Consider the following 72,089-nt stretch of genomic DNA (forward strand, 5'->3'; position numbering starts at 1 on the left):
GAGCTTAACACAGGCGCAGTGCAACGATTGTTTGGAATACGCAATGAATCAATCATCATCGTGTTGTGACAGGAGTGCTGGTGTAATTGTTCTTATGGCACGTTGTAATATTAGGTATGAGATTTATGAATTTACTACCAACCCTGCAAGTCTCCTGTGGCCACCATCACCAGCTCCATCACCGGTTCCTCAGCCGACTCCTAGTGGCGGAAACAGAAAAACTTTTTTTGGGAGTTTTATCGTCGGTTGTTTAATGTTATATATTACATTTTTCCATTTCGAATAAGGTCGGGTCAGGTTGCATGAGAAAATTTACAGGGGTTGGTGTCAAAATTTATAACGGTTGACAGTGGTGCAATCATAAATTTAAGACCCAAGGGTCAAAATAAAATATAGAAAGTTTATGTCGTATATTATCATGTTACAATTACTTTTATTAACCAATTGATGTAGTATATATATTATATATACAAAAATGATCAAAGAACTTTACTTTTTCGAATTAAAACTACTAAATAGATTTTTTTTTAATATATGTTTCTTGAATTATAATCAATTCAGTGGACAAATTAAAGTAAATAAAAACAAAATTTTCACTTTAAAAACCAACCATGAATATTATCGCGTCTCTTTCAAATTTTCTAGTTCATTCGTAAAAGTCAGAAACTTTGTATACTGAAGTGTGCATGTTTTATTACTAACTAATTAACAGAGTGGGTGTATGTTTTATTATTAACTAGATAATTTATAACCCACGGTTTACATCCGGTTTGTGTTAATCAGTTCATGGAATACAAACATGTAAACAATTGAACACAAATGAAAAAAAATTAGGGTCAAAAAGTGTGACTTGCAATATCAAATTATGAAACTCGTTATATATTTTATGGTAAAAATGAATAACTAAAGCGGACGAGGAAACCGGACACAAAACGAGAGTTTCGGGACGCGCGTTTAGCTTCAACGGGATTAGGCTTCTAGAATGTTTGTGTTTGGCTATATATATGACTTTATTTGTCATTTGTACGTGTGTTTTGTAAGATGTAAATCACCACTAAATGGGAGATCACCTTTGGTGGGTCGGTTCTTTGTTTATGTTATCAATCTTTTAACCGACAATGAGATCGTTCCTTATTTTATCTTTATATTACTTATGTTCGGATCGTTTGATTTACCGCACCTGTCTCGACACGTTTATCAAGAGCAAAACCGTTTAGTGGTCGTTTTGGGACCTACAGTATCAAATTTGACCGTAAATTTGACCTTGGACGTTTAGTGGTAATAATTCCCTTTCCTTCCAACAAATTGGTCACAAGTTCAAGTCTTAATAGCCCATTTTTGTGAAGCCCATTTTTGTGTTTTTTTATTTTTAATTCCAAATACTAGGGTTTTAAAGAGAATTTAAAATTTATGATTTAGTTTTGTTAAAACTTGAATTTTAGGGTTAATTATCCAATATTGTATTTTATTATGTTTCTCGTCCGCCATGACCTGAACAACAACTGACCCGAAAGTTAACATTTGGTTATGAAAATCTTGAACACCGAAAAATGGACACATCAATTGTAGAAAAATTTTGGGTCCGTCACTAACCGATGATGTGGTAGGAGACGGTGGCGAAAAATGGTATCAACAAAGAAAGTGGGGAAAAAAAGTGGACGAAAAGGAATAACTCTTATAGCACAAAGTGCTACAAAAGCCCAAAACAAATGAACATTGACAATGCAATCAGAGACCATATTTTACATCCATACCTAAATTTTAAAGGATATCATCAAAAAATTGTATTTTATTTTCTTCATTAGAAACCACATTTTTTTTCTCATCTCCCAAATTACATCAAACCTTCAAATTTTGGTTTTCACTATTCAACGTATATAATTGTTTATTAATTTTTTTTAAATAGTCGTGAGTGGAAGAAAAAAATATATAAAAGTAGAATAAATAAATAATATTTAATTAAAAGCGGATATATATATATATATATATATATATATATATATATATATAGGGAATGAGATGTGAATTTAATTTAAAAAATGTTTATAATTTATTAATAAATGTGTGTTTAATTAAATTATAAATATTATGATAGGAAATTAATGCTACTGTGATGTTATAATATAACGGGTAATTTAAGGGGGTATATTCTTTATTATTAGTATATTATCGTTCGATTGTTACATTGTTGAGTGATAAAAGATTACAGAAATTAAGAAGAAAACCATGAAACCTAATTATAAAGTAGTACAATATTACAAGTACATAATAAGATATAAACATGAAACCTAATTAGGGTTAGGCCCTTGATTAATTTAAGAAATTAAGAAGAAAACCAAACTGAACCCGCTAGAATAACCACCCTATCTTTCGCCTCCACTCTAAACCGGCCAAACCCTAGACCGGGTAAAGCCTACATATCCCAACAATGTTTGCAATCAAAGGTATATGTAAAATTGTATTTGATAAGCCTAAATGAAACAATACGTAGCATGATATATAGGCTATAGAAAACGATATATAGGCTATAGAAAACTAAGAAACTTAATTTAGCAAAATTAATATACCCTCAACTAATATTATCTCTAACATGATATAATAGGAAAACCCTATTTAGCAATTAAATTCACCAAAGATAACCACAGGGCCGGCCCGTATGTATACCCAACTAAAGCTAGGGCTTTAGGCCTACAAATTTTTGAGGCTCCAATTTAAAAAAATATAAAGGTTAAATATAAAGGTTTTAAGTTTATTTATTTTGTATATGAAGCTTCTCCGATGTAGGGGTTAGTTTCCTTACTTTTGTTATGGGTAACCAAGGATCAAATCCCTTCTTTATATTTAAAATTTTCTTAATTTTATCAATTAACTCAACTTTTCATAATTCAAAACTGGGGCAACTTCATAGAATAGTAATCAAGTTTTAAAAGTGTTTCAATTAAATCACTCAACTTTAAAAAATGTTCCAATTAAGTCAATCAATTTTCATATTTTATTAAATTAAATTTTTTAACATGTTTTTGTAGCGTTTTTCTTTTTTGTTTCACATAGGAAATATTTTTATCTTTTTTTATGTTGACGTTGAGTGACGACGTGAATTTTATTTTATAAATTTTAAAATAATTAACTTTTTAAATTTTTTTTAAATATAACTACATATATTACAAATTCCGACCCCCACATCTTATCCTTCATTTCTTTCTTGACGCATAAAAAAATCAGTGAGACTCGATTTGAAGATTCAGTGACCCAATTTGAGAAAAATATGCATGAGTGACCTAATTGGTACACTTTTGAAAGTTGGTTACTATTCTATTTCAAAACTCTTACAATTATTTTTCTAAATAAAAGGGTTTTTTCAATAATATTAACTAATGCTTCAAATACTTTTCATTTTTCTTCAACTAATGTTATTGTCTTATTGAACCCTTTATTTTCAAGTTTAGAAGATTAAAATTCAACATTATATTAGTTATGACGTTCATTCTTTTTCAAAATGACGATGAAATATGAACATTATAATTGTAAATGTTCATGTTGAAAATGTTCAATGCATGTGGTCATGTTTTCCACAAAATTTATTCAATATATTTCAATCAAGTTACTTTAATATTGTGTTTCGACACCTTTATATTTTTTTGTTTTCTTTAAAGAGACAAACCTAAAATTGAGATGCACTAGTCTATGTTATAAAAATAGAGTGCATAAAAATAGAGGGCATAGAAAGAAATGGAACTATTTTGGTTTTATATTGTTCATCTAATGGATATAATACAAAAATGAAACGGACGAACCCACTTTGTGATATTTTAATAAGGTCTCAACTTTTTCTATTCGCTTTAGGCCACCAAAATGATTGGGCCACCGCTGGATAACCATTGATGTAATCTATACTATTTAATAAATAAAGCTTTCTAATGCCACATGTCATCACTATGTTTGATGCTTACAAAATTTTTCCTCCTCTCTTTCATATTAATTACATTTCTCTTTTTAATATTTCTTTTTCATTTTTTAATAATTCCATCCTAATTTAAAAGAATTAATACCATCATAAATATGTTAATTTGTTTAATATAAAATATATTGCATTAGTTATTAATACTAGATTTTTATAAGTAGCTAATACGAAACGGGTGAGTTTCTTTAACCTGTTAAAGTATCAAACATTGTTCATGTTAAAACAATTCAAGATTAAAATGAGTTTTGGTTCACGAGTTGGTTTAAAAAAGTAGTCATTCATAACTAAGTTTTGATATAGAAAATAACAAATAAATAATTTATGATTTATGAATTTACTAACAACTTTTTATTTCCAAATTGCATAATGTGTAATTATTTTATCGTATATCTTTACATATGTGATACATTTCTTTTGTATTTCACATTATGTTATTATTTAGAAAAATTACTTATTCTAACCCGTGCGTTACACGGGTAAGTAACCTAGTTATTATTATACAGTGATGTTGCTTAAAAGTACTTACTAAGAGCGAAAACATTTAAAAAAAATATTGTATTAAGAAAACAATTGGCGGTCCTGGTTCATCATGAAAGTCTCAACTAACTAGAAGAAGCATGCATTTGTAGAAGTGGTTCCACACTTCCACTGACAGGAAGAACCATAATAAAAGTCGTTCCACTAATTTAGCAATTAAATTCAACATAGATGACTATTGTCGCCATCAAGATAGAATTGAAGCATGAATTTAACCAACCATTGAATATCCTTCATCAAAGCCACCACAAGATAAGTTTCCACATTTCACATTCATGCATGACCTTTAATCAAATTGAATTATGGATGGAATTTTCCTCATCCATTAATACTTCCCTATGCATTTCAATCGTTGTTGATTACAAAATAAATGTGACGACTCAATGCTGTCATCAATACGTTGAAAATGGTTACAATATGCACCCTGTGTCCCTGCATACCAGTATTCTTGCTTTCACCTTCTTCTTTATCGAGTTTATGTGATGACTGTGTTTGTCATATCACGTAACGTACGTTTGTTGGAATTAACTGTTTTAGAAGGAAAAAAATGTTATTGAATAATTCATGTGTGTGTGTGTTTGGAGCTCGTTTGTTGGTATTGGTTGTAATGAAACAAAGATCGATTTCCCACACGTGATAGTATAAGATCCTTAATAAGAACTGTTGTTACAAAACCTACGTATTTCGTGCTCATGGGTTGTTACCACTGATAGTATAGCTTTGTTGTTAACATGACTTTACAGGTTAAAGGCATACAACTAATGGGTCAGCTAGTGTGGAAACGGTAGATATATATTTCCTTATTACCTATGGTTAGTAGTTAATGCTAAAGGTTGATTGAATAAATATAAATATATGTACACGTTTCTATAAAATCTGCAAATGTAATGCAGTATAAGTATTTTGTTTCATATGATATGAAAATGTATGGAATATAATAATATTTGAATTTTATTATATCACCTCTAGCAAGGTTACTACCTAAAACAACTCACTAGGATATTAAGGTCCACCATACAGATATTACTAAAAAACTAATTGACTTGTTATTGATGGTATAAGACTCGGATAATAAAGAACAAATGAGGCCAAAAACACTTTTTGTTTTATTGATAGTGGTGAATTGCATACATTAAACAAAGACTCACAACTATCTTAAATAGGAAAAATTACTAACGTAAATAAGCTAACAAATAGGACCTGCCAACTGACATCTAGACTTATTCATCCAAAAGATAAGGACTACTTATTCAAATAATAAATTCAAATACTGGAAACATTCAAACTACTTTATCCAGACTTCACGTGCACTTGACCAACCCAGCATGCTTCTCACGTGACCAACTTAACTTGCATGGGAGAGTTTGGATCACTTTCATCACCTGCCCTTGATTCAAACTCCTGGACCCCTATTAGATGTCTCAAACTCACAAACTTTTCTTTAGGTAAAGCCTTTGTTAAGAGATCAGCCAACTGCTCATGAGTATGATAATACTCAAGGTTCACTTGCTCCTGAACAACCATCTCCCTTATGAAATGATGCTTCAACTCAATATGTTTAGTCCTGCTGTGCATGATAGGGTTTTTTGAAAGATTAATAGCTGACTTACTATCACAGAAGATTGTTGTAGCATGATGTTGTTTCAAGTTCAGATCTTATAAAAGTCTTCTTAACCAAATGGCTTGGCAGGTTGCTCCTGTTGCAAATATGTACTCTGCCTCGGTACTAGACAATGCCACGGTACTTTGTTTTTTAGAACTCCAGGTTATAGCACCATTATCCAGAGTGAACAGGTTTGCAGAAACACTCTTCCGGTCATCTATACCCTGCCCAATCGCTATCCGAGTACCCGACTAGCTTACTTTCAACATCTCTTTTATACCATATACCCAGCTAAGTATCTTGATACTTTTCTTGCTGCACCAAGATGGTTTTTTGATGGAGCCTGCATAAAACGAGATAGGACCCCAACTGAATAGGCCAAATCTGGCCTGGTGTGAGTGAGATAAATCAACCCACCAACAAGACTACGTTAATCAGTTTCATTCACCTTTAGCTCACCATCATCCATTATAAACTTTTCATACGGGCTCATGGGAACAACTTCAGTGTTACACCCTTTCATGCCAAATTTGTTCAGCAAATTGAGGGCATACTTTTCTTGATTAATGAATACACCTTGAGTGGTTTGCTTGATTTGAAGGCCTAAGAAATACTGCAGAAGGCCCAAATCCGTCATCTCAAATACTTCTTTCATCCCATGCTTAAAATCTGTAATCATATGATCACAAGAGCTTACACAGATAATGTCATCTATGTATAAACAAACATAGATTACATTATTAGTGACAGTTTTAACATACAAAGTAGGCTCATTAGGACTTCTTTCAAACCCATATTCTGTAAAATAACCATCAATTTTACCATACCAGGCACGAGGGGCCTGTTTTAGACCATAGAGGGCCTTCTTTAGCTTGTAAACTTTATCTTCTGACCCTTTAATCTCACACCCTTCTGGCTGCTCTACATAGATATCCTCAGTTAAGTCTCCATTTAGGAAGGCAGACTTAACATCAAGTTGGTGTATAGGCCACCCTCTTTGTGTTGCAACTGCAAGAACCGCTCTAATTGTTTCAAACCTGGCCACTGGTGCAAATGTCTCTTCAAAGTCTATCCCCTTTTGCTGAGAATACCCTTTGGCCACTAATCTGGCTTTGTGTTTGAGCACCTTCCCATCTAGACCCAGTTTAGTCTTAAAAAGCCATTTAAGACCAACAACATTTTTACCATGTGGAAGTGTCACCAACTCCCATGTTTTGTTTCTTTCTATAGCTGCTAGTTAACATGCCATAGCCTCTTTCCATTCCCTCTTTTGAGCAGCTTCACCAAAGTGAGTAGGATCTGCAATACTTAAAGCAAAGTGAAGATTATGATAATCATAAGTCCAACTCTTCATTTCTTGAGTATTAGCATACAGATCATTAATACTTCGGTCTTTCAAAGGCATGGAGGAAGAGCTCGAGCTTGATGCTTGATCTGAGACACTTACCGAACCAGATGACATATTAGGAATAGGTGATTTTGGTTCATCATTAAGACTTGGTGATGCATCAAGAATAGGGTAAGAGACATCAGAAGATGATGTTAAGGGTACCTCACTTTGACTAACTGGAAATGGGTCCACATAAAGCCTATCATAGGCTTCTTGATCATTCTTGTAACTTCCATGCCAGTCCCATGTGGCATCTTCAATAATAGTTACATCTCTTCGGGATCTTGTTTCAAACTTTCTTGTATCCGGATTAAACAGCCTATAGTCACTGCCTTGAGCCGAATAGCCATTGAAAACCATCTTTTGGGATCTGTTGTCAAGTTTTCTTCTTCCTTGAGCATATACATGCCTATACCCAATGCAACCAAATACTTTCAAATGAGAGACATCTGGTTTTACACCGGTCCACACATGAATTGGAGTTTTGTCTTCAACTGCAGTTGTAGGGGACCTGTTCAAAATATAGACTGAGGTAGCCACCGCCTCAGCCCATAGGTAGTTTGGCAAATGTTTCTGTTTTAACATACTCCTCGTCATCCCCATAACTGTTCTGTTTTTCCGCTCCACAACACCATTGAGTTGGGGTGTATGAGGAGTGGTCAACTCTCTTCTAATCCCGGATTCTTCACAAAAACTGTTGAATTCGTTTGAACAGAATTCCCCTCCTCTGTCCGTACGGAGGACCTTAATCACATGTTCACTTTGTTTTCCAACTAATGCTTTAAACACTTTAAATCTTGCAAATGCATCAGACTTGTTTGCAAGAAAATATACCCAACACATGCGTGATAGATCATCAATAAAAAGAAGATAGTAAAGGCTGTGACCAAGACTTGGTACCTGCATTGGGCCACAAAGATCTGCATGGACGAGTTCAAGCTTCTTTGTAGCTTTCCATGAATGTGAAGAGAAGGACTGCCTTGTTTGTTTGCCAAGTATGCAGCCTTCACATGTTCCCGAGCCTTTTATTGAGGGTAAGCCCCTCACCATGCGATGCACATAGAGAGATTGAAGACTAGTAACGTTCAGGTGAGCATATCTTAGATGCCACAAGTGTGAGCTTGTAGTGGCGGTAGAGGAGCAAGCCTCTGCCTTTGTAGCATCAAGGAGAAACATGTTATTGGCTGACACTATAATCTTCATGAGATCTACTCCGTTGTTCCTGATGATACATTTTCCATCTTCAAATAGAAGAGAATAACCTTTTTTTCATGAGTTGACCAACACTAAAAAGGTTATACTCCAAAGAAGGAACATAATAAACATCACTGAGCAGCTTATGCGTGCTAGAACCAGTGTTGATTCGAACCGTCCCCATTCCTTCAACATTCAATTTCTTTTTATTTCCCAACTGGACTTCCAACTTGAACTTTTCATTGAGGCCAGTAAAACTTTCTTTAGAACCGGTCATGTGATTGGAACATCCCGAATCTATAAACCATAAATTGTTTGTTTTACTTCATGTGTGAATGCCATAAACAAGTGTTGCTCTCCACTTCCTCCTTCTTTATCTGCCACTTTTATAGCTACATTTACATGCACATCTTCATTGTACCAGCATTCTTTTGCTACATGCCAATACTTCTTGCAGACATAACATTGAGGAACCTTACTTCTGTCAAGTCCTCGTCCACAACCACGGCCCCTATACATGCCACGTCCTCTTCCTCTTGGACTACTTGAAAATGTTGGCCGATTGCTTTCTTGAATCACCTGTAGAGCGTGTTCTTCATTCTTTTCCACCTTTTCATTGAGTCTACTGTTTAGTCTTTCTTCTTGGGATTGAAGGGAGCCCATTAGCTTTACTGGTGAGAGACAAGACAGATCAAAAGAGACTTCAATAGATGGAACAATGAAGTCAAATCTGGGTGTCAAACTTTGAAGGATCTTTTCAAAAATTACTTGATCTGCCACTTCTTCACCATAAGATCTCTTTTGTCTCACAATAGCCATCACACGAGAAAAGTAATCACCTACCAGTTCACCTTCTCGCATGGTTAAGTTTTCAAACTCACGTCTCAACCCCTGCAACTTGACAGCCTTCACTTGGTTATCACCTTGGAATTCCATTTTTAGAATTTCCCAACTCTCCTTTGCTGAATTCGCTGATGCAATCCTTGAAAATAGTTGATCATGTACAGCCTGTTGAATCAAGGCCATATCATGAGCATCTTTTTTCTTGAGATTTCTTAGCTTTCCTGCATCTTTCTCACTTTCATCGACTCCATTCTCCACAAACTCCCACAAGTCTCTAGACCTTAATATAGTTTTCAAACGAATACTCCAGTGGTCATAGCCTCCCCCCTTGAACACCGGGATCGGAGTAGGGGCAGTGGGCAAATTACTGGTTTGATCGGCCATTAGAAAGGACAAGGAAATAAGAGTTATAAAATAGAGAGTGATTGAGCACAAGGCTCTGATACCACTTATGGTATAAGACTTGGATAATAAAGAACAGATGAGGCCAAGAACACCTTTTGTTTTATTGATAGTGGTGAATTGCATACATTAAACAAAGACTCACAACCACCTTAAATAGGGAAAAGTACTAACGTAAACAAGCTAACAAATAGGACCTACCAACTGACATCTAGACTTATTCATCCAAAAGATAAGGACTACTTATTCAAATAATAAATTCAAATACTGGAAACATTTAAACTACTTTATCCAGACTTCACGCGCACTTGACCAACCCAGCATGCTTCTCACGTGACCAACTTAACTTGCATGGGAGAGTTTGGATCATTTTCATCAGTTATGACATAGTTAATTAATGTGATTATAGTCTAAAATAAATCATTAGTACATGAAAAGGCCATTTAAGGTCAATTACTAGAATATTCGCTAATATTATCATCATACAAAAATCATTAACTTTTTTTTTTTTCATAAGTAGACTGCCAACATCTTAAGTCTTTGTTTTCTTCTCTTCCCCAGTAAAGATCTTTTCCCACACAAGATATAGTCATATAGATATATATAGTTAGAACAACATGGGAATTAATACTAGCTCGTAGGAAAAATGCTTCTATTATTTTTCCTTATTTGCATATCCCTCAATAATTTCCTTATCAAAGCCCAACCAGCATACCCTTTTCATTTATGTCAAAACGGTAGTACTTATACACCCCATAGCAACTACAGTATAAATCTTGATGCGGCTTTGTCTTCACTCCCAGACACCAACTCAGGCTCCGGTTATTTTAACTCGTCCGTGGGTCAAGGCCCTGAAACAGCCAACGCGATCTGCCTTTGCCGTGGCGACGTGGAGGATAACATGTGTCTTAGTTGTTTAAGAGACTCTATTTATCGGTTAAGACAGACTTGTCCTAACCAAACAGAAGCTGTAATATATTACGAATTTTGTTTATTGAAATACTCTAATGCTACTATACTAGGAAACACCGATATGAAAAGAGATCTTCACGTATTGATGAACGATAATATCTTCGATGATACAAAGCAGTTTAACGGCTTTCTCCAACCGTTTATGAACAAGTTGAGAGGCGAAGCGGCTGCTGGGAGTTAATTTCTGAAGTTTGCTATGGAAAACGCAAGTGGGCCTGATCCTTATACACTTTACGGGCTTATGCAGGGTATTCCGATCTTAACAGAGGCGCAGTGCAACGATTTTTTGGAATACGCAATGAATCAATTATCATCGTGTTGTGACGGTAGAGCTGGTGCAATAATTCTTATGGCACGTTGTAATATTAGGTATGAGATTTATGAATATTACATAAATCCAGCAACTCTCCAATCGCCACCATCTCCACCATCATCTTCACCAGCAGGTACGTATGTTTCAGCCTGCACGTTTCTTTAAATCAAACTCATTTATTTGATTGTTTATTTTCCTTATAATTAGGGTTATTTGAATCAACCAAAATTAGAATTAAGTTTCAAAATTTATGATCAGATGGACTAACCCGAAAACATACTCGACAAGCATCCCTCCTTTTGAGCATTCCATAATGGTATTCAATTCTATATTACGTATATTGAGAATACAATATGCTTAAATACAAAGAGATATCTCCAATAATTAAGGAGATATAATCTATTCTAGATATACAATGCAAACATATATTTACAAGTTTATCTATTACCCCCTTTCAAAGGAATGGGTGGCGGTACAACGCGAAGTAACGTGCAGAAGCGCTCAATAACACTCTTGCTGAATATGTTAGCCAGTTGGAGCTTGGTTGGAACAAATTGGGTGGCGTAGACGACCACAAGATACCAACTCATGAACAAAATGATAACCGAAGTCAATATGCTACGTCCATTTATGTGCAATAGGATTCATGCTAAGAATTAAGACGTTTCAATTATCACAAAGTAACGTAGGTTAGTCTAGAGGGAGTACATGTAATTCACGGAAAAGATGTGTTAGCCAAATGATCTCAACAATGGTGTTGGCCATAGCCCAATATTCAGATTCACAACTTGGCGTGAGATAGTTGGTTACTTTTTCGCACTCCACGAGACTATATTTCCTCCCAATAAATAGAGTAGCCATAGGTGGAACGTCTCATCTCAATGCATCTAGCCCAATTTGCATCTGAATATCCCACTGATCTAGATTTCAAAGGTTTGTTAATTTTAAGACCATAAAATGGTACCTTTGACATAACAAAGGATTTGTTTGAAAAATAGAAAGAAAGTAGTCGGAGGAGCCTGAAGAAACTGGATAGCTTTGTTGATAGCATATGAGATGTCCGGTCGAGTGATTGTAAGATGCTAAGTTCACATACCAACGAACTATATAAAGTAGGATCAGGAAAAGTACGTAGTACCTTGTGAGATGAAACCCTCATTAGTAACGAGAGGTGTGGCAACGATTTTGCATCAAAAGGATCGGCATAGCCAAAAGATCACGAAAGAGACCAATATAAGTTAGACGTACCAATTCTTTAATAGAAAATTCCTTTTGTAGATGAGACATAAAGTGTTGAAGCGAAGACTCGTTACCGCTGAGAACCACATTATCTACATGCATGAAGGTCCAGATTGGGGTGTCGGCCCGGCTACATTGAAAACCAAGGTGAGTAAGGGAGTTACTTAGACCTTGAAACCAAGCTCCAAGGGCTTGTTTACGGCCATATAACGCCTTTTTAAGTCGACTGTTTGATTACAAAATAAATGTGATTCGCGGGCATTCGTGTCAACTGTCAACGAAACCCAATGGTTGTTTCATGTAAATTTCAATCGTGAATTGTTACAAGAGCAAGAAAAACTCCAATTGTTGAAGCTATATATATATATATATATATATAACAACCTAACTAAATGAAAAATAGTCCAACTGGAGAATATGAGTGAAGTCGTGTGCTACGAATGAGCTTTGTAGTGATCAGTGGTACCATCCGAGTGGTGTTTGGTGCGGCAACCCACTTAAAGCCAACAACGTTTGAGTGGTTTGGACTAGGAACAATATCCTAAATATGATTTTATTTTATTTTTCTCACATGTAATCTTATTTGAGTTCCTTAGTCTTTTAGTTCATTTTGTTTTTCCAAACAAAATTCTTTATGTACTTTCATTGCTATTTTCACAGGCAAAAAAAATAGCTCAAGTCGGATCGTAATCTATGTCATTATCCCAATTGTTAGTGCCATAGTCATTTTTTCCATCTGCATTTTCTTGGTACTCAGGAGGAGGAAAAAACTTGCCAAAAAAGGTGAGACTATGTTTTTATCGAATTATCGAGTACATTAATAAGTTTTGTTTTGTGTGTGAGTTTTTTTTCCTCGTATTTTCTTCTGTAACAAAATAGCAAGTTGGTTAAAATCAAGCCTACCTACTCTAGATGTTGATCAAAGCCTCTTCAAATTTTGTATTTTTCAATCAATGCATCTTATATTGCAAAGGAATATTTCCATGTTTTGCATATATCCACCTTCTAATGTTCATTTATTTCTTTCAGATGACAATTCTATGGGCATAAACACCATTGAATCATTGCAATACGACTTTGAATTCGTAAAAGCAGCTACTGATGACTTTTCGGAGAGCAATAAGCTTGGAGAAGGTGGATTTGGGCCGGTGTACAAGGTAGTAAAGAAAATAAATTTGTGTTTTTAGACCAATTTTACATGCGCATTAAAGACCTTAAATATACTTGAAACTTGGAACACTAGGGTAATCTTCAAAATGGACAACAAGTAGCAGTGAAGAGGCTTTCAAAGGATTCTGGACAAGGTGAAATCGAATTCAAAAATGAGGTCATGCTTGTAGCAAAGCTACAACATCGTAATTTGGTTAGGTTCCTTGGTTTTAGCCTAGAAGGAATTGAAAGACTTCTCATATACGAGTTCATGCCGAATGCAAGCCTTGATCATTTTGTATTTGGTAAAGTCTTTTCATAAAATCCATATGTAACACTGTCACACATGTTTACTATCACTTTGTATTTACTACTTATAGAAAAAAAGGGATTATAAACATTTTGTCATGTTTATCGTAGACTCGACTAAGGGTGAATCGCTCAGTTGGGATAGACGTAGCAATATTATAAGAGGGATTGCTCGTGGCCTTTTATACCTTCATGAAGACTCACGTTTGAGGATAATCCACCGTGATTTGAAAGCTAGTAATGTTTTACTAGATGAAGAAATGAACCCAAAAATTGCAGATTTTGGAATGGCAAGGTTATTCAACCTCCAAGAAACTCATGGTTGCACAAACCGGATTGTTGGAACTTAGTAAGTTCATTGCCTTTGTGTAATACGCTTTGTATCTTGAACAAAGCTTTTCAAACCTTCTTTATTTTCTAACTCTTTCTTAATACCACTCTATAGTGGTTATATGCCTCCAGAATATATTATGCATGGCAAATTTTCAGTAAAATCTGATGGTTTTAGCTTCAGAGTATTAGTACTAGAAATCATAACAGGTTAAAGGAACCAATACTTTAAGATCGAGGAGAGAACCGAATTCCTTCTTAGCTACGTAAGCACTTAGTGAATAACAATATACATGAAAGTTTCATCCTAATGCTAATTATATGAAAACTCGATATTCTATAGGCATGGAAAAGTTGGAGACATGAAAATTTGTCAGACATGATAGATACGACTTTAATGGTGGAATCTAGTTCATTACAAGAAATCATGAGAACCATCCACATTGGTTTACTTTGTGTTCAAAATGATGCGGCTGAGAGGCCAACCATGGCTTCCGTTGTTCTTATGCTTAATAGTGCATCTCTTACACTCCAATTACCATCAGAGCCAGCCTTTTTCATGCACAGTTCTTCTGCAACAACAAGTGGCTCAGAAAGCCATAATCAAAGATCTTATCACTCTTCAGGAAAAGATGCTTCAATATCTGATATTGTTGCACGATAGTCTGATCCATGTATTCAATATTTTCACGGTGAACGGTATCAAGTGTTATTCAGCATGTTGAGTTAGAATCTTAAATATGTAGTACACATACATATTCTTAGTAATACACATTATAAGTTAGTGTAAAGTAACAAGTATTAGAACGTTATATAACTGTCATAGTTTTAACTCTATCGCCAATTAGTAAATGTATAACATCAAGATTACATGTAAGTTCACATTAGTGTTCCGGATTGAAGGCAATAATGCAGTTTCAATATGACTACAATCAATAGCCCAATGAAAAGGGGCATATAAGTTATAAGCAAGCATTACTCCCTATGTTAATAACTTCACCCATTTTAAAGTTTTTGTTAGATGTAATTTCGGACTCCAAGTCACAAGTCGGTGAACTTGAGGGATCAATAATGACAAATCGGTCATAGTATGTTATATTTCTTAATTACAATATGTTTTCTAATTGTATTGTAATTATAATTATAATTGGTAATATCTTGGCTAGCAAGTTAGGTTAGTCTATATAAACCAAGTTATGGTTAGAAATTATAGGATATATGAGATGCAACCGAGTTAGGATTCATCTAGATACACGTGTGAGATGCAACCGAGTTAGAGTTCGTCTAGAGACACACATGAGTCTAACCGAGTTATGATTCATCTAGATGCAACAAAGTTATGATTCATCAAAAGTCAAACCAAGTTAGGGTTTGAGAGATTGTAATCAGTTTTTTGAGTTATATATAATGATTAATATAAACGAGAGATAGTCGTTTAGTTCATGTTTTATTATCAATAGGGACTTGAGTTTTAATGTAGCTTGGTTGAAACTACATCTCGAAAACTTGGTTGAAACATTATCTGCATCTTTTGGACGAGGCCAATAATCTACATCTCGAAAACTTGGTTGAACATTTCATCGAGAATTTGGTGTGCATATCCAATCGAAACCAAATCAGTGAATAATCACTTTGATTTAATTCTAATTTATGTACAATAACATCTGCAACTTCAGGATCAGGACCTCAAGTGAAGCATTCAACTGCTTCGGCCACTGCAATTTTAAAATCATCCACCGTTAAAAGCCAACTCACACACAAAATCAAAGAACGAGCACTAAAATAAACTGAATGATGAAATTAAACTCATAATGACGCTAGATAAAGACAAGTTCGTCGGTTTCAATTCGCGTCGGTTTCAATTCATGAAAAAAATTAGGTTAGATTGTTAATTATAATCAACATGGAAAAATATAGATAAACCATTGCTAAAATCAGTTAGGTCAAAAAGATAAACTGAGGCAATAATATCCTCTTCCATATGCTTTAATTAACTGAGGCACACATTAACTTTAACTTAACTGAGGCACAAATTGATGAACTAACAGATTCAATCGACTTTAAGCTCTAACCTCAATGAACTAACGATGCAATTAGCTTCTCATACGTATATATAAACCTAAATCGTACACAAACTAAAAAGATGAACTAACATAAAGCACAAATTTGTGGAACGAATAGACAAACCTTTCAGTTGGTGGAGAGAAATTGGAGCTGCGGAATGAAATTCATGCGAATCGGAGCTGTTGGGTAGTCTTATAGCACACGCGGAGAACTTGGATCGGAGTGAACCCTAGTGATAGTCTAATCAGAAAACGGAGAGATATGTGGAGCGAACCCTAATCTAATCGGGAATCGGAGCGATGTGTGGAGCAAACCGTCACGTAATGACTTAAGTCTAATCACTTAAGCTTCTTCTGGCCCACTATTTTTAGCAGTTTAGAGACACTATTTTGCCACTGCTAGAATGGTTTCAACTCAAACTTCTTATTGCTACTGTTAAGATGGTCACAAATAATTTTTTTATAACAAAAGAATAAAACTCTGACCGCCTAGCCATTAGTTGCAAAAACTCCGACCGCTTAGCCACCGGTTGCAAAAAACTCCGATCGCTTAGCCACCAGTTGCAAAAACTTCGACCGCTTAGCCACCATTTCAAGCAATTGGCATTTTCGGTAGCAAATTTGCTAAATCGGTTGATAAATTTGCTACCAATTTTTTTCGGTAGCAAATTTTGGTAGCAATTGCTCAATTTTCTAGTAGTGTTAGGTTTAAATATGAAAATGGTTGTATTTGAAGACAAAAGCGGATCATTGTTCTAGCATTAAAATCGGGTCATGAGTTATAACATAGCTAAACGGGTTCATGCTTTTTAAATAGTTTAAAAGAGAAAGATGATTATACAAAAAAACTATCCACATGTTATTTAGGTGACATGTGAAAGTAGTAGAATGATTTCATATAGAAAATTATGAGTAATTTAATGTAGTAACATTAAAAGATATATGCACAAGGACTCCATAAATTTGTGGTCTCTAAAATTCTATCTTCCCTTGTTAGGATATCTTTCTCCCCCACAAGAGCGTGAGAAGAAGATGAGAATGCTCACCAGAAAATCACTTCTATTATCATGTCTTATTTTCATCTACCTTATTACTTTTCTCATCAAAGCCGAACCTGATTACCCTTTACATGTTTGTCACAACGATAGCATTTACGATAGCAAGTACGATACAAATCTTGATGTCGCTTTGTCTTCTCTCTTGGTCTCCGATTCAGGCTATGGTTATTTCAACTCTTCTGCGGGTCAAGGTGCTGATAGAGCCAATGTGATCTGCCTTTGTCGTGGCGACGTGGAGAATAACATGTGTCAAAGTTGTTTTAAGGATGCTGTTTATCGGTTAAGAAGTGCTTGTCTTAACCAAACAGGAGGTGTTTTATATTATGAATTTTGTTTATTGAAGTACTCTAATGCCGAAATACTGGGAACTAATGACATGAAAAGAGATTTTTTCACTTCAGTTGACGAAAATACCTTCCCTGATAAAAAGCAATTCAATGAGATTCTCTATCCGTTTATGAACAAGTTGAGAGACAAAGCATCTGCTGGGAGTTCACTTCTGAAGTTTGCTATGGATAACACAGCTGGACTTGGTTCTGACACACTTTACGGCCTTCCGCAGTGTATTCCAACTTTAACGGAGGCGCAATGCAATGATTGTTTGGAATATGCAATTAATCAGATGTCATCGTGTTGTGACGGGAGAGTTGGTGTAGTGATTCTTATGGCACGTTGTAATATCAGGTATGAGCTTTATGAATTTTCCATCAACTCAGCAATTCTGCCGCCACCATCATCAGTTCGATCATCACCTGGTAAGTTTGCTGTGCAAGTGTATTTCCTTATGAACTGGCGTGATAACCATCATATATGTGATAAGAAGACTGACTTTTATTTAATATAAAATTGTTAATTCTAATTATTTTTAGTTTTATACAAAGAAATTAAAATTACTTTTAATCGTTTAAAACATTTCCCATTTGTAAGTTTTCAGTCAAAACAATAATTTGCTAACTTTTAGTATAATTATTTGTCGCAACAGTTAATTATAAGGATTTTGTTTGGATTTACTATTAATTATTTTTACTCTAATACGATAATAACAATTTTATGAGTCAAATAAAACTTCATTTGATTTATGGCATGTTAATGTCATTTTAAATAAATCCCTAATGATTAATAAGAAATTATCTAAGAGTAACAAACTAAACATCTATGTAATTTATATATGCTTTTATGAATTGAAAGATCCTGTTTGAATTATGACAAAAATAATTTGTTACCATTTGTCCAAAAGATGCAACGAAATTCCTACGCGAGTCACCCAATTTTAGTAATATTGATTTCGACCATTCAACTTTGAGCATCAATGAAGAAGCGTGTATCGACTTACTTGTATACGATCAACGTTCCTCGGGTACGAGTGTGCTATATCACCGATGGTTTTCCGAGATACGAGTTCTTCCACTTACAAAACGAACAGTACCGTGAGCTTACCCCTCAGAAAGGGACAGAGGGGTCCTCTTTGGGGTAAACCTCCGGTGTGAGAATCAGATATTGTAGGAGAGGATAATCAGGATGTGAAAATGAGTAAAGGACTTAGAATATATTTTCTTGCCTGCCCTCAACTGTGGAGGCGGCCTAGTATTTATAGTGCTAGGGTTTCCAATGATTTGGCTCAGACCCAATTAGGGCCTTTTTAGCCTCCCCCTATTGCTTCGCGCCACGTGTATTTAGGACATCTGGTGCTCTTTCATTGATTATTCTCTGACCAAGGTATTTCACCTGACCCATGTGCCATCACGTGGTAGCACATGGGCTTTGCTGAGTTGTCCACCTTTCATTGGCAGCTGTCAACCTCAGCACATTCTTTATTCCTTAAAAGATACCTTCTGGAAGGTTGTCTGATGAGCACAATCACGGTTGTCCTTATCCTGATTTGGATTAGATTATTGTCTCATTTATGCGCCTATCCTGGGGATGCGCGGGGTCTTCTCTTATTCTCACACTGAGTGTGCGCGCTGTGTGCATATGCGATATGCGCCACGCACAGGTGTTTCGTGCGCTTGCGCATAGGTTTCGGCTTTGTGTCTTCGTGACATCTTGATTTCAAGCTTCTTATCCGTACTTTATGGGTTGACCCGCCCCGCTCGATGTTGGGGCGGGTGCATACCCCTTCAAGCCCCCCAGTCTAATGTGTGTATTGTCTCGCGCGAGCGAGGTAAGGGAGATATTAAACTCAATGGTTCGCTTTCTTAATAGGGTTTGTCTTTTCTTTTTCATTTCTCATATGTGCGTTGCGCGAAATTCCATCCCTTTGGTTAAAACGAATCGTCAATGCACGTGGTTGGTTGGTGTTAACATGCATCAGAGATGGAGGCGTTATGTGTCAGACCTTTCGTGTGCTCGAGGTGCTACAGTGGCCTTTCACGTCTCCTCATACAGTGTCAGGAACACGTGTCGCGCTTATGTTGGCCTACGCCTGCGAGTGGGGGCGCGTGAGCGTATATCTGATTATTACTTGTTTCTCTTTCTCTCCCCTGGGCCTATAAAACCAAACCTTTTTGAACGGTTTTTTCTTCATCTCCATTGTCACTTTAGAGCTTTACTTGTCTTCTAACCCTTCGATTCAGAGCCTTTATCTTTGCTTCCGGATTCTGTGTTTAAACAATCGGATTGCTCTTATTCTGCAATCGCATGTCTCTTAACCCAGATACTACCGAGTCCCCCAGTAAAGGCCGTGTGAAGTCGATGGTTATCTCTAACTTGAAGAAGACCGGCAAGGGTATTCGGGTTGCCGAGGCTTCGTCGGAGGAGGGGGGAAAGAATAAAACGGCGAAAAGATGGGACGAGATCCCCTGCAAGTTGAAACAGCCTGAGCTTGATAGTCTCATTGCTTCTCAGGGTTTTCTCCCTGAGTATGGTTGTCTGCTCCCGGCAGCCGGGTAGACGGCTGTGGATCCTCCTGCCGGCTATATTTCTCTATATTCTCATTTTTTTACTCACTGTAACCCTCGTCTTCCGATGACAAGGTTTATAGGTGCGCTCCTTCAATTTTATGGGATTCACATATCCCAAGTTCACCCTTTTGGGTTGGTGCGCATGACTCATTTTGAGTTTATGTGCAAAGCTCAGCGCGAAGAGCCTACTCCTCGCCGCTTTCAATATTTCAATAAACCAAAGGTTCAAGATTCTTGGTTTTCGTTTACTCAGCGCAGTCAGAAGGTTAAATGCTGTACTGTCACTTTTAAGAGCCTTCATGACTGGACTGAGAAGTTTTTCTACGTCAAGGCTGGTGTGATTCCAATCCGCATGACTATGCACGAGATCACTTCTGCGCCCGCGGATGACAATGTCCTTAAGAACCCAACGGGCACATGGGTTAAGAAGTTATCTGCTGAACCATCCCCCGCCAAGAATATTTGCGAAGAAGCGCTGATGGGGGTTGGTATGAGCAAGAGGTGGACTGACAGCGAGACTGAGTCTGTCATCCGTGTTGATGGCTCAGGTGGGTTGTTTGTTCATTGCATTAATTCTGCGCGAGTATAATTCGTTTTGCTGATATCACTTGTCTTGTTTTATGCAGACAACAAGGAATACATCCACGCCGCCTATGACGAGCATACGGAGGGTGGATCTGCTGCACTGAACCCTGGGGAAACCGCCTTTCCTGATCGTTTTGACGATATGTTTATTCCTGTTGACTTAGAGTTTTGCCTTGACAGCGATGTGCCTGGTAAGCCTTTGTATTTGTGCTTAGGCCCTTAGAATACCAAATTTGGTTTTATCATTTCTGTTGCGCGTATTGTAGATGTGCTCGCTAATTATGAGTTAGAGCCTGTGGAAGAGGAAGGGGAGGAGGCAGAAGCTGAAGCGCAAAAACTCAAGCGCAAGGCTAAAGGCAAAACTGGCGCAGGGGCCAGTAAAAAACAGAAAAAAGATGATGCCTCTGTTGCCCAGAATCTTCCTCCTACTCAAGTGAAGGAACTTGAGAAAACCAAGGGTTTTACTTCCAAGTTTTCCTCGTCTTCTTTGCCTCAGGGTGTGGGCAATCCTCCAGTCCACACGAGGTATGGTGCTGCCACCTCATCTCTGCTGGCGGGGGACAAGGGAAGCGGTGCTGCGCCTGCTGTTTCGTTTTCTCCAACAGGTATACTTTGTTTATATTTTGTGGTTTTATGAGCATGATTCCGATAGAGTTATTAATGAAGCTTTGTTCACTCAAATGTTTGTAGAGCCGGCAACGTTGGTGGCTCAACCTCAGGCGCAGCAAGGTGCCAAGGCTATGCCGAAGGTTGTTTTGAAGTCCTCTGTTTTGCCCTCAAAAAGGGGGAAAATGGACTTCATGACGATGCTTAATTCGCGGACTGCGGTGCGCCAAGGTATTTATTTCGCTTTGATTGTCTGATTTTTTCCTTTAGTTCAAGTCATGAATCATTTATCCTTGTTGGTTTTTTCATAGGAATTATAGCTGGCACACAAGCTGTTGGTGGCACTGCTAGCGCTGGCGCCGTTAGTTCTGCTCCTGCTCCAACAAGTACTGAATCTCCCCTCATTGGGATCACTAAGGAGCAGGAGACTATTTTTCGCGCTGCTCTAACAGTGTCAAGACCTCCCTCACCTCCTCCTGCGCGCAGCCCTCCTCGTGAGACTATTTTTTATTCTTCCAAGTCGCAGGAGAAGAGACCTGTTATAGAGGATGATGAGGAGGTTAATTTTGAAAATTCTGATGGTGGCCGCGTAAGCCCTATAGTGCCACAAGATTTCGTGGCGCTGCCTTTTTCTCATGGGGCAGGCAGGAGCTCATCAGCTGGCGCTAATCTTTCTGCCGGTTCTCCTCAGGTATAAGTTTATTTTGCTCCGTTGTGCAGACTTCCAAATTAGTGTTTAGATAACTAAAACGTTTCTTTGCGTTGATTTGTGTTTGTAGGGAGCCGATCACATATACCGCCTGAGCTGGAGTATCACTGAAGAGAGCTCATTCCAATCATTGGGCGTATGTGAAGACTTTTAGGCTCACTCTGTTCCTCCAGCTGAAAGGAGGTTTCAAGAGGACCGCGCTCGCGTGGATTTGCTTAATGACCACCTTTTTGCTGGGTCTGCGTTTTTTGTTGCCTCCCAAGAGCTTCGCAATGATTATATAAAGGTACGTGATGCCCTTGCGGAGGCCAAGCAAGAGGCTAAGATTTCTGCTTGGAATCTTTCTGATGCCCGAGAGAAAGCTGAGAAACTCCAAGCAGAACTTAGCGAGAACCGGGCAAGTTCCAACGCTGCTTTTGTGAAGCGCGGGCTTGAGCTGCAAGCTGCGCGGGAGAAACTGCAAGTGGCAGAGGCAGATGCGGCCAAGTACGCGCGTCGAGCGCGTGACCTGGAGTTGGCAGTGGAGGCGCGTGACCAAACTATTGCGCAGGTTAATACTGAAAAATCTTTATTGGAGAGTGAGGTTGCGCTTCTGAAGAAAGAGCTCGATGCTGCGCGAGCGGAAAAGAATGAAGCCTTGGCGGCAGCAGCGTCTGACAAAGAAGAGCTAAAACAAGCCAAGGAAACTGTTGAGTTGTTAAACTCTCAAATCCCTGCTCTTGAGACGTCTGTTTCTTCCCTCGCGCAGGACCGTCAATGGCTGATTTCACAGGGTGTGACTCGTTGCGCTTATGCCATGAAATACTCAGACGAGTTTCAGACCCTTGTGATGGACTGTAATGCGGCGTCGCGCTTGGTGGGTCGGGCTGAGGGGTTTAAGGATGGTTATGAATATGGCATGCTAAAGAAGAATCCATCCGACTACCCTTATCAGCTCGACGCTGTCTGCGCTGACATGGCTGAGGTGGGGGAGAAGTACTTGAATACTCTAATTCCCATCCTTGAGCAGGTATTTTAACCTTAATGAGTTTACTTGACTTATTTTCATAATCTTTTGTACTTATACTGTTCCTTGTGACTTGCAGATAGCCGCGCTTGCTGACCAGCCCGATCTTGGCGCTTTAAAGAAATTACTTGATGAATGTGAAGGGACTGGTGGCAATGATGATGGGCGGGCAACGCTACCTCTGCTAGCGGCTCTGGCGTGGCCAAAGGACCTACTCCTGACGCTATCATGACATAAGACGACTATATTCAAGACGAACAGCTTGATTATGGTAAGTTTGGAGATGACGAGGAGCGGGCTGCGCCAGATGCTGAGGGAGGAAATAATGATGAGGAAGATGAAGAGGCTGATATTAACATAGAGACTTGAAAAGCCCTTCTTGTTTTTTTTTTTTTTTTTTTTTTTTTTTTTTTTGTGTTTGTAGTTTTTACCTCATCATTTGTAAATTTGTAAACTTCTATGTTTCGGAATGAAATTTTGTTTTTCCCTTATTCGCATCTTGCGCATTCCCAATTCATCCCTTTATACTGCATGCGTGTGCTTGTTGAATATAAGGTATGCTTACACATTGAAACTTGAACAAGGTTGTAAGGAAATTATTTTTACTTAATCCTTAACAGTTGTCATATTTCAAGTTAATTTGCGATATTCTGAATATGCTGACACGTGCCTTGGCATTTCATTATTCCTCTTTTGCGCGACGTTATCGTGCATTTATTATAGGGAATTATGAATGAGTTTTTTAGCCTTTACGTGTCAGTATGTGTTACTCTGCCTATATCCATTATAATCCCATGCGCGGCCCCGACCTGAGATCTTAACAACTATGCTTTGGCATGTGCTTTGCCTTGGTTGTGCTTAGGTATTTTTATGGTCCAGCTGCGCAATACGTAGGATGGATGCTATGAGTAATCTGAGCTAAGGCTCATATTATTGGGCTAAGGCCCTGACGTTTTAGAGTTAAAACTCGTAAACGCGTCTGAGCTTGAAGCTCGCGCATGTATGTTTTACTTCGTTTTATTTTTAGTTTGATGTCAATACAATGTTGTCATATTGCTCAAAATTAATAAAGGGAAGTGTGAAACATGTATGCAAAAGGTAATAGAACGCATATTAAGAAAGAAAATAGAGCGTATCATTATTCATAATGGCTTAAAAAGCCTTGATTACAAACTTGACAACTTTTACATGAAACATTTTCTAAGTTGTGCTGCGTTCCATGTGCGCGGGATCTTCTTTCCATTTAAATCTTTTAAAGCGTATGCGCCTTTTCCCAATTCTTCCGAGACTTGATAAGGTCCCTCCCAGTTGGGAGACATCTTTCCCGGGGGTATTGCGCGACTAGCTTCATTGTTCCGAAGGACAAAATCATTCTTCTTGAAGTGGCATTCTTTCACGCACTGATTGTAGTATTTTTCTAGCTTTTTCTTGTATTTGGCTTCACTGATGATAGCCGCCTCTCTGCGTCCCTCAAGTAAATTGAGATCCAACCTCCTTTCTTGCTCGTTATCCGTCTTACTCATCATGAGCACTCTATAGGATGGGCATCCAATCTCTGCTGGAATCATAGCCTCCGTTCCATAGGTTAGGCTGAACGGGGACTCGCCATTGCTGGTTTTGCTTAATGTCCTGTGCGCCCACAGGACATTAGGTAACTCCTCGACCCATGCATGGGACTCTCCCTCCAACCTTTTCTTCAGCCCATTCAGCAAGCTTTGGTTCACGCGTTCCACTTGGCCATTCCCTTGAGGGTGGTATACTGAAGTGAAGACCTGATTGATGCGCAATTCCTTGAACCAACTGGATATCTTCCTGTCAGTGAATTGTTTGCCATTGTCGCTCACGATTTCCATGGGCAGGCCAAAACGGCATACGATGTGGCTCCAAATAAATTGCTTCATTGCCTCGGCTATGATTTTTGCCAGTGGCTTGGCTTCAACCCATTTTGTGAAATAGTCTACTGCCACTACCAAAAACTTTACTCGCCCTGACGCTTGTGGTAAGGGACCCACAATATCGATTGCCCACTTGTGGAAAGGCCATGCAGAGGTCACCGGAATCAAGTTGTTCTTTGGCCGCATGGTATTTGGCGCATAGCTCTGACACGCTTTGCATTTTTGGATATCTTTTAACGCGTCCAAGTACATGCCTGGCCAATAGTAACCTGCGTTCATTGCCTTGGCGATCACCATGCGCGGGCCAGCATGTATTCCACAGATTCCTTCGTGTATCTCTCTGATCACATAGCTTGCTTCCTCAGCGTCTAGGCATTTCATGAGTGGTCCAAGATAAGAGCGTCGATATAACGTACCATCGAGCATTTCGTAGTTCTGCGACTTGTGTCTTATCTTCCTCGCCTGTGCGCGATCGTCTGGTACATTTCCCTCCTTCAAGAATTCCATTATTGGAGTTATCCATGATGAAGGTGTTGTATGAATTACAAGAACAGACTTCGCTCCCACCGACGGGTTGCTCATTACTTCCACTCTGACATCTTTGCCAAAATGATCGAAGCTGGTTGATGCCATCTTGCTTAGCGCGTCGGCAGACTTATTTTCACTGCGCGGAATGTGTATGATTATGAAAAAGTCAAATTGTTCGGTGAGTTTCTTCGCCTGCTCTAGATACAGAGGCATGGTGTTCTCCTTGGCATCATAAAGGCCATTGACTTGTGCTGCTACCAGGTATGAATCTACATGAGCCTCTAGCTTTTTAACTCCGAACTTGTGCGCGATGCGCAAACCAGCCAGCAGGGCTTCATACTCAGCTTCATTGTTGGTGCTCTTGAAATCCAACCTGATTGCGTAAGTATACTCATGATTTTCTGGATCCACCAGTTTGAGGCCTGCGCCGGACCCTTCGTTGTTTGAAGCTCCATCAGTGAATAATCTCCAAACGTTTTCTTCATTATTGGCTTGCGGAGGGTCTACTTCGCGCTGAGCCTCTTCGACTTTTCCTTCAGGGATTTCTGCGATGAAATTAGCTAAGACTTGTCCCTTGATTGCTGGACGAGGCTTATAGGTGATCGTGTGCTCCCCTAATTCCAGCGCCCATTTTGTCAGCCTTCCTGAGAGCGCGGGACGTCGCAAAACTTGCTGGATGTTGTAATCAGTCAGGACTTCAATAGGATGGCCATTGAAATATCTGTGAAGCTTGCGCGACGCATGCGTTAGTGATAAAACTAACTTTTCTATGATGGTGTAGCGCGTCTCAGGTTCTGTCAGCACCCGACTTACATAATAAATTAGTGTTTGGATTCCCTTGCGATCCACCAATAATACTGCGCCAATGGCGCGCTCTCCTGCTGACAGGTACAACGTTAAAGTTTCACCAGGTAGTGGAGCTGTGAGCACAGGCAGATTTATCAGACATTCTTTTATCTCACTGAAAGCTTGCTCGGCCTCATGCGTCCACTTGAATTGGCTTTTCTTTAAGCAATTTCTCAATGTGTTAATGAATGGGGTAGATTTGCTTGCATGGTTTGCTAGGAACCTGTTAATTGATACCAATTTACCATTCAACTTTTGAACTTCCTTCATGGTGGATGGTGAGGGCATGCCGAGGATAGCCTCCACCTTCTCTGGGTTCACCTTGAAACCATCCTTGGTGACCATTACGCCGAGAAATTTCCCTTCTTCCACGCCGAATGTGCATTTGCTCGGGTTGAGCTTCATGTTTACTTCCTTTAGGCGCCGAAGGGTTTCTTCGATGTCTTTGAGCATTTGTTTTTCCTCCCTGCTTTTAATCACCAAATCATCCACGTAGACTTCTAAGTTTTTTCCAATCTGCTCGTTGAAAATTGCATCCATGAGTCTTTGGTAAGTGGCTCCTGCATTCTTCAAACCAAAGGACATTTTTGTGTAACAGAAAACACCCTTGTCAGTTCTGAAAGCAGTCTTGTCTTCATCCCGTGGTGCCATTTGAATTTGGTGATAGCCCTTATAGGAAACATTTGAGCTTAAATGGCGCCACAAAGTCCACCTTCATGTCAATGTTTGGGAGGGGGGTAACAATCTTTTGGACACGCCTTGTTGAGGTCCTTGAAATCAATGCACATTCTCCATAACCCATTGCTCTTCTTTACCATCACGGGATTGGCTACCCATGTTTGATATCGTATTGGGCGAATGATATTCGCGCGCAGTAGATCTTCTACTTGCTCATTCATGGCCTCTGTCTTCTCGTCTCCCATGACTCTTTTCTTTTGAGCAATTGGCTCCACGGACTTGAATGTGTTGAGAGAGTGCTGCGCCAGGTCTCGCGGAACCCCAGTCATATCAGAATGTTGCCACGCGAAGACTGACATATACGTTGTGAGCAATATTTTCATTCTCACTCTTGTGTCATCTGATATCGTAGCTCCGATTGTGATTGTTTGTTCTGGGAATTTTGGGTTGAGAATCCATTCCTCTGGCGCGTTGTTTGCCACTGGAAGCTTCATTCTCCCCACTCGAGGTATACTTATTACTGCGCATAAATGATCTCGGTACACAAATGTTACTCCTGTTGGTGTTGGGAACCCCAACGCGCCATGCGCTGGTGACGGTATGGCGTTGAATTGGGCAATCGTTCCTCTACCCAAGATCATACTATGGCATGAAGTGGTGGGCAAGACCAGAAAGTTGACAATTTCAGCTCGCTTGTGCTTCTCATCCCCCATAGTTAGTTCGAATTGTATCTGACATAGGGGGTGAATAATTTCGTTTGAGACACCCGAGATTGATGCATTCACAACTTCGAGCCTTGCTTGGTCTGCTGGATCTAACTTCCTGAAACATTGCTCATACATGATGTCTGACTCACTACCGGTGTCCACCAGGACTCTTGACACCTCATAATGAGCGATGTGTGCAGTGATGACTAGAGGACTGCTGATAAACGTGCCTCCTCTGATTCTTGGAAAGATTACTTGCTGCTCGCGCCAATCCCCTTGGATTTGCGCACTTCTCTTCCTCGATCCTTGCCCTTGCCTTCTTCCTTCAGCTACACAGATTCTTTTGAATTTTTTACTGGCTGCCGTCCGGTTGTTCGTTCTCTGGCCTTGGATTTTTTACCATGTGAGCCAACTTGCCTGATTTCACATCTTTTTCAATCGCATCCTTCAAATGATGGCGTGCATCGGTGTTTGTCACTGTTCGGTGGTCCCTTATGGAGTAATGGCCTAGGGTTTTTAAACTGGACATTCTCTGTGCTTAACACTTGCGAAGGCGTTTTGGTGAGGGGAGTCCATATTCTTGGTAGAGGTCTGTTAGGCTCTCTGCCGCCTTCCTTCTTGTCACATTCTCCGCGATTAAGAATGTCTTTTTGTGGTTGGGGTGAACTCTGTTGCGCTTGCTTTTCTGCGGGAGAATAATTGGTTTGTTGCAACCTGGACCATACGGAGTTTTGTTTGCCCCTCCTTTCATTGTTGCGTGGTGCTTCTGTTTGATGCCCTTTATCTCTTGCTCTGTCTTGGGCAATTTGTTCTTCATTTCGCGCGAAGACTCCCGATGCTTCCATAAGCTTAGCCCAAGTGGTTGGCATGCCTTCTCTGCTCACGAGAGCTCTGCGGAGTTGATCACTGCACGCACCTTGTATAAAGGCCACGCGCAAGAGTTGTTCAGTGATGCCTCCAATTGCAAGAGATTCCTGATTGAAACGAGTTATGTAGTCTTCAATGGTTTCATCATTCCTGCGTACGCAGTGCATGATGTCATCGGGGTCGCGCGTGTGTCTGCGCTGCTGTACAAAGTGAGCCTGGAACTTTTCCAATAGCTATTCGAACCCATAGATTTGTCCTGTCGGCAAGCTTTCGAACCAGACACGGGCTGCACCCGTGAGGCAGCGAGCAAACATGTGACACCATGTTGGCATCGTCCAGCTTTCTAAGTTTCCAGTGTTATAAAAACCTTGTAAGAAATCATCTGGATCTGTTGTACCATCGTACTTGCCTAAACCACTTGGCATCTTGGTTTTGTGTTGAATGGGAGCCTTCGCAATGCGCTCAGCGAATTTTGAATGTTTTACCAAGATGGCTGGCCTATATGGTGTGGTTACGTCCACTTGCCCTTTCGCTTGTGGGTTGTATGGTGTGTATAAATCCATATCAGCTTTGGCTCCAGGTGCTACGTGCATGTGTGCGCGAAGCTGTGAACCTCCTGCATGAGTATCTCGCGTCTTCTTCATGCTGTGCACCTCTTCCTCATCACTAATATCAGCTTGTTCGGTGTGAACAGAATGACCGTCTTCCGGCGCGCGCGTCTTTTTTGTTGTTTCCTGAATGGTTTGTTTATCAAATGCGAGCCTTTGTGTTAAATCGGCTAACTTTTTGTGTTTTACCAACTCATTGTATTTGTCCATTAAACGCCGTTGTTCGTTTATGAGCCATTCTTTAGGGTCATTGGTTTCAACTTCCGGGCCCATTGGTCCGTTTTGTTTTGTACCAGTCAGATTTTGGAACGTGAGATCGTCTTGGGGAGTTTCAGTTTGACTATGAGGTGTTGTGTTGAAGGGATGGTTACTGGTGGTGCGCGCAGTGTCACGCGGCGCCCTCAGAACCTGATGTCCCTCATTAACATCCTCAAGCTCATTATCCTCCAGAACTTGATCGTTGTTTCGAACACCGGAAACCATGGTGAAGATTTTCAGAGAGAAAATTGATGAAATAGTGGTTTTGTTGCCGTTGTAACAGGTGATGGCGCCAATGAAGAAGCGTGTATCGACTTACTTGTATACGATCAACGTTCCTCGGGTACGAGTGTGCTATATCACCGATGGTTTTCCGAGATACGAGTTCTTCCACCTACAAAACGAACAGTACCGTGAGCTTACCCCTCAGAAAGGGACAGAGGGGTCCTCTTTGGGGTAACCCTCCGGTGTGAGAATAAGATATTGTAGGAGAGGATAATCAGGATGTGAAAATGAGTAAAGGACTTAGAATATATTTTCTTGCCTGCCCCCGACTGTGGAGGCGGCCTAGTATTTATAGTGCTAGGGTTTCCAATGATTTGGCTCAGACCCAATTAGGGCCTTTTTAACCTCCCCTATTGCTTCGCGCCATGTGTATTTAGGACACCTGGTGCTCTTTCATTGATTATTCTCTGACCAAGGTATTTCACCTGACCCATGTGCCATCACGAGGTAGCACATGGGCTTTGCTGAGTTGTCCACCTTTCATTGGCAGCTGTCAACCTCAGCACATTCTTTATTCCTTAAAAGATACATTCTGGAAGGTTGTCTGATGAGCACAATCACGGTTGTCCTTATCCTGATTTGGATTAGATTATTGTCTCATTTATGCGGCTATCCTGCGGATGCGCGGGGTCTTCTCTTATTCTCACACTGAGTGTGCGCGCTGTGTGCATATGCGATATGCGCCACGCACAGGTGTTTCGTGCGCTTGCGCATAGGTTTCGGCTTTGTGTCTTCGTGACATCTTGATTTCAAGCTTCTTATCCGTACTTTATGGGTTGACCCGCCCCGCTCGATGTTGGGGCGGGTGCATACCCCTTCAATCAATATCGCATTCATCTTAACGTTATATATTTGGACACGATTTGGTTCGTTGTGAAGCTCTCACATAGTTTAATAAAACCTCAAAAATATATATACCGTACATCTAAATACAATTATTTAAGTCCAATGTTAGGTAAAACCAATGTTGCAAAAATCCCAACTAGTCACCGATTAATCCCCGATTAATCGCTAGTCCCTAGTCCCCACTTTACTGATTAATTTTGGGCTAGTTGGCCAATTAATCGGTCAATGGTCAAATCCGGCCAAAATTTGCGGTTTCTGGCAAGATTTAGACCAAAATCAACGGTTTCCAGCTAGATACCGACTAAAATCGGCGGTTCCGCGCGATATTTCAGCAAAAAACAGCGAATTCAAACGAGATTCCAGCCAAAATATGATTGTTTATGTAAAAAATTGAAATTTACATATAAAAATGTGTGTGTATATATAAAACTAAAAATTATACATTAAAGTCCGATCCGATTAATCCGATTGATCTCGATTAATCGCAAATCCCCACCCCACCGCCCGACTAGCGAGTAACGATTTTTACAACACTGGGTAAAACTCATTATCCAATTTTGATAAAAACTCATTTTTTGCAATTTTCCGGCGAAACATGATACTGGTTTCTTTTCTTCTAATCGGAACCCGCTAAAAGATGCACCAGTTATATCATCATTGATGCTCCGCCACTTTTGCTGTTTGGCTATGCGCGCTCTCCTCGTCTCCGCCACTGGTCTTTGCTGCGGAGAGAAACCAACCCGGGTCAAGCTTCTTATTTTTCTTTGGGTCAGAGTTCCCTGTTCTTGGGTTATTGAGTTATTAGTTTAGATATTAGTTCGTTCCAAATTAGAGTCTTTGGATTAGCTGTACAGTGACGGATCCGTGTTTTTCCATCGGTGGGGGCAAAATCGAGTTTGTTTAAATGGGGTTTTGAGCATGTTAAACGGGTCGGTAAAAACTAATCAAATGGATTTGTTTTGCTGTAAAGGTTTCATTCCATTCAATATTGTGCACATATACAGTAACTAATCAGGAGATATACACGGAAACTATCTCAGTATAATTAATAATACAAAATATACATAACAAATATGCTTGGCTAAGACCATTATCCCAAGGATTGTCCTCTTTATATCAAGCATAATAAATGAGTCAAATGGGTTCGTTAAGACGAGTCAAAAGTTTCGTAAATGATGATTGATTTTAACTGACGCTGCATGTAATTTGTCCATGCACCTGAAACAAACTTTGAATGTAGGTGACTTGCAATTCTCTATACTAGCAAATCTGGAAATCTGGTTTTATTAATAACATTTTCGCTAGTGATTATGTTTGTATATCCAACACAATAGTTATATGTATTAGATATCCAGAATTTTGTATGTTAATAAGAGTGTGAGTTAGTGTAACTGTCAGTTAGGTAAGGGACACTATGGGTATGTTTGGCAAAACTAGCCGTTGATTGTTGGCCGGAAGCTGTTAGCTGGTGGCTGGAAACAGCTGGAGTTTTAATAAAACCAGATGAGTGCCTGTGCAGTGCATTGTTTTAATCTGAAGCATATTCTGACCTGATCCCTTTCGACTCAAAAGCGTACCAACACGAAACGAACTAAATTAGCCCGTTTTGCATGGAATCATTCCGACCATAATTTGGTCTTACACATGACCCGAGCTTGCCTGACTCGACTTGTTATCGATCCTAACTAGTAATCACATAATATATATTAAGTTTTAAAGTTAAAGATGTACAACAATACCATACTCAAATTAAAGAGACTAAAATGCTCTTTGTTATGACGTATTTTAAAAAAATATATATATATTAACGTGTGAAAAAGTTATGGTCTTTTAAAAAGTCATGGAGTAGTTAATAATAAGGGTTATATGTGTAATTATTATATAAATTAACAAAATGTATTGAAAGTTCATGTACTAAAATTGTAAAATTTTAAATACTAGAAGTTTGTAGCTTTTTTATAAATGCTACTAGCTTTTAGCTTTAAGTTTTTCCATATAATCTAAAAACTTCAAACTACTCTAACCAAATAAGACTTTTCATTAAATAAAAGTATTTTCTTAAAAACTTCTAAAAGCTTTTGCTAAACATAGCCTACGATCTTTGAATTTAAAGGTTAGTATCCCCACGCCGTAAGTAAACCCGCCCATGTAGTGGTAGCAAGGTGTACATTTCAAGTGGTCAGAATTCAAATTTAAAAAAAAAATCACCTAAAATAGTTAAGTTTTTTAGTATTTGTTACTATAGTGCGATTCTTCTTGTAATGAGCTTGTAAATACATTTTCCATTTACATATTATTGCCTTATACTTTGGCTGTTTTCTTTTTCAGGCAAAAAGCTTAGTCGAAGGCGGATCGAACCATATGTCATTATTCCGACTCTAAGTACAATAGTGATTGCATTCCTTTGGATCTTCATGGTATTTAAGAGGAAAAGAACTCCGGTCAAAGAAGGTAAGATCAAGTTTTTACGAGTAACTTAATAAGTTAATACATATCTCATATTGTCACAAAACTTTGATATGATAGTAGGAGCATCCACAACAAAAAACTTACGCAAACATCACTTCAACGGTAAATTATATTCTAAACTTTTCTAAAAAATTTCACTTTCTCCTGTTATAACGAAGTTCCACAATTAATTTATATTTAACTAAATTACTCGTTTTAACAACATTATTTTTATATTTCATGTGTTTAATATTATAATATAAAATTTAATAAACATTTGAAAAATAATAAATAATAAATGTTATTAAAATAAACATTATAAGAACACTAAAATAAAATTAAACATAGCATAAAAGTTTGTAAAAGTGAACCTATTTTCTAATAGACTATAAATGTTCAACTAAATCCTTCTCAAGCGCGTCATGGAATGCTTTGCTATGTAAATCCATGAACATTCGTAAGTGTTCTAGATCAACTGGCGCTCCATGAGTTGTCCTTCATCTTCTGCATTCATGTTGTGCAATATAATACATGCATACATGCATGATATCAGTTATTATTTTTTTGCTCCAACCTCTTGTTGGCTCTTTGTATGATGTGTCATCGAGCTTGGAGGACGCCAACCGCCTTTTCAATATCTTTTCTTGCGGACTCACGACGTGTTTTGAATTCTTGCTTCTTTGGGTGTTGTGGATAATAGAAGTTTTTACAAGTGTGACCCCATTCTGGATAATTTCCATATGTCAGATAGTATCCCTTGTCATTATACATGTCCATTCACGGTAAAAAAAAGTGCAATTACATCTAACACTTCAATTGGTGACTGATTAATAACACTGATGTCATTGTTCGGTCTTGCAACTCCAAATAGGCATCTTTTTTAGAGAACTGCTGAAAATTTTTGGAACGAGATCTTGTAGCACTTACCAATGAGGCCCTATCGATTAGTATTACACAGAAGAAATCAATTATAGATACTAATACAATTAGATCCGCTCTTCATAGACAACTTTGGGATTTGCGATCCCAGGTAAGATCGGTCCAGGATCATGGGATTCTTTTCTATCAGATAGGAAGGGATGTAGCACAAATTTACTTCTAAGTAATTGCTCCATAGATCCTATATCTATCTATATGAAAAAGAAATCATGTAACGAAGTGGATTCTTATTTGTACAATTGGTACTTCGAACTTGGAACGAGCATGAAGAAATTAACGATACTTCTTTATCTTTTGAGTTGTTCTGTCGGATCGGTCACTCAACATCTTTGGTCTCTACCCGGACCCGATGAAAAAAATGGGATGCCAAATCCAAAGGTCGTGTGAGGCAACCGCCTCAAGCATTAATGTGAGATGACATTGGTCACCTGGTGCATATTGCCTTTCCAAGAAACTGGCCAGCTTTTCCAAGCCCAATGCATAAAAGCATTGATTCCCAGCATGCCGGGAAACCTACGTCGGGTTGAATGTGCTTCCAATAACCATAGAATGTCACTATCTTTAGCTCTTCTAAGATATTCTATAGAACATTATTCAATAACATACCTGCAAAAGTTTTGTGGGAACTTGTTTCTAGTACTTGCTCGAAATACGTATGTTTTCATCGGTTTCATCAACTGCCGTGCCGTACAACTGACAGATGGAGCAAGTGCTGTTTGGATGAGGGAAAAACCCTTTCTACTAGTAACATCCGATGATCAAAGTATAAATACTTTGCTGATAAATTTGTTGGAAGTAATTTCGGACTCTTAGTGGGTGAACTTGAGAGACCATTGTTGACAAGCTGGTCATAGTTGGTTATGTTTCCTAATTGTATTGTAATTATAATAGGTAATGTCTTTGCTAGTAAGTTAGGTTAGTCTATATAAACCAAGTTATGGTTAAACATTATAGATTGTGATGTGTGAGGTGCAACCGATTTAGGGGTCATCTAGAAGACACACACGAGATGCAACCGAGTTAGGGTTCATCTAGATGCAACTGAGTTAGGGTTCATCAAGAGTCAAACTGATTTAGCGTTTGAGAGTTTGTAATCAGTTTTTTGAGTTAGATTTTCTGATTAATATAAACAAGAGTTAGTTGTTTAATTCGTGTTTGATTATCGATCTGGGACTTTAATTGATATCAGAGCCAAGTTCAAGAAATCGATAATCGACTAAGCTCGCCACCACTGTGTGAGTTAGACACAATCGCTGACGGGAAGAAGACCGTTGTTGCGCCGCATACGAGATCAAGCCAAGCCGGGAATAAATTGTGACTTACGACCAAGTTCATAGGGTTGGCTAGACAAATTTTGGAAATGGTTGGCTAGTCAAATTTTGACTTTGCTAAATGCAAAGAAGATGAAAAAAATCACTCTCAAAAGTAAATCTTAATGTTGGCATGCCTCGACCAATCTCATGAAGAAGTCATAAGTAACTATTAACAACATCCATAATGATGGCAACATGTGTTGAAGTGTACAATGAATTGTGCCATGAAATATTGTTAGGAAATCTAGTAAGTGGACTAAAAATTGTTAATTACATATCACGGCCATTGAAGACGTACTTAACAAGTTAGCTACCTTTTGTTTTTTCAAACATCAATAGTTTGAGTGCGCTTCATTATGTCTTGACGTAAAATAAATGTCAGTAATTGTACTTAAACAGGTAGAGGAAAATTTATTTTGTTTCGAATACATTAACTATGGCACCAGACAGAGACATTTTCAAGTAACTCTATTAACAAAACTCTGTCACCTCAGTTATGACACACTCATGCATTCACGTGATGTTATGTAATCACACACGCGAGTCTGTCAATAAACGTTGGTGGTCTAGTAAAATAACAAGTTATGGATAAATAATAACAAGAGATATGTTAATATGAATTATGTGCTATGTGTTCATGTGTGAACCTTACATGCTATACTTGTTGCATAGTGTAATGTGACACATGCCTACACATATTATTGTTTCATGTCATGATACATGTCTACATGTTTATGCATATTTCATTGTATAAAAAATATTTAACATAAGTATTAAAGAATAGTTATTAGTGTATCATTTAGTATGCTATTCATGTAGGTGTTTATTATCAAGTTATGATTACACCTATGATCATATTTAAAATCAAGAAAGGTTTCATGATCTTTGGTTTATCCCTTATTTCTTCTTCTCTTTTGAAATCCCCTCCCCTCTCCCCTTTTGCATTCGGTTTTGGAGCAAGGAACACGCACATACATTTTACTTTGATTAGATCAAGATCAATGCTTAGTAGATCTAGATTGGCTGATTTCTTGCGATAATAGATATTTGTATTTTATGATGTAGTTTTTCATGTTCTTGAAATTGGGATTAGGGCAATCAAGTATCCAAATGGTTATAAATGATTGTAAGTAATCATATTAAAATTGAAAGATTGATCATGTTGGTTTTAGATTTGTTATTAGTTTGATGTTGTCATGGATTAAATGATGTTATCATATGGACTATTATGTATCATAATTGTAACCAACATGAAATCAATCATACCGAAGTTTCCATAGCGCCCAGTCGATCACAATCAAGAGGTGGTTTTCTGGTTAGTGAGCATCGCCTTTGAGACCGCTTAATCAAATAGTTCGCTTTTATCCTTCCAGCTTCGAATATCAGCTCGTCTTCTTCGAAAGAATCGGATGAAGAAAACACATTTCATTCCATTTTTGGTTGATGATTTAGAGTAAGGGTATACAAATATGTTTATAAAACAGAGAGCAACGGAAAATTTTGTGAAGATTTTGGGAGAAAAGATGTTTATAAAACAGAGAGCAACGGAAAAATTTGTGAAGATTTTGGGAGAAAAGTGGGTGAAGATTGAGTAGTAATTGGTATTTTATAGAAGGGTGCTGCTAAACATATCCCCTTACACTATTTTTACTAAATATACACCCCCCTTAACTTATTAGATAAATTACTATTACAATTTAACATTATTTATATACATATTAGTCCCTACAAAATATTTTTCACTTAATAATCTTCACTACATATATAAAATTAAAAACTATCAAGTATTACTATTAATTTACCTTTTTAGTATTAATATTGTAAATATTTATAATATATATTTTTTAATTTTAATACTATATATATTTATAATATCCTTATTTTACCTCTTTATCTTTTACAAAATAAACCCGAAACTCAAAAACCTAAAACCCTAAACCCTAAACTCTAAACCCTAAACCCGAAAACCTAAACCCTAAACCCGAAAACCCAAACCCTAAACCTGAACCCTAAACCCTAAACTCGAAATCATAAAAAAAATGCAACCTGTAAAAAAAATATGAAATCCTTGTTTTTGTGCTAATTTGGTAATTATATAATTTCAAGGGGTAATATTAAAGTTGGTTTTCGGGGGGGGGGGGGTATGGCAAGCAACCAGGGGGTACATTTAGTTGACACAATACCCAACATCTCAACGATTCAAAAGACTTGTGAGGCTGATTCAGCACTCATGGTGACCTACTAGCACCCCTACTCACTTGTGGTCGTTACGGCATTCGCTACCACGATGGTAGCACGTGGAGGGCCTAGCGCCCCAATGATCAATTAATTAGGCGGTTCAATATGGGAGGGGTTGGGGCGCCTTTAGGCTTGAACACCGCCAAGGGGCGCAAAGAAAGGGGCGTCCGGGGCGGGGCTCATGAAGACCGGCGCTATGTGGGGGCGGGAGGACTCCTCCTTTTTCAATGGTAATATGATTGTTCTATATATAATAAAAAATCTCTAAAACTATATATATATATATATATATATATATATATATATATATATATATATATATATATATATATATAGCAAGGTCATATAGAGCAATGTTATAATAAGAAGTAGATTTTTTATAAAAAGTGTAGGAAATGTGTTTTCACCATTAGATCTAATAGAACACACCGCACAATAAACACAGTTTTCATATCCACCGTCAGATCAACATATCTAATGCACCAGATTACTTCTTACACTTCTTAGACACACTGCACTTCTTATTTTAACCTCACCCTATATATATATATATATATATATATATATATATATATATATATATATATAGGTATTGGATCATTTCAGAAGTTTTTTTACAGCGAGAAGTGCGAGAAGTGAATGTGTAACTCCATTAATCCCTAATTTCACTCTCTTTCTTATGTGTAGGTGCGTTGTGTAAGTGCATATGTATGTGTGTAGGTACGTATGTTTGTATATGTGTACGTATGTTTGTATATGTGTATGTAGTATAAAATTTCTCCAAAATTAAGTCTTCCGACTCATCTTCGACACCTGACTATTACCCTGATCCCGACGTTATTTCGGATTCAGATTAAGGGGATGACACGTTATTTAGTGCGATTTGAGAGGCTTCCCAACTCTTAGTCGAGCATTGCGAAAGCTCACAAACACAAACAAGACGACCTTATCTTTAATGGGGTCGTATAGGTGCTCATGACCGGCTGAATATAAGATAATTTTTCGTCGAACCCGATTTTTTTATTCAGAACAATTTAGGCGCTGTTTTCGGATAAGTCGCCAACTATTTTAATGAATTGTTGGTGATTTAGAAGGCGATTATGCATTTTTCGACAACGGGAGGACGCGAGAGGTAAACCAAGATTTTCTCTTATGCAAAAACGCACTGCGACAATCATCAACTAGCGTATGGGACTACGGGCGACGCCATGAAAGAGTATTTACACATGTCGGAGATAGTGTGTCGTGAAACCCTTCACACGTTCTGCAAATGTGAGTATTATTATCATTTTAATTATTTATTTCTAAACCTTCTTATTTTGAGTGTGAATTTTATAAATTTTGTTAAAATTATTAATATTAAGTATTCCTTAACTATATGGTAAAAAGTATATGAGGAGGCTGACTCAAAGTGACTTACAAAAAATATACGAGGTTCATTAAAATAGACACGGTTTTCCCGGGATGCTTGGTTGCCTCGATTGCGCACACTGGCATTAGAAAGCCTGTCCAGTTTCTTGGTAAGGTCAATATCACCGGGGTGATCTTGATGACCCAACAATTATGCTTGAGGCAGTTACATTATTTGATCTTTGGATAAGACATGCGTTTTTTGGGATACCCGATGCAAACAATGATGTAGTTATGATACAGTCGTCCCCTAATTTTTGACCACGTCATAGAGGAAGTTGCACCCACCACCTCATTTTCCACGAATGATGTCAACTACAATTACGAGTATTATCTAGTCGACGGTATTTATCTGGAGTGCGCCACGTTGGTTCTTAGCTTTACGTGCCCGACTGAAAATAAACGTCAATACTTCAAAAAAAAACACGAGTCGGCCAGATAGGACATCGAAAGGGCATTCATGGTATTAAAGAAATGTTGGTCTATCATTAAACAACCGACTCGTTTTCACCAAATGGATAAGTTAAGAAACATAATGTACACTTGTATTATCTTGCATAATATGATATTGGAGGACTCGGGTAGAGCAATTTGTCAATGCGAGAACAATGATGAGCCAGAGCCGATCTCAACACTAAACGATGATGAGAAACTTGCTAATATAATAAGTACATGAAGAAGAGAAACGAATCACAGTCTTCGATCGGATTTGGTTGAACATCTTTGAAGGAACAAGCAAAATTATGCCGCCGACTAAAAATAGTTGTAACTATTTTTTAGTTTTTATTTATATGTTTTAAATTAAATTTGGTTTTATATTATTATTGTATTTTATTTTAGTCATGTGTTGGTTTTATGAAAAAAAAAGTTTAAACCCCCTTGGGCTTATATTTTGGGGCTTTAAAGTCCCAGTCTTCATGCGATACTATGGAGGGGCTTTAAAACCCTTCATTATAGTAAACTAGTTTTTATTTCTTGTATACGGAGTTGTTTTATATTATTTGTTTATAATATTTATTTATTTATTTTTATTTTTTAATTGTATGAATGTTAATAATATATTTATGGTTTAATAATAAATTGTTTCACAAATAAATGAGATATTATAACTCGGTTTAAAAGCTATATGGGTTTGACGAGACCCAAGACCCGTTTATTTTTTTTACTATAAAATTAGTTTTTTAATATAAATAATATATATCTTTTTTTAATAGATCAGATATTAATTTTTAGTATATCCTTACTTTATAGGATTTTTAAATCAAATATTTGGTGAGATTGGTTTTTAATTTAATGAGATGTTATAGCCCGTATAAGAAATATATGGGTTTGATAAGACTCATACCCATAAATTAGGATCAAATGCATGAGAAGCCTCCATTTAACAATTAAGCAAATCTGATGACTCCAAAAAAAGAGAAGCGAATATATCGCGACATGTAAGATTTTTATTTTTTCGTTTATATAAATTATAGATTGCCTTACTACAATGCATGATATAAAAGGCCTCACTCTTTATTTGTTTATACCTAGCCACCTCGGCATATTAGATTCTTTGATATACTTAGTTTTTTTTTTCTCAATTTTTGCTTCTTCTTTGAGGAATCCTGACAACTAGACTAACATCATGCATAGTGATATGAGGAGAATGGAGGAGAAGTGTGTTACGTGGTGTTCAGTCATCAAGAAGATGGATTATAGTTTAGGGTGTAATGGTGTGGGAGAGATTGGGGGAGATGTGTCACAACTTTAGTGATTATGTTAATAAAAAAATTAATAAAATCAGGTGGCCCCTCCACATTTCAACGAGAAATATTTCTTGTTTCCCCCAATCTTGATGACTTCTCTAGGGGGGGGGGGGGTCGAGTTGTTCCCCCCAATTCTCTCTCCCATTCTCGGCCCCAATATTGACCACTACGGGTGGTCTAAAACCGGAATGGTGGAGGAGGTTGTTTTTTTAACGGCCAACAAACATAGAATGCATAGGTACTCCGTACGGGGTGACTTAATGGCAAAAGGTCACCGCCAGCTCCCAACCCAGCCGTACGGAGCCCTTAAGCACCTCCAAGTAATCTCCAGTTCCGGGGAAAATCCACTCGCACAAAGGCCCACTGGTGGAAAAACTCGGCCGCTCAGTCTTTCTTCATTAAGCCACTCATGTCCCCTCAAAGTGTTGTAAGTGAGGTTTGAACTTGAGTCTTTATTAAGAAATCAATGCTCTCTACCACTACATCACATTAGGTGGAGGAGGTTGCACTTCGTTAAAAGTCGTGAAGGTTTTAATTGTATTTAAATTTTTAGTGCATAGAAAGTTGTATCTTATTATTATTATTATTATTATTCACAAGCAGTTCCCAAAGGTTAGTAGAGTTTTTGCCCTTGCCAATAAGAAAAAAAAAACAAATAATTGTTGTTTTTGTACCATTGTATTTTTCTACGTAACAAAGTATAAGCATTGGTTAAATCAAACTGTTTCATCGATCAATGCATCCCCAAATTGGTAAAGGATTGGTAGAGGAAATATGTGAACATGTTCTTACTCGATACATTCATTGTTTCTTCTACAATAGATAATAATGTGGACATAAGCACAATCGAGTCACTTCAATACAACTTTCGAACAATCAAAGCAGCTACAAATGACTTTTCTGAGAGCAATAAACTTGGAGAAGGTGGATTTGGATCAGTGTACAGGGTAATATGTAAAATACAATTGTTTTCTTAGATTACTTTGAATATTTGATATGTAAAATGAAAGCCTAAAATTTATATGAAACTTGAAACATTAGGGCAATCTTCTAAATGGACAAGAAATAGCGGTGAAGAGGCTGTCAAATGATTCCAAACAAGGTGAAACTGAATTCAAGAACGAGGTCATGCTTGTTGCAAAGCTGCAGCATCGTAATTTGGTTAGGTTCCTTGGTTTTAGCTTAGAAGGAACCGAAAGGCTTCTTGTATACGAGTTGATGCCAAATGCAAGCCTTGATAATTTTATATTTGGTAATGCCTTATCAATATGTTAGTAAATTGTACACCACCAGAACCAACATTAACCAAACGTCTAACATGACCGCACATGTTATATATGTACACTTGTGTAATATGTTTTTTTTATAATAAACCATGATGGATATTGGTGGTGTACAAATTTGTCTGAAACTACTATTGTTTACTATCATTTTACAATATAATTTTTAAGATATATTTTTAATAATATTTTTTCATGTTTGTTATAGATCCAAACAAGGATGCATTGTTTGATTGGAATACACGCAGCAGAATCATAAAAGGGGTTGATGGTGGTCTTCTTTACCTTCATGAAGACTCACGTTTGAGAATAATTCATCGTGATTTGAAAGCTAGTAATGTTTTGCTTGATGAAGAAATGAACCCAAAAATTGCAGATTTTGGCATGGCAAGATTGTTTAACCACCAAGAAACACAAGGATGCACTAAACGAATTGTTGGAACATAGTAAGTACACCGTCTTTGAAGGGATATCATATCTTCATCTTTGCCTTCTATAAAAATGTCAAACATTCATTGAATCCTAACTCTCTTTCTCTCAATACCACTTTATAGTGGTTATATGCCTCCGGAATATATCATGCATGGTCAATTTTCAGTGAAATCGGATGTTTTCAGCTTTGGGGTTCTAATGCTTGAAATAATAACGGGCCAAAAGAACCAATGTTTTAAGATTAAGGAGAGATCAGAATTCCTTCTTAGCTATGTAAGTATTATACCAAGTGATAGTATACGTACATGTTAGTTTCATCATAGCATTAATAATTTTACTTCTCTCTTATAGGCATGGAAAAGTTGGAGAGATGAAACCGCCTCAGGTATGATAGATCCTGTATTAATCGTTGAATCTAGCTCATTACAAGAAATCATGAGAGCCATCCACATTGCATTACTATGTGTTCAAAATAATGTTGATGAGAGACCGACCATGGCTTCCGTTCTTCATATGCTTAATAGCCCGTCTCTCCCTCTCCAACTACCATATGAGCCGGCTTTTTTCATTACCAGTTCTTCAACAATAGCAAGTGGCTCCGACCACTACAATCAAAGATCTTGCCACTCTTCAGGCAAAGATGCTTCAATATCCACAATTGTTGCACGATAGTCTTATCAATGTATTTAATATATACTATATTCATTGTAAAGATATATATAGAAACCTCAGTATAGTACACCTACACATATTTTTAATACTTTTAGTATTTTTCTAATGAGACATAATGTTTATATAATATGTGTCATATGAAAACTCGGTTACCAGATAATCAAACACGATTACTAGATTAATTTACAAGACAAGCTATGTGATAGTAAAGAATATGTGTGTGGGGCCTATGACTCCCACCTCAAGGTCAATAGGATGGAAGTGAGAGATGAATCAAGGAGAAAGGATGCTGCTACTGTTGTTGGCGCTGCTATTTAATTTCCGGTAATGGGGATCGTTTTGATGATGATGTAGGGGCTGTTGTTGGTGTGGTCACAAAACACTCAAACAGCATGGATGACACTGCTGGTTTGGTGGTCGTAAACAACATGGGTGAAGGTGCTGGTTTGGTGGCCGGTGTGGATATTGGTAGCGGTTCCATAGCAATTTGTGGTGGTGTGGTGGAAGCGGGTGACACGGCTGGTGGTGGTGCGGTGGCGGAAGTTGGCTGTGTGGGTGTGGCTTTCCACCCGGTTCGAATTAATTGGCTGAAGATGGTTTGCTTGCTTGAACACGAGTCTCTCAAAGGATTCGTTCATCCATTGAGAGCTACATGCTAACAACCGGGTTCAGCCGAACCTGTCTTTTTTCGGTTTTATAAGTAACCTATAGGTATGGATTAATGAGCGAACTCATTCTTTTTCGGTGAACAAAGTCAGTATCATTTAAAAAATATATTTGAACAGATTGATTATGAAAAGTTTAGTTAAAAAAAAAATTAGTAATAAATATTTTTTTTATATACAAACAAAAAGCTTTAAAAAAACTAACAAATATTATAAATGGCGACGATTATATGAATGATACTTAAATTTGTTACAAATTGACGATGTATTTTAGTTATAATAGTGATATTCGTTCTATTTGTTTGACTGAATGACTGATCCTACCCGACCTATCTGGGTCCGAAAACTTTGACGCTGGAAAGATCGAGCACCGAAAAATCCCGAACCCATAGGAATAATTTATGGCTCCACAACTGTCCATTGATGGAACTCGATTTTGGATAGAGTTTGAGCATCCATGGGTCCGGGGGATGACGGGGCCTCTGATATTTATTGTTATTTATCAGTCGGGTTATATAACTAGAATGGAGATCAAGGAGACTGGAAGAACATTTAGAGAGAATATTAGATCATCTTCATTATTTTGTTCATAAAAATAAAGCAACACACTAAGGACCTATATAACCTTACAATCCAACAAACCACACCGTAGACCACTAACCAACTAACTACATTAAAAAATACTTCGACAATGGAATGCATGCCAACATGGCAATACGAGTGTGGTGCAACTTAGATCGTGGGACACAACACAACCCCAAAAACTATTAATAACAATATTACCCTCAAGGCCTCATTCCATAAACGTTAAAGGAGATATTTGATGGACTATCCGAATTGGAACTGATTTCGGGTCCACCTTAGATAAAATCGTATCGGGTTCACAAAGTTGTGGTACTAAAGGCACATTGACCAACCAGGGTTCCTGTGTAGCACTTAGTAAAATACCCTCTTCAGTGTCGAATTTTTTTAAAAAACAGTATTCCCTGTTACGTGTTAATGGACCTAAGCCCATATTTATGTCACATCGTAATTACATTTCCATCCTATGCCCGTTGTAGCACGTTAACAATAATTGAATAACAAGAACTGTTTGAAGGTGGAATTATTGATGGCAGAATCGATTGATGGCAGAATCGATTGATGGCATAAACTGAATAACCAATAATGAAAGGAAAATCGTCAATGCATAATACAAAAATCGAGCAAATAAGAATACAAAAATGATTGTTGTGCCGTTGGTGGGATGTGCATCGCAGAATATAAAATCTAACAAGAAGAATCGGATTTATTTTTCTTTTTTAAATTTACAAAATAACATGGTAAATCAATTTTGATCTATTGCAGTCAATTACACTTCTTGAATTAATAAGTAATTTCTGGAAATACAAATTAAATTAACATTCTATTTGTGAGAATCAAATAGGGTAATTATGTAATTACTAATTACATCATATAGTAATTACATAATTCTCCTATATTGTAATTACATAAAACTCTACTTGTATATAAAATTATTTTACTTAATTCTTACTATTAGCACGTTAATTTAATTTGTACGTTTTTCCATATGTTTTCTAAATCCTAACATCCTATTAAAAAAACTCAGCTTTGTTGGATAATTAGTCAGAAACGTTTTACCCTCATTCTTGAGAACCTTCACCTACTGAATTAGTTACACGTACACACGACCACACGTTTGTTGGCCACTTGGTTTGACTCATTATCTACACAGCTTCCGTTGAAGGACATTCTGTTTTGACACTTCATTATCAACACAACTTTCCTTGGGGGGCATTCGGTTTGGCACTTTATTATCAACACTTTTCCTTATTCGGCGGCAATTGGGTTTGACACTTCATTATTAACACAGCTTCCTATAAAGGCCATTGGGTTTGATACTTCCTTATCAACACAACTTTCCTTGGAAGGCATTCGGTTTGGCACTTTATTATCAACACAGCTTCCTTATTTGGCAGGCATTGATCGGTTTGGCATTTCATTATCTACACAGATTTTCTTTGGAGACCATTCGCTTGACCTTCATTATCTACATAGTGTTTTTTTTAATAGTGTCTCAGTATTAATTTACTAAACCTACTAATGGTCCAGCAGGGAAGGCCTTAAAACTTTTAGCTGCAAATTTTAAAAGTTGTTATAGTTGGGCTTGGATGGGGTCCTCGCCCCCTCCCTCCCTCCCTCCCTCCCTTCACTTTAAATATAGATTACTTTGAAAACTTAAATACTGCTTTGGTTAACTATCTAAACGTTTTAGAAAAAAAATGGAGTATGTCAAAAGAAATGAAATATGGGAATTGGAGTTGTTTTGCTTATAAATTTCAATGGATAGTAGTTATTGGGTGCTGATAAATGTATCCCCTTAAATCATTTTTACTAAATATACACCCCCTAAAGTTATTAGATTAAATACTATTACCTCATAACATTCTTTATATACATATTAGTCCCTACAACATTTTTTTCACTTAATAATCTCCACTACATATATCAAATTAAAAACTATCAAGTATTACTATTAATTTATTTTTTAGTATTAATTTTGTAAATATTTATAATATATTTTCTTTAATTTTAATAGTATATATATTTATAATATCCTTATTTTACCTCTTTATTTTTTACAAAATGAACCCTAAACCCTAAACCCGAAAACCTAAACCCTAAACCCGAACCCTAAACCCGAAAACCTAAACCCTAAACCCGAAAACCTAAACCCAAATCCTAAACCCTAAACCCGAACCCTAAACCCGAAATCATAAAAAAACGCGACTTGTAAAAAAAATATGGAATCCTTAATTTTGTGCTAATTTGGTAATTAAATGATTTTAAGGGGTAATATGAAAGTTGGTTTTTCCAAGGGGGTATGACAAGCAACCAGTGGGGGTACGTATAGCCTGACCCTAGTTATTAGATTTATAAAAGGAAATGAATTCATTATGTGCCCTTGCATGGAATGCAAAATTTTCAATGAATTTAAGAAAATAAAAGATATCTGATGGTCGGGTGTAAATCATGTACTTATTTGTATTATTTTATATGTTTTAGTTAGTTTATTATGCGAACAATGGAGCTTCATACGTGTTTATATGTTGCAGGTCTTTGAATGTTAAATATGTTAAATTGGGACTTGTACGAGCATGGGATGAAGTCTTGGAATGATCGGAGAGTAAACGAAAGCTAATCAATGTGGATAATTTAGCCTAAGCATGTTATACAAGCGTTGGATTGGAAACAAGATGAGAACATGGAATTTCAGGTCTCAACGTAACTTGCTCTGGCCCTGACGTAACTTGCTCTGGGCTGACATAAAGGGCGTAAGCAACTTATAAAACAGTCGTGTTTGGCGTAGGATAACAAGACCCGGCGTAGCTTACGCCGGGTACTGATAAGTGACACGAACTTACCAGTTTTTTAGGGTATAAAAAGGAATAATAAACCCTAACTCGGGGGAACTTCTCTTGGTCGTTTTAGGACATATTGGGACGATATTTAGAGCTAGGAAACACCACTCAACATCATTCGATTGATGCCTAACGGATTCCAATCATCAATTGAATATCTAATGGCTACCATGAGAGGCTAATCTCTCCGATTCATTCCCGGGATGTAGAATTTGTATTTATTTCAGATTTGATTGTAACCATGAACATATTATTTGTAATTATCTTTGATTGATCTATGAGTATTGATATTTAGTATTGCTGTGCATTCAATCGGTTTAGGTTTACGATGATCAGAACGATTAGTTTGTCGGTTGCTATAGTAATTGCTCATAGGGCTTTTGACTAAGTTTGAATACAACGAAGCACACAATTGCCCTTAGTTGAGTCACACTGGCGGGGACCGTTTGATAACCAGTGACGTGTGTTAGCGATTGTTGGTGCCTAAGGTTTAACTTGTTAATTAGTCTTTAGTCAGTCTACGATAATTAATCTGTTAGGTTGCATGAGAAACTGTTTAATTACATTCTTGAACCCCATGGATGATTCATCTTTGTTAATTGTTTGAATTCGTGAATTTGCTTAATCTTTATTAAAACCAACTTATTTGCTTGTGTGATCAGCACTACAATTTACTACTTCATAATACTGAATTTTTTACACGATTTCCATTAACCACATACTCCTGATGGATACGATACCTTACTTATCCTAGCTACTTAGGTTAATTAGGTTTTTGCATGTCTCAAACGACGGTCATCAAACTGACGCCGTTGTCGGGGAGTTAGTGCGCTTAGTGTTTTTCGTGTTATTTGATTTTTGTGTTTAATTCTAATTTTAGTTTAATTTTTTATTTTCAGTTTTTAGTTTAAAGTTTATTTTTTTCCATTTTACACGGGTTGTGTTAGTTGTGCAGGTAACAGGTTTATGCACACTCGCCACTCGGGCAGACAGTCACCACTTATATTCGAGCCCGAAATTGAAAGATTAGCTCGGCAGAATCGAGTTCAGAACAGAAATTTTGAGATGGAAGATCAGAACCATAATCAAAATGAAAACCAGAACCAGAACCAAAACCAAGACCCACTTCCACAAAATAACGCATTTCACCCAGATAACATACCTCCACCACCAAATTTCAATAACCAAATCGACCATAATCACTCAGCTCGTGCTTCCAGAACCCGAAACCGAAATCGAAACCTAAACCGAAACCTAAACTTAAATTTTGACCAAGCCGGACCATCAGTTCCAAATAATAACCCCAACCGCAGAGTTCGGATAAACCTCGATGATGTTCAACCGAGTATTTCAACAGAAGATGAAGACGAGGGATGATAATAACGCGAACGAGGGTTTTGAGGTCGAGGATGAGGTAGACTGGTGGGGTAGAAGGAATCGGGCAGTTGAGCCCGAGAACGAGGTTGTTGAGCCACATAATGAAGGGGATAATAATTGGGATGAATAGGTGGAAGAGCCAGTGAATCGAAGATGGGCTGAAGCAGTTAATAGAAACGAAAGGGGTCGGAACAGAGTGAATCGGGTGGAAAGGCCCGAAAGAGTTCTGAATATTCAGGTTAACCGGGGCGGTATGGTGAACCCCGAGGGGCTTAGAAGGAATTATGTAGCACGGTTCAGGGTGTTAACAGTCGGTTCAGGCCGGCTATCTCGGATGGAGCATCCCCGTTGGTCCCACAGGAACGAGTGTCGGGACAGCAAACTTTTAAGTCCCGGCCATCTTACATTAACATTGTTCCTCATTTTCACGGGATGGCTTCGGAGGACCCATATTCTCACTTGACCGATTTTCCGGCTATTTGCGGGTCTATTGGTGATGGTACCTTTGATCAAGACGAGGTTCGGTTGCGGTTATTCAAGTTTTCATTAAAAGATAAAGCAAAACTTTGGTTTAACTCGCTGCCGATGCACAGTATCAGAAATTGGGCTGAGATGTAGCAGGTATTTTTAAACGAGTTTTATTCACAGTTGTCACACCCCGGATAGGGGGCTGGACGTGATGATTGAATACCAACCAAAACACAGCGGAAATAAGGTAACAAATTTATATTTAGACACTAGGTCAAAGTTACATTCTAATCTCTAATACAACTACAAAGTTAGAAATTCAACTACCATCTAATTTGGTGAAAATGTACCAGTATCCATCATGGCTTCATTAGGTTAAGCTCTACGGTTCGACATAAGTCTTCTAAAAGGATCTTCTATCTTCAAGCGAGCTCTTGTCTAATACTCTAAATCTCCATATCCGAATAAAAAGTACCTGAACACATGCTTAAAATAATTGGGTCAAATAAAAAGTTTGTGAGTTCATGAGTTTAATTTATAAATATATATATATATATGTGTGTGTGTATATATATATATATAAATGATCTAAATATTATGGTGCACATTAAGCAAGTTCACAATCAAACTTGTGTCCACGACACGTGAACATCTAAAATAAATACCCCTTACCCATACCCCTTATTTTTATGGGTCAAATTACACTTATGTCTGCCCAACATAAGTTACAAATGGCGCGGATATATGTCACAAGATATACATTTTATCATTCAGCGGGTGCTCGTCCCATGATGTAGGCCCAATGTGTGCGGGGGTCGCCTAGATAGTACTACCCATATATCCCGTGGCTCCTTTCGGAGTTAATGATTATGCTATAAAGTCGGGGATTGTTTAAGGCAACTAAATAGGTCTTGATTAATAATACACCTATAAGTATAAAAACATATAAAAGCATGTATCCACCCAAAAATTTAAGAAAAAAAGTAGTGCATGAACTCACCTTAGTCTATGCGTATGCATGAAGATAAAAATGCTAAAGAATCTTGTATGCTATGCGGGAAACGGCTCCAAGTCATAGATATTTCTAAATGCATATAACATGTCACTAAACATAATATGCATCATATTATATGTGCTCGTGACCTTAGTTGGTTAAGGTTATGTATACTTATGTTATTCGAGGTTAATTAACAAGTTTAAGTCCAAACGGTGGATCACTTTGATTAGTTAGTTTCAGTAGCACCATGACGTTTGTCGGTTCGGTTTTGCCCAAAAGATGTGTTCGTAGGCTTTAATGTATCTATGCTTATAAATACTTATGTGTTTTCATATTTTAATAATACGCTTGGGTCGGATTGGTTCATGGAGTATTACTTTAAGATATTGATAAAACTAGCCTCTTATTACGAGGTTATGCTCGAAGTTTAAAAAATAAATATATAGTCTTTGATTTTATAAATAACTAGTAATTATAATTATAAATTGTCCCAGGTTATAAACACTTAAACATACATATTTTGGATTTAAGTATTCCATAAAAACTAGCTTATTCAAAAATATGTGTTCTCGTTGTCGGTTTTGATTGAAACCGCACTTTTAGAGCGTACTCGCGTAATTGGTGAATAGGTGTTATTTTAAAACTTAGTAAAATATTTTATAAGTCCTTTGAGCATAATTTACTGTAAATATATCATGTCTACGTAAAAGGTTCTAGAAAATATTAACTTGTTATGGTTTTGGGTTTTTAACGTATTAACTCAGTTTTTACCGTGTTGTTGACTCGTATGTCAAATCCAGGTGATTCTTTTTGCTAAAACCCATAAAATACTTTAATTTTGTTGTAAAAAAATTAGTTGTAGTATTTTTAGTAAAAACTGTACGGTTTCACATTTATCTCTTTATTTGCGTACATAGTGACAGTTTTACAGTATTAACGTTTGTACAAAGAATACTCAAACAAAGAATCATTATGAACATGTTAGTATGGTTATGTTCTCTGTACTTTTAGTGTTTATTATGTTTTGGTTTATATGGGTATCGTATGTGCCTATGTGATGTGTAAACCTTAATAATAGACGTATTTAACAAATGTTTTCGGTTAGGATTCGTGTACCTTAGGTTAGAGCTGAGACTATGCTATCTTTAGGAGCTTCAAACACGTTAAAAAGGGTTGTGAAAATCGTGGGTTTTGCTGAGACAAGGATTTAGTGCAATAGTTTGTAGAAAACATAAGGATAACATGTGAATTTGGAGGATTAAGGTTAGGTTATCGAGTTACCTTTGTAGGGAACTGATTTAAGGACTTGATGAGGGCTGGAATATAATGAATCTTAAGCCCCAAAGGTTATTTAACTTCTACGAAAATAGCACATGAATGATTAGGGCTTATAACCTAGAAACAATCAAGAAAGATTGTAATACATGATTTGGGATTGATGCTACCTATACTCCGTGACAAAGAGATTAACTTGATGGATTCAATTTGGGCTGTTATGGGTCGAGCATGAGAGCAGGAGGGGCTGTTACGTTCTGCGAAATGAGTTAGGAATTGTAGGTTCCCAGCCGGATCTACACGGAATATCTCGTTCTACGTAGGTGCGGAATCCCTACATAAGACGTTACGAGCGTAGAAGATGATACACGTTAACACGATCAAACACACGTTACAATAAACAAAGACACGTTGTATTGCAACTGGAAACACGTGATTCACTGATCACCGATTACACAAACTGAATAACTCGTAAACTAAAACTTTAACTCGTCTACTGATCTAGCCGTAACCTAGCAGTTTATATAACACGACAACTTCGCCTAACATGTTTAGGCGAAGTTGTCCCTAACTTCGCTTGTTCCACAAGTTCGCCTATATCAGCGAACTTATGAGAACTTCGCTTACATCCAAATACAAATCCAACTAACTCGATTACAGACACTAGAGACTGAACTACTGACATCATGTACCAACAGACTCCCCCTTGGCAGTAGCTTCATATCTCTATCTTCAAGCACGTGTCTTGTAATCTTCAACAATCTTGTATCTTTCATCTTCAAGCATGAACTCCTTCTCGTACACAAACCGAAACAACTCTTTGATATTTCTTCGCTTCTTCTTTCCAAGCAGGAATATAAAATATTTTCTTCTCGTTCAGCACCTGCAGATCAGGTTGAGACAAATTCACCAAGTGCATTGGATCATACACTCTCAGCAGCTCTTGTTCATCTTCATTCTCCATTACTGCTTCAGCTGTTTCACAATCAACATACCACCACTTCAAATCTTTGAGCACATCTTTGGGCATTTGTTTCATCGGCACTTCTTTTAAACACCGGATCGGCTTATACTTCATGATCATCCAAGGCTTGCCGTCTGCTCTCATCCCTCTATCTTTGTCTTCAATAAGTTTTCCTTTCTGTGGTTTCAACAGCTCGAACTTTTTCTCCTTTATACTTTCCTTCCAAACAATCTTTCCAATGACCCTAGCCATGTTATCATCACTCCTGTTTATCAACCCCAACCTGGCTAAGTCCTTCACTTCACACTCAGGCAACGTATTCAACGATCTCAACAGTCTCTTGAAGTACTGAACCCCATCATACCTTTTAATCACAAAGAGCCTCAACTGCTCATCATATAACCAGCATATAATCCCCGTTTTCGATTCAGCATAACCCCTGATGTTGTAACTTTTCTTGAACATAGTAGGGACCGCCGGTTTCTTAGTCTTTACGAACCACTGAGCATAGCCTTCTTTCCATCTTGGCTGCTCCTCCCATTCCGTCTTATCGCTTCCCATATCTTGACTCATATCTGCCTTATCAACTTCCGGAATCTCATGCTCAATGTTCTCCTCTACAATCTCTCCCTCTTTAATCTCATTATCAATAACAATCTCTGCCCCAATCTTCTCTATCTCATCAACCGGTAACACATCCTCATCACCTACAATATCATCATACACCTCTTCAGCATCCACGACCACCACCTCATCACCCGAACCGCCAACTGCACTCGTTGACTCCCCCTGAGATGTGGAAGTCCCAATAGCTTGTTCAGTTCTTGGCAACTCTCCACCTGCACCTTTCGATGCATTGGGATCATCGTCTCGATCATTACGCTTCTTCGTCCTCAGCTCATCACCCTTACAGCTCGTCTCCCCCTGAGATGCCAAGAACTGCTTCAAGGCATCAATTATTTTGCCATGTTCGATCAACAGGGACGACTGAATCTGATTCTCTGCAACGAGGCGCTAAATAGCATGGGTCTGGATAAGATTTACCCTTGATTGTTCTGCCACGACCCGTTCAAGCGCTGCTATTCGTTCCGAGTCGGATAAGGTTGCATCGAAATCAAACCTCAGATGTGATATGTCTTGAGTGTACTGAGGAGGGATTTCCAATGTAACCGGGACCTCAGAAGTAGGCGTAAACGTAACCGCAGGTGGTATCGTAACTGACAACCCTGCAGTAGCTACAACTGTCGACTCAATAAATCTTGCCACGACCTCCGTTGGAGTAAGAGTTGGAGGTGGAAAAGATACAATCTCTGGAGTCGATAGCTGGAATGTAGTGGGTGGGATGCCGAATGAGGATGAGGTATCTACCACAGGAACATCCGTGGCGATTGGCCCTGTAACTGGCAATGATGAAGGGACTATTGTCATACCGGACAGTGCGGGTGGAGTGAAACGAACCACTCTTGAGCTCTCACCAGCTCCCGAACCTGCACCCGTCCTCTCCCTTCTTGATCTACGGACCAACTGATGTACTTCTTCCTCAAAATCTGACTCACTGTCATCATCGGCTCTCTTCCTCTTCCCATGAATCCGTTCTTGTGTTACCAAAATTCGTCTCGCTTCAGCCACATCATCATCTGACGAATCTGAATCAGCCACCGTCGTAGCTGCCCTAGTAACATTCACACTAGAAACCTGTGCAACCGAGACTTGCACATTTTCCTCTGGATCAACACGTTCCATATCAAAGAAGCCTTGACCACCAAACGCTGCATCAAGGTCTACATTTTCCTCCGGTGACACAACAGGAGCAGCAGGTATAGCTTGAGGTGCTCCAGCCTGTTGTGGTGCCGGATCCCGAAACTCGTCCCCACGAGCTGGAACATACTCTGGGTTGATCAAGTACCCAAATAGTGGAGTATGTCGAGGACGGAGCTCAGGCTTGCTTCTTGCACTCGATGATCTACACTGAGCGAAGATCCTTTTACTTACACTTTCCACGTATCTAATTGGGCGGCGCTGAGGTAACGTGGGAGCGACGTGATTCAAGATCATTTGTAGGAATCTTGGATACATCAGAAATCTCTCACGCGCCACCGCTCGTCTTTGACGATCTATCTCGTATAATACCATCTGACTAAAGCTGTAACGCTTATTTTAAGTCAGTGCAGTCATTGCCGACTGCATGGTCGCACCCATTCCATCTGTACCAGCCTTTCTCCCATGAATATCTCGTTCTACGTAGGTGCGGAATCCCTACGTAAGACGTTACGAGCGTAGAAGACGATACACGTTAACACGATCAAACACACGTTACAATAAACAAAGACACGTTGTATTGCAACTGGAAACACGTGATTCACTGATCACCGATTACACAAACTGAATAACTCGTAAACTAAAACTTTAACTCGTCTACTGATCTAGCCGTAACCTAGCAGTTTATATAACACGACAACTTCGCCTAGCATGTTTAGGCGAAGTTGTCCCTAACTTCGCTTGTTCCACAAGTTCGCCTATATCAGCGAACTTGTGAGAACTTCGCTTACATCCAAATACAAATCCAACTAACTCGATTACAGACACTAGACACTGAACTACTGACATCATGTACCAACAGGAATGATTAGAATTCAGATTAACACATATAAGTGTCATAACTTACAAGATTTATTATAATGAGTTTGATGATCAGACCTTTAGCCTTGAAATTGAGTTTGGCCACTCCAAAGCAGTAGCATGGCTAGTTGGGGTGCTTGGGTCGTGATTAAGGACTAAGCAATCATAAGGTTCATGTGAGAGTATAGAACCGGGATTCGAAAAAAGTCCTATGCAAGGATTGAAGATGAGTTTCATGTTTCTCTTGAAGAACATTTGGTATTGGTTTGTGAATTCTTCAAGATACCAAACAAGGCTGGAACAAGAGAGTTTGAGGCTGGAAAAAAAGAGTAATGAAGAGAGTTTTTGAGAGGTATGAAAGACCTGAGACTTTCATGGATTTTATAGAGAATTCTTTGTATGATGTAGGGGTTGACCTTAGGGTTGTAGACACCAGAGATTTTGGAAGATATACAATAGTAGTTGACATTTTGTAAATCTCCTGGAGATCTTGTAGTATATTAGAGTTTGCAAAGAAAGTCATAGGAGAGAGGAAGATATATGGATGAGATTTTGTAAGATTTTTGCAGGAGTTTATGGATATAGCTAGATATTTGGTTAAAGCAAGATTTTATCTAGACTTGCTACTAATTTGAAAGAAATAATAATAATAATAACAATAAAATTAACAAAAAAAATAACAAAGGGAGGTGCTGGCGAGAGTAGTAGCAGAGAAAGAGTAGAGATTTGAGCAAATCTCATAGTTTTATAAAAATACAAGTTATAATTAATGTAGGCGTTCATATATTTAAAGGTCTCTCTTTTAAAAGAAAATGGTTGTATAGGAGGTGGGGCTGGGTAGCGAGATTCAGGAGAAAATAGATAATAGACTTCTAACTTTTATAAAATTCAAATGCTATATTTTATCATTGAAAGTTTAAATATTATCTCAACTCGCTTCTTATTTACCAAGAATGAAACAAAATGATATTTAAATATATTTGGATGTATGTATGTTCGATGGCCAGGAAAAAGGTTTATGGAGCAAATGTTTTTTTTTACCAAATTTCAACAGATAGTTGTTTAATTATGTCTCTTATATATATGCCATGTATTGTAATACTTAATTTTATGAATTAATTGAGCCATGAACAGAATTATTATGAAATATCTAATAACTTAGATATGTGTATTACATAATATTATTTGCGTTGGGTTTTGAAATATACGTCGGTGCGCTTAGTTGCATATGCACATAATTTTATCAATTGATTATGTCACAATAATTTCATGTATCATGTATTTCTTATACATTTAGATAATATTTATATGCATATATATTATTATTAATTATATGATTTGTATTCTTGGTTTTCATATGAGAAACCCGTTGGTTATTGTATATGGTTTTCAATAGTTAGTTTCAAGTTTAAATGAGTTTTGGTTGTTTGGGCGGAGTCCATTGTTATGTAGATAGGCCTAGCCCTTGTGTTACTTATAGCTAGTGTCGACTCCTAAAGAAAAAGCCCGATTTCCTAGAACACTTTCGGACTATATAATAATTTAGTAATTCATATTTCAGATGATAATGCATATGAGAGGGGAAAAATCAGACCCTAAAATCGGGGTTGTCACAACAGTCGAAGACGAGCGAGGCCCGTTCGGAAATTCGCAACTTTTCACAATTATCTGGCGAATTATTCCATGAAGCATTCACCAGATTTAAGGATATGATCAGAAAATGCCCACACCACCAGATTGAACTGTGGGAACTGGTAAAGTGCTTTGTCAATGGTTTGACATACGAGGACCGAAAGCATCTTAAGGCCTCGTGTAATGGTCAGTTGTTGAATCAGCCTGAGGAAGATGACTAGGATTTTTTGGAGTTTATGTGTGAAGACTCGAAATCAGAAGCAGCAGCCAAGAAACGAAGACATGGTATTTCCTCCAGGTCAGTTAAGTCAGTCACGAGTGAGTCTGAAAGAATTGCTGAGTTGAAACGTGAATTGGCTGGGTTAAAAAAGGGTAAGAAGAAAAGAAGTCGGGAAAGTTGGTGTTAAATTCCCGGTTTGTGAAGATTGTGGTGAACTCGGGCATAAGGCAGAAAATTGCCCCAAGTTTTATGATGACGGGGAGGATGAGACTGAGGAGGTTAATTATGCTTACGGTGATTCCAAAGGTCAAGGATTGAATTCAAATACCTATCACCCGGGCTTGAGGAATCACCCGAATTTTCATTACCAGAACGCGTTTACATAGTTGAACCCAAACTTTCAGGGGTCGATTCAGAACAGATCGCAGGGTAATTACCGCCAGGGCGGTTATCAGCAGCAGCATGGCTCGTTTAATCAGAATCAGGGGTATAACAGATACGGTAACCGAGGTGGAAATTCATCGGGTAATCAGGACCAGCATAGGGGGTCCTCGGGAAATGCGGATGAGTCGGTGCGCTCAAAGTTGGATGCATTAATGAAGATTATGGCAGATAATAAGGCTGAAACGAAGAAACAGTTTGAGTTACATGATAAGTCAGTAGAGGCAATGTCAAAGCAGATTGGTCAGCTCGCAGCAGATATGGCAAAGTTGCAAAAGAGTGCAGGTCAACTCCCGAGTGATACTACAGTAAACCCGAACCATTACTGCTCAAGCTCCAAGAAGGGAAACAATGTGCACATCAATGTTGTAAGTCTTTTACCTCATTTTGAAATTTCTGGTGTTGAAGTTGATTCACCACCACAGTTTGTTGAGGGGGTGGTGGAAGATGTTAGTGGTGAGAGTGACTGTGTCGGTCAAAATGAATCAATTTTCCAAAATGAATCAGAACCAAAACATATGAAATGTCTTTTGTGAAAATTGCACATATGAAAAATGCTTAAATGGTAAAATGACCAACATGAGAGATGAGGAGGTGGAGAATAATACCACCTCAAGTAAACTCCAAGACCCGGGTGTGCCGCTTTTATCAATTCAAATTGGGAAATTTAAAACTAATCGGGCACTTCTAGATCTTGGAGCATGTGTTAGTATCATGCCCGGTAGTTTATATGATCAGTATGAATTTGGCCCGTTAGAAAGGGTAAACACCACCGTGGTGTTGGCGGACCAAACTCATACATTTCCTTGGGGCATGGTGACTAATGTAATGGTTCAGGTGGAGAATTTTTCTACCTAGTTGACTTTTTTGTACTTGACTATGCTAAACGTGTGAATAATACACAACCACAAGTCATATTGGGTAGGCCATTGCTTGCCACATCACATGCGCTAATTGATTGTGCTAAGGGGGTTTTGGGAATCAAGTATGGAAATCGTGATAAACGGTTATTATTGTTTGAAAATTCTATTAACCCTCTTGTTGAAAAGTGTGTATCCTTGGACAAGGATCACACAAAAGAGGAATGTTTTGTGATTGATAGGATAGATAGGAAGGGATTTGAGAATCAACAGAGTGAGAAGGTGGAAGCGAAAGGAAGCCGACCAATAAAGAAGAAAGTGAGACATCCACCCAACCAAAATGATCGGGAGTGGAGATTGAGGATGTTCGGGCCAGATCCTGGCCTATCGGAAGACTGGCAACAAATTATTAAAGAAAAACATGCTTATAATGAGAATGTTGCATGGGAGCGGGCCAGACGTCCACCTTGAATGCCATAAAAGTTTTAAAAGGGTGGTAATTGTACATTTTGTATATTTTTAGTTTGCATTTTGTTTTAGTTTTTATCTTACTAATTGTATTTTAAGCGTACCATCATAGAAAAAGCTAAGTGTGGGGATACCTAACGAGAAAAGTTTAGATTTTGATGTGTTCGATAAAACTTTTGTCAAACGAGGTTTCGGTTTAGCTACCCAGAGTGCTTTCATGTTCTTTATGATGTGGTTAATCCAGGTACGTGTATATTTTGTTGTATTTTGAACTTTGTGGGTGTTGTTCACTATAAACCCTCACGAGACCTCACTCGTCCACCCGGGCTACCGGGGGATTTAAAGGGCTTGTTGCATACGCTAAATGCAATCGTGATTATTACGAAAGTGAGTTAGGTCTTTTAACATTTTTAACTTGTTTAACAAATTTTTTTTATGAAACGACTTAATTCGGCTGGATAATTGTTTTAATAAATTAACAGAAAATCATTTTCATAACTCTTAAAAGACCTATGTCTTACACTTGAGAGAAGCTTGCTTCTACACGTCTCGAGATTTTACAGGTTCGGTTGTCAGTTTAGTACTTGGTCGAGACGAGAGTATACGAGTGTTTGCAAGAGTTCGCGAGCCGACTGGTCCTTTTCCAGTCTCATTGATATCAGGTGATTTCAGTTTCATAATTTATTTTGTTTTATTAGTTTAGATGTTAAAAGTGTAGTTGTATATTTGCTAGTAGAACCATCGCATTTGAGCCCCGAGTTTTAAATTGTTTTCTAATCAATTTCAACCCCGTCCCCTAATTGCTCATTAACTGTTTAAATATTTTAACATTGAGGACAATATAAACCTCAAGTGTGAGGATGGGGAAATTTGAAATTTTTAGCCCTATAGTACCTCGAAGAGTGTCCGGAGACCAAAGTTGTTAACTGTTAATTATTGCCATTAATGCCAAGTATAGGTTTCTGGTCATGGTTGGTTTTACAGCTTCTCGATAGTCTTACCCACAAATTTTTTTCATCAAGAGAAGTTGAAAATGGGGTCGTTTAGACGGGGATAACGAGTCATGGGGACAGGTACACATGTTCATGTCGGCAACCTTATTCCTCCGGTACGTGTGTGAATTGACCACATATATATTGTTTTGGACAAAAATCTGCTAAGGATCAAGTATCCAAATCTGTTATGTGAGGTAAGGTGCTAGCTCGATAATGACAAGTGTATAAGCTTAATATTGGTGAACACAAAGATGTGATTACGAAGGAAAAAGCCCTTAACCAAGATAGTCTTACTTCGGTCAAAACTTATCAAGGCAATCGTTGGTAAAATAGCTCCGGTCAAGGATTAATTGGATAATCTTTGGTCGAAGTATCTTAATCAATGATCAACAGGATAACCTTTGGTCGGTTAGTATATGGTTATCGTGGTCTCCGGCACAAAAAACCCCCGGACGGTGAAAACTATCACCGTCGAGTTTATTAATAATCGAAAAATGGTTACAAATGCTTTTGGAGTATATAATCGAGGTTACAATGTAAGCTAGTGCTTAGAGAGTATTATTGAATCTGCTCTAGTGTGTGTGAATACAAGTGTCCTTTATCTAGTCAATCATTACTCGTTTAAATAATAACATAATAATAACAATATCTCCTAATTAGACGGAAGTCTTCCACTAGCCGCTCCATGACTTTGACCACGTGCGAATACTCGTTCAATAGCGAGGAAAGCGGAAGAACCAGTCGTTCAGCCGTTGGTGATATTTAAACTTCGATCTTCTAGAGAGTTCGTCCATAATCAGCTATGTTGAATTAGGATCCTATATCCATATTCCAGCTATAGGATGTTCCACGAGGATAATTGATGCAATGCGTCTTGAAGTTGATACACCTGTCTAACACATCACCATACTAAATGCAATCGTTAGTAAATAAATAATACCGAGGATCATCGATCCTTTATATCCTGAAGTATATTTCAAGGATAAACTATCTATAAGACAGTCTATGATAAAGGATCATCAGTATAAAAATCGTGGCCTAACAATTTCCCCCAAAATGGCGGGTGACAGTGGAGCACAGCTGTCATTTTGAAATTTAAAATCACTGTGTAACCTGCATGATGGGACGGTTTTGCCAGGAAATTTACCATTTAGCCCTCAAGGTTAATTATAACCGTCTATATATGCCGCCCTATATCTTTGATTATAAACACCTTCATCCGACGAATCGGGTATTCTTCTAACCCTTGTTTCTTATTTTCTTTAATCGTGTCTGCCGCTTCTTCTTCTTCTTCTTCTTCTTCTTCTTCTCCGGCCCCTTCTAAACCTTCCGAGCACTCATCCGGTGGTTCCGAACTGGTCGAAATGGAACCATAAGGTTTGCTTTCCAACCCATCTTCTGAAATCTGTAAGCTCACGGATCCCGAGGTCGATAGTTTTCACACATTGTTTCCTCCAGACACCCTGTTCCGACCCTACGAATCCAGCATTAGGTGCGACACTTATTCCAAAGTCTGGGTCTGCTTTCCGGCAACTCTCTTTCTTATCGGCTACAAATACCCCTTGCCGCCTTTTACCCAAAGTTTTTTCGATTCTACCGGCATATCTTATATTCAAGCCATGCCGATGATCTGGAGAGTCCTCATTACCATCGAAAGAATCATCAAGGAGGAAAAAATCGATTTTGTCCTTCCGGAGTTGTCGCATCTGTATACCTTCACTACCTTCGGTTCTGCCCATTTTATCTTCAAATCCAAGCCCCGACAGCCTCATCCAATCTCCAAAGCCACGCTAAATGATTCTGTGTGGAAGAATCAATTTTTCTTTGTTAAGCGCGACTCAATACCAGGGGGACTGATATTCCTTCAAAGTGGGTTACAAAGGGTAGGATCCCGGATCCTTAAGGAGTAGTAGGATCCTTATTCTTCAATCTCTATCCTTAAAGTGTTTTTGTTGTCTGTAGTTGAGAACTTCACTTCGCTGAGTAAATTACCTGGAGCAGAAGAAAAAGCGAAACGGTTCCTGGAGCTGGATACCGCAGTTAGAACCTTTCAAGCTCGATTTGTTGAAGGCTTTTGTGAGATACCCTCGAGTTCAAGCATGTCAAGTAAGTTAATAATTTTAAAGTAATTATAATAAAAATAGAACTCTTATCTGTTGATTTTTCTTCCACAGGCACCAAGAAATCTGGAAAGTCTGCCATCAAGTTTTCCCTAGACGATATCGATTTTATGGTGACCTCTCCTACTGCCAAAAAGGAATCTTCGAAGGCCGGAACCAGCTCTGAGCCAAAGACCGCCACAACCAGGGCCAAATCTGCAACTTCAAAACAGGAAGAGATCCTCCGACCCCGAAACTCATTGCGACATTGTCTGCTCCGTAAGTGCATTGTATTTTTATCTTTAATCATTTAGGATCCAGTATCGTCCCAATCTTGATATGAAAATTGTTGATAGGCTGTGGTTGCGATGAGGGATTATTATGAGAAGACTATCCTTCAGATGAGCGAGAAGATGGCAGGGCTAGGGAAAGCTGCGGTTGCTAAGGATAAGGCTATGATCCAACTTTCTAAGGAGAAGAAACAGCTGGAGGATCAGCTATCCTTAGCCGAAGCCCAGCGTCAAGAGGCAGTGGAGCAGGCAACTGATGAAGCCAAGGTGTGGGCTGCTAGGTCGATCTTCCAGGCGCGGATCAAGATGGCGACGGAGGCCGGTGATCCCGCTTTTGACAAGTCAGCTTGGGATGTGGAGAAATGGAAGGCTGCTCTTGATGACCTTGGTGGTGAGGATGATGAAGAGATGGTTGAGAATACCGAGGCTGGGACCAGTGGTGTTAAGGAGGCGGTTGAAGCTGGCAAGGGAGAAGGTGATGCTGCAGTCGAAGATGCAGCTTAAGTGGGCGATGACGGATATTAGAGACAAGGCCCGAGCCCACTTTTTTATTTAGCATTAATGTTTTTATGAACAATTTCTATGGTATGTAATAAACAATAGATATGTAGGATAAAGGATCTATGATCCTTAAAAAAATTGGCGGGGGTGACAAAGGTGGACGGATCCTCTGTTTGTGGGGATGATGCCTTTGTTGCCCCTGTTTTTAATTTCCTGCACTTTATGAACAATTAGTAACTTCTACCTATCCCGGATGGATGGTCCATCTTTTCGTATGGTGAAGTCCGGGTTAGGTAATTTTGGATAAGTTCTTCGGGCTTATTCTAATTAATATAAATCTTTTGACTATTTACTTGTTAGTTATTTTCAAAAATTTGTTGCATATAAGTTTAGTATTGTTAATAGTTTGACAAATAATTTTAAGTAAAAGACGTATAGGATAAAAGATCCTTAAGAAAATCTTTTTAGGATAAAATATCCTCAGAAAATAAATAGTTGGAAATCATATCTTTAATAATTGATAAAAATTTCATAAGAGAATTCTTTCAAAGGGTAAATTCTAGGATAAAGTATCCTTAAAACAGGTTAACCAATTATAAAACAATTTTAAAGGAATAGCCTTATAAACTGATATGTTTAAAATTATTGAAATAAATATAAGACAAAGGTTAATTAATAGAAATCATACCAGAAGGTCAAGATAGACCTAAGTTACCAGAAATGTTGAATTCTCAACGATCCTTGAAGGGATAGTTTTAGGATCCAGGATCCTTATGTGTCTGATCTTCGTAGACAACTTAGTGATTCTGTTGCAAATATTTCATAATGTTAACTGAGATCAAACCCATTAAGCCGGGGATAAGCCCAAATAATAAACTGGGGACAGGCCCAAATAACAATCTGGGGACAAGCCCAATAATAATCTGGGGACAAGCCCAATAAACTGGGGACGAGCCCAACAAATATTTTGGGGTTAAACTGGCGACATGGCCCTTGATAAGAGTTGAAAACCTCTAAAACCTTAGAATTAATACCGGCGACAAGGCCCTTAGGAAGAGGTGAAAACCCCTAAAACCTTAGGAAATGGTACGTCTACCATATATCGTAGGATCCTCCATATAGCCGAAGGCAACGAAATTGTCAGCCACTAAGTGTGTACTGGTCCCGCTGCCCCGGACCATACGTTGGATAACGTGCGCTCCATGCGAGAGTGTAGAAACTCTATTTATAAGAAAGGTGAAAACCTTTAAACCTTATGGGATATGACCATCGGGGGTCATACCCAATCGTGGACAAAGCCAAGGGAAATAGTAAAGTACCTTATATGTAAAGGAGAGGTGGCCAACCTCTTAGACATTGAACCTTTTATTGAAATCTGCATGTTACTTAAAAACTTGGAAAAGATAAATGTTAAAAATACATTATCCTTAGAATAATAAGAATATAAAATGAATAGATAATTATATAGATATTACCGATTTTAAGATCCTTGATTCTCTTAGGATAATATATCCTCTCAGGATATGGGATCCTGATTAGAAAAAATATTTCTTTAGGTGGATAGCATTCCATGTTCTTGGTAGTCTATTGCCTTCCATTGTAAGCAAATGGTATGCCCCCTTTCCTGCTTCTGACTCAATCTGATAAGGTCCTTCCCATTTGGGTACTAGCTTTCCATCAGCCGGATTTGTTGTGTTTTGGAAGGCTTTCCTTAACACCAAATCTCCTTCTTGAAATCTTCTGATTCTGATATTTTTGTTGTATGCCCCAGCTATCCTTTGTTGATAAGCTGCCATTCTGATCTTTGCTAGGTCTCTCAATTCTTCTATAGTATCCAAGTCTTCAAGAAGGATTCCTTCGTTGGTTTCAGGATCACGGATGCTGGTTCTTGTAGTAGGGACCACCATTTCTGTGGGATTCACTGCTTCTGATCCAAATACCAAAGAGAAGTGTGTTTGGCCTGTTGCATTTTTGGGCGTAGTTCTGTCGGCCCAAAGAACATAAGGAAGTTCTTCAGCCCATTTTCCCTTTTTGGATCCTAGTTTCTTCTTTAGATTGTTGATGATGATTTTGTTGCTAGACTCAGCTTGGCCATTGGCTTGAGGATGAACCAGAGTGGAAGTAATCATTTTGATGCCCCAACTGTCACAAAAGTTAGTGGTTCTTTTCCCGATAAACTGGGAACCATTGTCACAAACAATTTCAGAAGGGACACCAAATCTAGTTATAATATTTCGTTTAATAAAAGATATTACCTCCCTTTCTCGGACTTGTACAAATGCTTCTGCCTCAATCCATTTGGAGAAGTAGTCAGTCATGGTAAGCATAAAGTCTTTTCCATCGGGTGCTTTTGGTAATTTGCCTACAATATCCATACCCCATTTCATGAAAGGCCATGAGGAGGATATAGGATATAAAGGCTCTGCCGGCTGATGAAAGATGTTTGCATGTATTTGACAAGAATCACATTTCCTTGAATACTCCACTGCATCCTTCTTCATTGTTGGCCAGAAGTATCCGGTTCTAAGTATTCTAGAAAATAATGCTCTTCCACCTGTGTGATTGCTGCAATCTCCTTCATGAAAATCTTTGAGTACTTCTTTGATCTCAGGATCCTCAATGCATCTTAAATATGGACCTGCAAGAGATTTTCTATATAGTATATCATTTAATAAAATGTAGTGTGATACCTTGAGTTTGAAGGATCTGGGATTCTCTGTTGTTGGAATTTCTCCTGTTTGTATGTACTTTTTTGATCGGGAGGATCCAGGATCCTTGATTGTCCGAGGATAATGGATCTCAAAGCACAATCTACTTATCATTTGTTATTTCCCCAACTTCTTGCTCTCCTATTGCTGGCGAGAGTATGTGGATTATTAGGATTTTCAAATCCTCAGGAATCTTCAGAGATGAGGCTAAGTTTGCCAAGGCATATGCCCCAGCGTTTTTTCCCTCGGTACCTATGTAATACTAAATATTTCGAAGGATTTCGATAATTCCTTCACAATATCTAAATATTTGTTGGTACATGTGTGTCAGTAGTTCATAGTCTAGCATTTGTAATCGAGTCTGTAATGTAATTATGTTTATGATTATGTTTATGTTTTTGTATGTGTGAAGTTGTCAACAAGTTCGCTTAGGCGAACTTGTTGAACAAGCGAAGTTATAGACAACTTCGCCTGAGGCGAAGTTGTCGTGCTTATTTAAACTGTTCACCGTAACAGTTTGAAGTAGTTCGCGAGGGTTAGCCGTTTTGAGCGAGTTTCAGGGTGAGATCATTTCACGTGTTTTAGAGTCTGTAATAGTGACCTCGAGTCACGTGTTTGGTTATCAATATAATGTGTTCGTTCATTGCTCGTGTGTTTGATTTATACATATTCTGCACTCGTATCTAACTACGCAGGGATTCCGCACCTGCGCAGATAGCGACATCCCGTGTACGATCCGTCCAGGAACCTTCAATTGGTATCAGAGCCATCGGCTCGATTGTGAGGTTCGGGATTTCACGCGGGTGTAGAAAACGTCTCGTTTGACCTATTCGCGGGACGTGTTTTTATTGGGATTGTGTTTTACTCGTGTTTGACAGTCATTTGCAAGCCATAACATCGATCGGAAACTGCTAGATTGACGAAATCAGATCTGAACAGTTTTCTTGTTCATCGGGCGAAGTTACCGTTCTTCAGGCGAAGTTGCCGTCACTGGAAGTAGGGTTTCGGCGAAGATATAAGGATTAAGCGAAGTTAACCACAACTTCGCCTACCTCCTAAGTTCGCCTAAGCGAAGTTATCCTCAACTTCGCTTACCTCCCAAGTTCGCTTACCTCCTAAGTTCGCTCATCCTAAGCGAAGTTATTCTTAACTTCGCCCAGTCAAGCGAATTTAAGGCCCAGCGAAGTTACACTTTCCAGCGAAGTTAACTTTCAAGCGAAGTTATTCTTAACTTCGCCTACTGTGCTGTTTGGAAGATTTTTTAAATTTTCGGGTTTTCGTGTTTTCGCAAAGATGTCGTCAATTAACATCTCCGATTTGGTCAAGATGGAAGTAGAAGCGGGGTCAGCCACTAAGGCCCCGAGGTTGATGAAAGGAACTGACTTCGTGGCATGGAAGGACAGATTCATCCAATACATTAAATACCAGGATGCAAAAATGTGGGTGTGCATCCAGGATGGATATATCCCTCCAACTATGCAATACGAAGGTCGTGATGTGGTTAAGAAGTACAGCAAAATGGAGGACGAAGAAAAGAAAATGTATGAGGCCGAGAGCAAGGCCCATGCAGCTATAACTATGGCACTTCCTCAAGAGGTTCTCCATACTTTCAGAAAGTACACTTCTGCGAGAGAGCTTTGGGATGCTCTTGAAAATAGATTCGAGGGGAACGTGGGTATCCGTGCATCAAAGATTAAACTTTTGAAGACTCAGTTCTCCGTCTTCAAATATTTGAAGAACGAATCACTGGATGATATTATCACCAGATACTATCATCTAATGACAGAGCTTAACAATTATTCGATTGCTTACCGAGAAGAAGAGATCGTTGAAAAGCTTCTCGATGCTCTCCCACCGAAGTGGGAAATGTACACCGTTCTTATGAGGGAAGACAGAGACTTTCCTAATTATGATCTGGAAACGGCAGTAAACAAGCTCAGAACTTATGAGCTTAATATGGTTCGAAAAGAAACACCAACAGATCAGATACAAGACCCTGGTATGTATGGTGCAAAGGTTAACTCAGGCTCAAGCTCGAGGCCTGAATCTGCTGTTTTTTACTCAAAAGGGGAGTCAGGTCCTGACTCTTCTCATGAAGGAAACGTTTCTGTGAACTTGAACGGTGATGTCTGTTTCGTTGCTGGAGGATCAAGTACTTCAAAGCCTCAAGCATCCACAAGTGGTTTCTCTGCAAATGCCTCAAGCAATAATTATTCCAAGATGCCTATGAGTGTAAAATCTGCTGAAGAGCAGTTTGCAGTCTATGCATCATTTATTGCTTCCTATGAAAACTACATCCAGGGGAAGATTGTGGATCCTGCTGTTCTGGATGAGGATTACGACCAGATCGATGCTGATGATCTGGAGGAGATGGATTTGCAATGGCAAATGGCAATGATTGTGAGGCGAGTTAAACGGTTTATGAAGAAAACTGGGAGAAAGTTTGTTGGTGGTAGGCCTGGATTCGACAAATCTAAGGTAAGGTGCTATAATTGTCAGCAATACGGGCACTTTGCCAAAGAATGCAGAAATGAAAGAGTTGAACGTGGACAAGGTCGGCCTACACAACACTCTGGAGTTAATAGAGAGATTAATGCCATGTTGACCAGAGAGGCAGGTGAATACAACTGGAACCTGCATTCAAATGAATCTGGTGAGCAGGCGAACATGGCTGAGGCTGAGGTTGAAGAATGTGAGAAGGTTGATGGAAATGAGAAAGCTACTGAAGAAGAAACCGCTTTCATGGCAGATGACAAGGATAATCGCTCCGAGGTAAGTACTAAGAATATTTGTACTAGTTGTGAGAATTTGTCTGAGCAACTTACAACGATAACTGATCAGTACGTCCGTTTAGATGCTGATTTTAAAACAATTAAAGAAGATCACCATTTTACGAAAGCAAGAGAAAACAGTTATAAAATCAAAATAAAAGCATGTGAAAAAGACATTCAAAGCTTAAAAACTAAACTTGCTGAGAAAATTGAAATAATTGATCTTAGTTATAAAGTTTTAGAAGAAAAAACTAAATTGATTGCTGATCGGGATAAACAGATTGCTGACCACCAGGTGAAGGTGGTGGAACTGAACCGCAAACTTGAGCAGTTCAGGAATTCCTCGGCCATCCTTGATCACCTCGTGAGTGATCAAGGTACCTCTGCAAAGAGGGGAGGAATCGGTTATCACGAAGTTCCACCACCCTTTAACCACAACTATACTTATAATCCGAGTGTTCAGAAATATGTTGATTTCGAGGTTACTCAGACAACTCCCATCAAGGTTACAAATATAGAACCAAGTGTTAGCTGTGGCGAAACGAGTTCGCCTGTTTCAAATGTGAAAGTTTCTGTCTCGAGTCCAGTCTCATCGGAATCGGATAAGTTGTCTGAATCTGGTCAGACAAAAGAGAAGGTAGGGTTACCCACCGGTGGAGATAAAAATAAAATTTCTAAAAAGAGTTCTCCACTCAATCCGTACGTCCCACCTTATGTGAGACGAACGGCTGGTAACACTGCCTCTACATCCAAACCAACATTTGACAAGAAAAAGGAGAGTCGGTGTTACTTTAGATGTAACAAATTAGGACATCTAGTTGCAGATTGCCCTCTGAAGCCGAGATTCAGAGGTGTGAGGCCAAATAAAACTGAGGATAAGCGTCATTTTGTTACTGCTAAAAATGAAAACTTTTCAAAGTGCCAAAATGTAACTAATTCAAGTTTTTATAAAAACAAACCTCAGTTTTTCAACCAAACCACAAGATATAACACTTTCAATTCACATAGGTTTGGAAGGCATTACACTCAATCTGCAATGAGATTTTCTAACAGGACTTACAGAAATTATCCTGATGCTAACTTGAGAAAGCCAGGGTACGGGACGTATCGATCCAAGACCAATTGGTCTTGGGTCCCAAGATTCTAACTCTTTGTTTTATTGTGCAGGAACAGTTGAACAGGGCTGCCAACAGTCTTTGGATTGTAGATAGCGGCTGTTCCCGGCACATGACGGGCAACAAACACTTGTTGCAAGATTTAAAACCTGTTCAGGGAGCAAGAGTTAGTTTTGCTGGTGAGAGCGGAGGAAGGATTACTGGTAGAGGAACAGTGTCGAATGGGAGAATGACACTGGAGAATGTGAACTTTGTGGAGGAATTAAAGCACAATCTGCTGAGTGTGTCGCAGATTTGTGATAAAGATTACACTGTCCATTTCACGAAGAATGAAGCGATCGTATTGAAGCCTGGTTTTCAAATACCAGACGAATGGATAGTTATGAAAGCTCCACGTGAAACGAATACATATGTGATGGACATGAGGTCTACTGAAATGGCCACCGGAGAATCTTGTTTAATGACAAAAGCAAGCGAATCAGAATCAGAATTGTGGCACAGGAGAATGGGACATATTCATCTTCGGAAGATGAACTTCATTGTCAAGAATGGGCTTGTGATGGGCGTTCCCTTAAAAAGTTTTAACTTTGAAGACAAATGTATAGCATGCAAGAAGGGAAAGCAACACAAGAAAACCCATCTCACCAAGAAGGTCAATTCTATTGCCGGTACTCTAGAACTACTTCATATGGATCTCTTCGGTCCAGTGAATGTAAAAAGTCTAGGTGGTACTTCTTACTGCTTGGTGATAACTGATGACTACTCGCGATATTCGTGGGTATATTTTCTGAAAACAAAAGATGAGACGGCTCAGATGGTGAAGAATCTAATTACAAAAGTTGAGAACGTCATGAGTAAATCAGTTAAATACATCAGAAGTGACAATGGGACAGAGTTCAAGAACTTTGAAATGGAAATCTTCTGTCTTCAGAAAGGAATTGAACATCAATACAGCGCTCCGTATACTCCGCAACAGAATGGAGTGGCTGAAAGGAAGAACCGAACGTTAATTGAAGGAGCCAGAACTATGCTGGCAGACTCGAAGCTTCCTGTGATGTTCTGGGCTGAAGCAGTTGCTACAGCCTGCTATGTTCTGAATAGGGTGTTAACCGTTAAGAGACTTGGAAAAACTTGTTACGAGCTTATGCATGGAAGGAAGCCCAACTTGTGCGGTCTTGAACCATTTGGGTCTCCTTGTTCGATTTTGAAGACTAATTCGAAATTTGGTGAAGTAGCCGATGAAGGAATCTTAGTCGGTTATGTAGTTGGGACTCCCAACAGACGGGTCTTCAATACTTCGACTTGCAAGGTGGAGGTGGTTTGTAACACCGACATTACTAGTTACCAATCGCCGAAACCAAGCAATGGACCTGCTGAGCTTTTCGACTATGTTAAGCTTTTTAAGTCGTTTAACGTACCTGATTTGGAAATTTCTGAAGAAGACGAAAGAGCTGTGACGAAGATGATACTTGATGAGGAAGAGAATCTATTGCAACGACAGCTGATTGAGAAATCTCAACCTTCCACATCAAACACTATCGGTACCCCTGCGGCCTCAACTGAAGATGAATTTATTAATCCTTTTCACTCTCAGCCAGAAACAACCATAGATGAGATCTCTTCAAATTTGGAAGATAATTTGCATGTCGGATCTGTTCCGACCACGAGAATTCACAAAGATCACCCTTTGGAGAATGTTCTAGGGGATGTGTCCACCGGTGTACAAACCAGAAGAAGCTTGAATGAGCACACCTGTGTCTATACAAGCATTAAGGAAACGGGTATACTGAACGAATGTTTGTACTCCTGCTTTATAAGCCAGATTGAACCAAAGAATTATCAAATGGCTTTAAAGGACAGCTCGTGGGTCGAAGCCATGCAAGAAGAGTTGGCTCAGTTCGAGAAAATGGAAGTTTGGACTTTGGTTGAAAAACCAAAGAATGTGCATGCTATAGGCACAAAATGGGTGTTCAAGTGTAAGAGAGATGATAAGGGGATTATCATTCGAAATAAGGCGAGGCTGGTTGTTAAAGGTTTTAATCAGCAAGAGGGTATTGATTACAATGAGGTGTTCGCTCCTGTCGCCCGGTTAGAAGCGATTAGATTGTTTTTGGCATTTGCTTCTTTTAAAAAGATGAAGGTATTTCAGTTGGATGTGAAGAGCGCGTTCCTAAATGGGAAAGTTGATGAGGTTGTGTATGTTGAGCAACCTCCGGGTTTTCCTGACCCAGACTTTCCTGATCACGTATACAAGTTGAGCAAGGCGCTGTATGGTTTACATCAGGCACCTCGTGCCTGGTATTCAACGTTATCGGACTACTTGCTCGAAAATGGTTTTGAAAGAGGATTGATCGACAGTACTTTGTTTGTGAAGAGAGAAGGAAGTGACTTCCTGCTAGTTCAAGTCTACGTGGATGATATCATATTTGCTGCATCAAGAGTATCCATGTGTCAGGATTTTGAGGCTGTCATGAAAAAGAGGTTCGAGATGAGTGCTATGGGTGAACTAACTTTCTTTCTAGGATTGCAGGTTGATCAGAAGAAGGACGGGATGTTCATTCATCAGACGAAGTACGTTCATGATGTGCTCAAGAGAATCAAGATGGAGGACAGTTCTCCATATGACACTCCAATCTGCGTCAATCACAAATTGGGCGCTGAATCAGATGGTGACGCAGATGTGGACCCAACTCTGTATCGGGCGATAATAGGTTCATTAATGTATTTAACTGCTTCTAGGCCTGATATAATGTTTGTTGTTTGTCTTTGTGCTCGTTTTCAGGCAAACCCAAAGGAATCTCACATGAAAGGTGTGAAGAGGATTTTGCGGTATCTCAAAGGCAAGCCGAAGCTAGGGTTGTGGTACCCAAAGGGAGGAGACGTTGAACTGGTGGCATATACAGATTCTGATTATGGAGGATGCAATCAGAGTCGGAAGTCGACAACAGGAGGCTGTCAGTTTCTTGGAGGAAGATTAGTTTCCTGGCAGTGCAAGAAACAGACATCAGTTGCAATTTCAACATGCGAAGCTGAAT

At 38.4% G+C, this 72,089-nt stretch overlaps 2 protein-coding genes and 1 pseudogene across 3 annotated transcripts; 2 read left to right on the forward strand and 1 right to left on the reverse strand.

The window, feature by feature from the left end:
• Positions 1-8,982: 8,982 nt before the first annotated feature.
• Positions 8,983-9,912, reverse strand: LOC143529047 (uncharacterized). The gene has a single exon (XM_077024931.1). It carries the CDS (start codon positions 9,910-9,912, stop codon positions 8,983-8,985), a length of 930 nt encoding a protein of 309 aa, XP_076881046.1.
• Positions 9,913-10,663: 751 nt separating this feature from the next.
• Positions 10,664-14,931, forward strand: LOC143529056 (cysteine-rich receptor-like protein kinase 44; annotated as a pseudogene). The gene is made up of 7 exons (XR_013134587.1): positions 10,664-11,348; positions 13,115-13,237; positions 13,484-13,611; positions 13,698-13,908; positions 14,024-14,261; positions 14,358-14,508; positions 14,586-14,931. The product of XR_013134587.1 is annotated as a cysteine-rich receptor-like protein kinase 44 (transcript).
• Positions 14,932-17,288: 2,357 nt separating this feature from the next.
• Positions 17,289-43,167, forward strand: LOC143529054 (cysteine-rich receptor-like protein kinase 8). The gene is made up of 7 exons (XM_077024935.1): positions 17,289-18,118; positions 33,016-33,138; positions 41,606-41,730; positions 41,825-42,035; positions 42,272-42,509; positions 42,618-42,768; positions 42,847-43,167. Exons 1-7 carry the CDS (start codon positions 17,338-17,340, stop codon positions 43,165-43,167), a joined length of 1,950 nt encoding a protein of 649 aa, XP_076881050.1. The 5' UTR covers positions 17,289-17,337.
• The last annotated feature ends 28,922 nt before the right edge of the window (positions 43,168-72,089 follow it).

The sequence above is a fragment of the Bidens hawaiensis genome, unplaced genomic scaffold (assembly GCF_021521415.1).
Source record: "Bidens hawaiensis isolate Kalapana, Puna unplaced genomic scaffold, B.hawaiensis_p1.1 tig00008459_1, whole genome shotgun sequence".
Taxonomy (NCBI): Eukaryota; Viridiplantae; Streptophyta; class Magnoliopsida; order Asterales; family Asteraceae; genus Bidens; species Bidens hawaiensis.

Coding starts and splice junctions, on each gene's coding strand:
- LOC143529047 (XM_077024931.1), bottom strand. CDS start 9,912: ATGGCCGATCAAACCAGTAATTTGCCCACTGCCCCTACTCCGATCCCG.
- LOC143529054 (XM_077024935.1), top strand. CDS start 17,338: ATGAGAATGCTCACCAGAAAATCACTTCTATTATCATGTCTTATTTTC. Junction 33,139..41,605: donor AAGAACTCCGGTCAAAGAAG/GTAAGATCAAGT, acceptor CTTCTACAATAG/ATAATAATGTGGACATAAGC. Junction 42,510..42,617: donor AAACGAATTGTTGGAACATA/GTAAGTACACCG, acceptor ACCACTTTATAG/TGGTTATATGCCTCCGGAAT.